The 61,694-nt window shown below is 44.1% G+C and overlaps 1 protein-coding gene across 1 annotated transcript; it reads left to right on the top strand.

The window, feature by feature from the left end:
• The first annotated feature begins 15,383 nt into the window (after positions 1-15,383).
• HADH (hydroxyacyl-CoA dehydrogenase) lies at positions 15,384-59,601 on the top strand. Its single transcript, XM_036409504.2, has 8 exons — positions 15,384-15,608; positions 36,731-36,859; positions 39,901-40,058; positions 44,422-44,548; positions 47,572-47,661; positions 51,752-51,824; positions 57,718-57,834; positions 58,764-59,601. Exons 1-8 carry the CDS (start codon positions 15,477-15,479, stop codon positions 58,880-58,882), a joined length of 945 nt encoding a protein of 314 aa, XP_036265397.1. The 5' UTR covers positions 15,384-15,476; the 3' UTR covers positions 58,883-59,601.
• The last annotated feature ends 2,093 nt before the right edge of the window (positions 59,602-61,694 follow it).

Raw genomic sequence — 61,694 nt, 5'->3', positions numbered from 1 at the left:
CTTTTATATTTTTCACTCATTGCTCCAACCCTCTCCCATCTGGTGACCATCAATTTATCTTTATTCATGAATTAGTTTCTGATTTATTTTGCTCTTTAGATTTCACATGTAAATAAAACTGCATGGTATTAGTCTTTCTTCGTCTGATCTATTTCAGTCAGCATAATATGCTTTAGGTCCATCCATGTAGTTGCAAATGGCAAGATTTCATTCTTTTTTATAGTTGAGTGATATTCCATTCTATATAAGTACCACATCTTCTTTAGCTACTCATCTATCAATGGACACTTAAGTTGCCTCTAGATCTTGGCTACTGTAAATAATGCTGCAATAAACATAGGATTGTATGTATCTTTTTGAATTTGTGTTTTGGATTTCTTTAGATAAATATCCGGAAGTAGAATTGCTGGGTCACATGGTAGTTATATTTTTAGTTTTTAGAGGAACTTCAATACTGTTTTTCATAGTGACTGCACCAATGTACAACGCCAACAATGCACGAAAAGTTCCCTTTCCTCCACATACTCGCCAACACTGTTTATTGTTTATTGATGATAGACATTCTGACAGGTGTAAGGTGATACCTCATTGTAGTTTTAATTGCATTTCTTTGATGATTAGTGATGTCATGAGGCTTTCTGTTTTCTTCTAAGAGATGTATAGTTTTAGTTTTTATGTAAAGTTTATTTTATCCATTTTGAGTTCATTTTTGCACATGGCAGGAGGTAAGGATCGAACTTCATTCTTTTACATGTGGATACAGTTTTCCGAGCACCATTTGTTGAAAAGATTGTCTTTTCCCCATTGAATGGTCTTAGTAGTTTATTGAAAATGAGCTACCATATATGCAACTTGTTAAATACTACCTTTTAAAATAATGAATCATAAAACTGTTGTGTACTAACAGCAGAATGAACAAATGAAATAAAATAGAAAGCACAGACCTATATATTCTAGTGTATAAATGTGGCAGCACCCTATGAAGGAACAGAAAACAATATTTAAAAAACAGTGCTAGAGTAACTGGTTATTTATAAAATTAAAGTAACATTTTTTCCCACTTCCCATACATCAAAATTAACACCCAAAAGTCTAAAAAGTAATAATAATGCATTTGTATATATGTATGAGACTTTTGATATAAGAATGGGGAGCTTCTTTTCTCCCTTCCAAGTACAAACCAGGCTCAACCCTGCTTAGCTTCTGAAATCAGACGAGATTGGGTGCATTCAGGGTGGTATGGCCGTAGACGGGAGCTACTTTCCTAACATAAAAAAGTAGTTGACTCAATCATAAAAATAAAGCAGAATAGATATAATGATATAAAAATAAAAAAACTATTGCCAAAATATAATTGGCAAACCATAAAAATTATTGTATCATCTTTGGCAAAACGTTAATATCCTTAATGTACAAAGTGTTAATAATAATAAGCAGCAGAGACAAAAAAAAGTTGAAAATACAAATGACCAATATATGAAATAATATTTAAATTATTCAAAAATGCAACTAAACAGTACGATACTATTTTTTACCCACTGGAATTTAAAGGTAATTTTACAGAAGAAAATAATTGATAAATGAGATGCATTCATATACTATATTGGCAATATAGACTGGAACTACATTTCTGGATAACACAAGTATAAGCACAAGGGTTCTTAAAGTATCTGTTTCTAAATGAGTGGTATACCAGACTTGATCCTGGAACAAAATACTATATTAAGGGGAAAAACAACAATAGTGAATCCCAATCAAGTATGGAGTTTAGTTAATAGTACTGTACCATTTTAATTTCTTATTTTTTGGCAAAGGTATCATGGTTATGTAAGATGTCAAACTCAAGGGAAGCTGGGTGAGGGGGATATGTGAACTCTCTATACTAGGGGTGTCGAACTCAATCAGAGAAGGGGCCAAAATCTAAAATCCAGCCTAAATCACGGGCCGAATGGTTTACTGAACAGTCATAAACTGTCATTGTGATGGAAACACAGTGGAGTGCAATGATGACAGCGCGGTGCGGGCCACATTGCAAGGCCTGGTGGGACGGATTTGGCCCGCGGGCCTTGTGTTTGACACATGTGCTCTATACCATCTCTGCATATTTTCTATAAGTCAAAAATCATTGTAGGACAGTGAACAGCATGGTGATGTGAAGGACCTCCAGGTCTCTCCTCCTGAAGTTATAAATTGGACGACTCTAAATCTACAAAGGATAACCTGCTGACACTCATTGAGACACCTGAATGTGGGCATATCTGAGTAAGTGGCAGAGACAGGACTGGGGGTGAAGGGAAGATAGAGACAGAAGCCATGTGCAGTCTGGTGCCTACTCTGGCCTCAGCAGACAAGAGAGCAGTGATCAGAGTTGGGTTGTAACCTCCACGAGGCAAACTAGAGGGGCAGAGGCAGTAATTGGGCCTGGGTGGCTGGCACACATTGAGGCTGGGCCAAGAAGCAGAGTAGCAGTATAAAGGGTTCCAGCATTCCTTATCTCACTAGCACCAGACAGAGGATTTAGCAGAGCTGGGAACCAGCCCACTCCACCCACCTGTGACCTAATCTGGCCTTAAAATCCTTACTTGGCTGAAAAAAACTTTTCAGCTTATGTGGTCAATGAACAGCATGGCGATGTGATGGTCTGTATCCTTTGTGTCCAAATCCACTGAAGAGAAACAGAGTACCAGATATGTGAACTTGCCTACCTTTCCCCACCCACAGCAGCATAACCTGGTAGAGGCAGCTGGGTCCACTCACCCAGCAGCTCTGGCTGGCGGCTTTTGGCTACAGGAAGGGAGCATCAGGAACATACAGAAAACCCATACTCCGCCATTTCAAATCTATGGAGTGACAGATACAATGAGACAGAGGCAACCCAATGTAAAGGGAATGCTCACCTCCTTAGAAAATACGGGGTATTTTTCATGGCTGAAGTACACCACTCCAGAGATTCCAGATAAATTTGTACTTTATCACCACCTACTGGAAAACAAAAGAAAAGCCTCTACTTAACAACTTGCTAAACACTGAAGTGGTGAGTAATTTTTAAGTTTCCATTTCCACAAATGCTCAGGCAAAGAAGTAATCTACAAAGCACAATGAATAACCAAGTTAACATGGGCATTTAGAAAAAAAAAAATCTCCAGGAAATAAAGGCATTGCATACTGTGACTTAAGTGACAGAGAATTCAAGATTTTGTTTTGTTTTGTTTTGTTTTTAAACACACTCGATGAGGTACAAGAAAACTCAGAAAAATGATTCAACATGCTCTAAAATAAAATTAATGGACAAAAAAATATTTCACCAAAGAGACTAAAGCTATAAAAAAAGAACTAAACAAATTCTGAGCTAAAGAACTCAAAAAAATGAGATCAAGAATGAACTAGCGACCTTATGAAATTGAGCAGACTAGATAGAGGAAAGAATTAGTGGTATAGAAGACAGAAATTTAGAAGTGACCCAGGTGGAATAAGAGAGAATCAAGAGTAAAAAAAAAAAAAATTGCCGAAACCGGTTTGGCTCAGTGGATAGAGCGTCGGCCTGGGGACTCAAGGGTCCCAGGTTCGATTCCGGTCAAGGGCATGTACCTTGGTTGCGGGCATATCCCCAGTAGGGGGTGTGCAAGAGGCAGCTGATCGATGACTCTCTCTCATCGAGGTTTCTAACTCTCTATCTCTCTCCCTTCCTCTCTGTAAAAAATCAATAAAATATATTTTTTAAAAAAGAGAGTAAAAAAATAAATAAAAAGAAAGAACTCTACAAGAACTATCTGACTCCATTAGGTAGAGCAATATAAGAATAATATATATACCAGAAGGAAAAATGTGGGAGAAGGGAACTAAGAGCCTATTAAGTTTTATTAATCAATCTTACCCCAAATAAATTCAACAAAATGCTAAGAATAAAAGAGTCTATTCAAATAAATAATCAACAGAAACCTCCCAAATATATGGAAAGAATTGGATCCTCAAATCCAAAAAAGCTAATAGAACACCTAATTATTTAAATCCATAAAGGCCTTCTCCAAGGCATAATATATTAAAACTATCAAAACTAACGACAAAGAAAGAATTCTAAGGCCAAGGAATAGAAGATGAGAACATATAAAGGAAACCCTATTATAATATATCATCAAATTTTCCAGCAGAGACCCTATAAACTAGGAGACCATGGAATCAAATATTTGAATTATCGAAAGAGAGAAATCATCAACCAGTAATAATATATTCAGTAAAGTAATGCTTTAGATATGAGGGAGAAATTCCAGATATACAGAAATTGAGAGAATTTACCACCACAAGACCTGCTTATACTACTAAGAAATGTTGAGAATTCCAATCAAGATGGTGGTATAGATAAACATGGCACTCACATCGTCTCACAACCATATCAAAATTACAACTAAATCACAGAACAACCATCATTCAGAACTGCCTAAAATTTAGCTGAATGGAAGTCCTACAACCAGGGATTTAAAAAAGCCACAACGAGACTGGTAGAAGAGGCAGAGATGTGGAACACCCATGTGTGACAGATAAGAAGTGGGAGGGAGCTGAAACCAGTTTGGCTCAGTGAATAGAGCGTCAGCCTGCAGACTAAAAGGTCCCAGGTTCAATTCCGGTCAAGGGCATGTACCTTGGTTGTGGGCACATCTCCAGTAGGGAATGTGCAAGAGGTAGCTGATCGATGTTTCTCTCTCATCGATGTTTCTAACTCTCTATCTCTCTCCCTTCCTCTATGTAAAAAAATCAATAAAATATATTTTTTAAAAATTGGGAGGAATAACTTGGCTTTAGAGGAGTGAGGGTTATCAGCCCAACACCAGGCCCCCAGGCCCAGAGCTCCAGTGCTGGAAAGAGACGTTATCATAATTGCTGGTAAAAACCAGTGGGGGTTGAGCCCCCCTCCATGTAAGATGGAGGCTGCTGGAGTCCCAGGCAATTCTTTTGAAGGGCCTGCACACAGACTTACTTTGATTCACTCCATCTGAGCTCCAGCACTGGGGGAGCAGCTGCAAAGGCACCAGGGACATTTGTGGAGGAATTGAATTGTTTGGAATCAGGATGAGAGCTGGGGGGGGGGGGGGGGGGGGGGGGGGGGAGGCAGCTTTCTCTCAGACAAAAGTGCTGGCAGAAGCTATTGTTCTTTTGATGAGCCCTCCTACAACAGAGCTGGCAGGAGGGTGCCATATCTATCACTGTTTACTCTGCCCTGGTGATTCCCTGAGATCTCCACCCCACCAAATTCGAGGGCCTACCCAAGCAGTTTCTAGAGGCTTTTCCATAAGAATAGACTGTCTTGGCACATGCTTCATACTTTTACTAAAATCTCTCAAACAAGCAGCATCTGGTCTCTATGTACCCCATACCTCTTGCTAAGTGGCCCTAGACCTAACAGTAGAGGCAGCCAGCTTTGATTCATAGCTTGGCTTCTCCCAGGCAACTCCAAGCCAGGCACAAAAGCAGCCAGCTACAGATTGCTCTTTACCTCATGCTGAATGGTCCTTAGGCAAGGCCCCAAAACCCAATGGACAACTTCAGGGGCAGATTTGGTGGACACCAGTGCCCTGCTGACGCAAGTCCTACTCCATCAGGTTGTCCCCTAAAGGCTCCTCCACTTTACTCGCAGCTAGTCTTTGGAGACAATCAGCCTAGGGATTAATACTTCCTAATGATACCAATAACAATCAAGGCTCAACTACAACAGGACAGTGCACAAACACAGCTCACAAAGAGGCGCACCTGGAGAGGTGCAATTGGAGAGGCTGTACCTACTATAGAAGGCCACTCTATCAAGTCTGGGAGATGTGGCAGCTCTACCTAATACATAGAGACAAGCACAGAGAAGAAGTCAAAATGAGGAGACAAAGAAATAGGTCTCAAATAAAAGCCAGATGAATCTTCAGAAAAAAGAACTAAGTGAAATAGAGCAAGCAAATTACCAGATACAGAGTTGAAAACAATCGTTATAAACATGCTCAAGAAACTTAGTGAGAACTTCAACAGCATTAAAAAAACAAACAAACAAAAAAAACAACCAGACAGAAATAAGGGATCCACTAACTGAAATGGAATAGATGGGAAATCAACAGTGGAATAGATGAAGTTGAGAACCAAATCAGCAATTCAAAATATAGGCAGAAAACAATCAGAACAGCAAAAAGGAAAAAAACAAAAAACAAAAAACAAAAAACATCCAAAACAATGAGGATAGTTGTAAGAAGCCTCTGGACAACTTCATGCAAACTAACATTTGCTCATGGGGGTGTCAGAAGGAGAAGTGAGAGAGCAAGAAATTGAAAACCTATTTGCAAAAACAACAATGGAAAAGTATTTTAACCTGGTGAAGGGAAAAAACATACAAGTCCAGGAAGCAGATGAACCCCAAAAGGCCCACATCAAGACACATCATAAGTAAAATGCCAAAGGTTAGTGCAGGAAGAGACTGAACATAAACTGTGCAGCTATGGATGAGGACAATGGGGGTTGTGGAAAGGGCAGAGGGTGGGGTAGGAACTTGGTGGAGGAGAAAAAAAATGAGGAACTTTTGTAATAATATGAACAATAAAGGTTTATTAAAAAAATAAATAAATAAAATTTAAAAATAAAATGCCAAAGGTTAAAGACAAATAATCTTAAAAATAGCAAAAGAAAAGCTGATAAACATCTACAAGGGAGCTCCCATAAGGCTGTTAGCTGATTTCTCAACAGAAATATTCAGAAGGAATTGGCAAGAAATATTCAAAGTGGTGAAATGCAAGGACATACAACCATGAATACTCCACCCAGCAAAGCCATCATTTAAAATTGAAAGACATATAAAGAGCCTTCCAGACAAGAAAAAGCTAAAGGAGTTCATTTAATATTACAAGAAATGTTAAAAGGTCTTCTTTAAGAAGAATAGCCCAGCTGGTGAGACTCAGTAGTTGAGCATCAACCTATGAACCAGGGTCGTGGGCTCAATCCCCAGAAGGGGTGTGCAGTAGGCATCAATCAATGATTATCTCTCATCATTGATGTTTCGGTTTCTTTCTCCCTCTCCATTCCTTTATGAAATCAATAACATATATTTTTTTTAAAAGGAGAGAGGAGCCGGTACCGTTTTGGCTCAGTGGATAGAGCGTCGGCCTGCGAACTGAAAGGTCCCAGGTTTGATTCTGGTCAAGGGCATGTACCTGGGTTGTGGGCACATCCCTGGTAGGGGGTGTGCAGGAGGCAGCTGGTCAATGTCTCTCTCTCATCGATGTTTTTAGCTCTCTATCCCTCTCTCTTCCTCTCTGTAAAAAATCAATAAAATATATTAAAAAAAAGAAAGAAAACTCAATTCAAATTGAAAGACACACACAGACTAAAGGTAAAGGGGTGGAAAAAGATATTTCATGAAAATGAAAATAAAACAAGTGAAAAAGCTAGGGTAGCATTACCTATAATAGATAAAATAGATTTAAAACAAAGGCTATAATAAGGGACAAAGAAGGACCCAGTAACTCCACTTCTGAGGAAACCCAGAACATTAAATTGAAAAGACATATACACCCACATGTTTGTTGCAGCATTAATTAAACTAGAGGCCCAGCACATGTAATTTGTGCACAGGTCGGGTCCCTAGCCTGGCTGGCAATCTGGGCCAATCTGTGGGATAACCGGTGGGGCACCTGGGACACCCACTTGCACCCACCTTGGTCTGGCACCACCCGTCACCTGCTCCACCATCCCGCCTTGGTCCCGCTCTCATTGGGGCCCCAATGGGACCGGCAGTGCTTCCACTACTGCCCGCTGCCAGTGCCGCATCGCTAACACCCACCATGTTCTGTGCCACCCCCTGATGATTAGTGCACATCTAACTCCTGGTCAGTTGAACTCCTGCCCATGGGAACAATTTGCATATTAGCCCTTTATTATATAGGACTAGAGGCCCAGTGCACAAAATTCATGCATGGGGGGCGGACCTCAGCCCAACCTGTACCCTCTCCAAGGTGGGAGCCCACAGGGATTGGGCTTAGACTGGCAGTTGGACATCACTCTCACAATCCTAGATCTCTGGCTCCTAACCATTCACCTGCCTGCCTGCCCTAACCACTCTCCCCTGCCAGCTTAATCCCCTTATCTGCCCTCCCCTGCTGGCCTGGTCACCCCTATTAACTATTTTTTATATTTATTTATTTATTTATTTATTTATTCAATATATTTTATTGATTTTTTACATAGAGGAAGGGAAAGGGATAGAGAGAGTTAGAAACATTGATGAGAGAGAATCATCAATCAGCTGCCTCTTGCACACTCCCTTCTGGGGACGCTCTATTCACTGAGCCACACCAGTTTCGGCGATTTTTAAAAATCTTATCCCTTTCACACACAATTGTATTTGACTTCCTTATTGGCTTCTCCCTCTCGCACAATTTTTATCTCTCCTTTATGTAACCGATTCCTACTGACTCATCATTTATAAACTTTCTTCCTCCTATTTCCTACTTCTGTTCCATTATTTTTCTTCTCATCTTTCTCCTTCCCTCCCTCCCTCCCCACATTCCTTCTTTCCTTTATCTTTACTCCTGCCCTCCCTCCCCCTTCCTTCCTTCCCACCTTAATTTTTTTCACTTCCTCCCTTGAACCTGCTTTGCTCCCTCCCCCATTTCTTCCTTCTTACCATTCTCCTTTTAAGCTCTACCTTCTCCCCTTTAAAACTTTCCTTCCCTTCTTTTCTCTCTCATCCTGCCTTTCCCATACACTCTTTTCTACTTACTTCACAGTTTTAATATCTATCTATCTAACTGCCTAGTTATTCACTATCATTTATCTATATTTTTTCTGACTTCTACTTTTAAATCTGTCCCCAGTACATAACCATACTTGATTTTCATTATAGTTCCCAGAGTTCATTCATACATCCTCTTTCCTTCAACTCTGTTCTCTACTGACTCCTTTATAAAGTTCTTCCCTACCGCCTTCCCTTCTTTCCCATCCTTCCCCCTCTTCCCTCACTCTTTTACTCTTTTTACAGGCTAATTAAAAATTCTGTTTTTCCTCCTGTCTTAGTACCAATGGGCTTTCTTCTCTGGGACCTATAGCTGCCTCTATTTGGGCATTTGGGCCCCTCTAGCACTGGCTTTGAGGGGCCCAGTGACAATGCAGCTGTGTCTTGCCTATGGCCCGCGCCTCCCCCCTCCAAGTTGGGGGAGGGTCCAGCCGGCCAGATTGGTGTCCATCACGGGGACTGCTGGATTATGTGCACGCAATGTGCATTCATGTGCGTGTACGAGGCTTTTCTCCCCTTGAGTGCTGAAGAGGAGGTGGGGTGTGCAGAGGCCTCCCCCACACTCTCCCTGCGGCCACCGCCCACCTTGCCCCCCCGCCCCCCCCCCCCCCCCCCCCCCCCGCCTCAAGTGCCTGCTCCCCTCCGAAATTTGCAGGCGACGGGCATGCTTGCACAGGCATGGTGGGGGCCCAGCTTGTCCTGGGGGCAGAGGGATTTCTGTCCAGGATGCAAGCTTCCTTCCGAGTTGGACGGGCAGATGAATGAATGGACGGCTGGAGAAAGCCACGGAAGCTTCCCTGTGGTGTGAGGGTTGCCTGTGCACTCTCTGTTGTCACGCCTGGGCTCTTCCTTCGTGGTGTTGGGTCCCCACCCTCTCGATTCGCGTGTGTGACCCCTCCCTCGGGTCACCGCTGGTGTGTGCACCCCCCAGTTGGCATCTGTTGACTGTGCCCTGAGAACTGGCTGTCTGCCATGCGGCTGTCACCCCTCGGTTTCCCCCACTTCAGGGAAGGGTTGGTGGCATCCCCAGGCAGAGTGCTCCCGGATAGTGTCGCAAGAGTGTTTGTCAGGCGCATGCACCTGGGAGAAAAAGGACTCTGGTGCTGGGGGCCTCACGCAAGTCCCCATGCTGCGCACGCACCTGCTGGTCTGTCAATATGCAAATTGGGCCGTTTGTTACTGGGATACCATAATGGCCAATTAGCATATTGCCTCTTTATATATATATAGATGGCTAAGATATGGAAGCAACCTGAGTATTTGTCAAGAAATGAATCGATAAAGAAGTTGTGCATATATACAATGGAATATCGCTCAACCATAAGAAAGAATGAAATCTGCAACAATATGGATGGACCTAGATGGTATTATGTTAAGTGAAATAAGAGAATGACAAATGCCAATAATGATTTCACTTATATGTGGAATCTAAAAAACAAAATAAACAAACAAGCAGAATAGAAACAGACTCAGATAACATTTTGACAGTTGCCAGATGGGAGAGGGATTGGGAGGTTGGGTGGAAAAGATGAAGGCATTTCAAAATAAAATTAGTAGTTACAGAATATTCATGAGAACGTAAAATAGGGAATATAGTCAATAATCTATACTCATAATAGCCTCGGGCCATCATGACCGGGACGGATGACCGAACAGTGGGCCTTGTGCCATTGAGGCACGCAGGCAGGAAGGGTCTGTGGGCTCTGGTGTGTGGCAGGTGGGAGAGATCTGTGGGCCTTGTGCCGCTGAGGCATGCAGGCAGGAAGGGTCTGTGGGCTCTGGGCCTCCAAGGCGTGGTGGTGGCAACAAGGGTCTGTGAGCCCTGGGCATCTGAGGCGCAGTGGTGGCAGCGGCCAGAAGGGTCTTTAACCCTGGGCTGCAGAGGCATGCAGGAGGGAAGGGACTGTGGGCTTTGGGCCTCCGGGGTCTGGCAGGTGGGAGAGATCTGTGGGCCCTGGGCCACCGAGGCATGCAGTGGGAAGGGTTGGTGAGCCCTGGGCATCTGAGGTGTGGTGGCAGGAGAGATCTGTGGGCCCTGGGCCACCGAGGCATGGCCACGACAAGAATGGTCTGTGAGCCCTGGGCCTCCAAGGTGCAGTGGTGGCAAGAAGGATCTTTAACCCCGGGCCATCCAGGCATGGGAGCGAGAAGGGCGCGGTGGTGAGAAGGGTCTGTGGGTGCCAGGCTACCAGGGTGTGTGGAACTCCGGGTCTCGTGCTTTTGGGGGTGTGGCCGGCCTTCAAACTGGACTGTGACAAGAGGGAGGAGGGAGCCCCATTCCTCACAGAATCCACTATTGGGAGGAGGGAGCCTGCCTGCCTGATCATCCCTAACCACTCTACCTGCCTGCCTGCCTTCCAGAGGGTTCCCGGATTGTGAGAGGGTGCAGGCCAGGCTGAGGGAACCCCCTACCCATGCACGAATTTTGTGTACTGGGCCTCTAGTATTATAATAACTATATGTGGTGCTAGATTTATTGGCATAATTACTTAGTATGTTATATAAAGGTATAATCATGGGGTTGTACACCTGAAACTAATATTGTATATCAACTGTAATTAAAAAAACAACAACCCACTCATGGCTCTTGTATTCTATAGATGTAAACACTGGGAATCATTCTGTGAAAGTTGCAGCTCTGGGGTTTCTTAATAAGAATGCCTAAATAAATTAATCTGCTTCACCTTTATAATGTTAGTAAAACAATTAAGTTCCAAATTCAGACATACATAACGTTTACTGGAAACCACCCACCATTTTTTTTTTTTTTTTTTTTTGTCTTAACAGCAAGCAACTTTCTAATGAGTATGAAAGTATGAAATGAGTGGGAGCCTTGAGATCAGAGTGGGTTAAAATCTGAGCCTGGCCAGATATTAGGTAGATTACATCTAATAAATGATTTAACTCTTTAGAACCTTGATTCTTCCACCTTCAGAGGAGAATAGGAGTGGTAGCCTTTGGATTGTTGTGAAGAGAGACAAAAGAGCATAATGGTTAAGAACACAAGCCCTGAAAACAGACTGTTTTGAGTTTGAATTTTGCCTGTGCCATTGGTTAGCTGTGTGACCTTGGCCAAGTTTCTGAACCTCTCTGGACCTGTTTCCTTACATGTAAAAGAGGGGTACAATTAGTACTTATCAAATAGGGTTATTGTGAGGATTTAATGAATTTTCTCAGTAGAGAAAAAAAAGTAGAGAACAGTTGCTAACACAATCAAAGCTTAAAGTTTGCCAGGATAAATTTTTTTCTAAAAGCTAAAGAAGATAACCTTATTTATAAAATTGTTTAGTGTCATTAGAGGTTTTGCCTTATCCTATATAATAAAAGCCTAATATGCTAAGTGTCTGGTCTTCTGTTCAACCAATCTAAGGGTAATATGCTAATGATATGCTAAGGCCGCTCAACCACTGTTATGGGGTCCAGCCAATAGTGGCTCAGAGAGACGGGCCAGACATACCCTGGAGCCCTCCTGCGGTCCCTCCCCGGCTGGCCAACCTCCCATGTCCCTCTCCAGCCCTGATCATGCACTGGTGGGGTCCCTCGGCCTGGCCTGCACCCTCTTGCAATCCAGGACCCCTCGGGGGATGTCAGATAGCCAGTTTCGGCCAGATCCCTCAAGCCAGGCCAAGGGACTCCACTGGGGCACAAATTCGTGCACTGGGCCTTTAGTGTGTTATAAGAGAATATCTTTCAATGGGTTACAGCAATACATGACCGTCCTTCTCAAGCTAAATATATATTTTATGCTTATCATATGACTAACTTCCTTGAAACCTCTTCTGACAAATGTGGCAATGTCAACCCTCATTAATTTTGCAGTAGATTAGCTTTTGGTTGAACTTTCTGGGCTTGAAATTTGGTTTTCTGAGTAGTCACATGAAATTTGATTTTCTGCCATAAGAAATCTAAAAAGCACTCAACAAAACACTGTTTCCCCAGTAAGCCAGAAATCATTACTTTCCCACAAATAGAAGGAAAATTCCAACATACTCAGTGAATCCTCCCCCATTAGTGTTCCTGATAAAAACACATTGTCCCTAGGTATCTATCACACGACAGTATGAAGACAGGGTCAGCTCCACTCTGCCTGCCTACCTCACAAAGCAGGAAGACTGGAAGACTTTGATATTTTTTATATACTGCTAATTTGTTGGAAGGAAAGGGCCAATTGTACTCCCTGCTTCTGCCACTCCGAGAGCCCACCACCATGTATATTTTAAAATAATGCTTCTTGCCCTAACCGATTTGGCTCAGTGGATGAAGTGTCAGCTTGTGGACTAAGAGGTCCCAGGTTCAATTCTGGTCAAGGGCATGTACCTTGGTTGCAGGCACATCCCCAGTAGGGGGTGTACAGGAGGCAGCTGGTCGATGTTTCTCTCTCATCGATGTTTCTAACTCTCTATCCCTCTCCCTTCTTCTCTGTAAAATATCAATAAAAATATATTAAAAAATGAAATGCTTTTTGATATCAGTTTTTAAAATATTACAATTAGCCATTTATAGGACAAAACAAAGTAGTCATTACTCCATTCTCTGAGCCAGCCCTTTGCTGTCTCTGAGTTGGCTCAGTGACCAAGGTCACGCTTCCCAGCACTCTATTCTGCAGAAAGGAAGCATGACCCTAAGAACTGGGTGATTGTGCAAGGCAAGGACCATAGAAGTTGTTACTGGGCACCCGAAAGCCCAAGGCCACACTTGGGAAAAGACTACAGTCCTGGCAAAAGGAGAATGAATCTATTGTAAATGTCATCTGACCAGGATTGTGTGGGAGTTGGGGCAGGGTGACCCTTGCTTCAGAAGACTGTAAATGGGAGTTAGACTCTCAGTATAAAACAGCTGCAAAGTTATCTGTCCAAATGTTTCCTTTGATAGACAAAGACACTGGAGCCCAGGAGGTGTCTGCAGATGGTCATACTGCCCACCAGGGACTAAGCTAGGCTCCTCTCACTCAGTGGTCCTTTCTCAACATCACATTTTCATAATACAGATAGCCTCAGACTTGAGAATCACTCAAAAATACAGCACTGGTCATTCTCTCTTTCCTGAGGAAAACAAATCATGGATCTGCAAATGCATAATTCTTGGCATTGTTTGATACTACACACATTTAGAGAATATATATTGTGATGCCCTGGCCAGTTTGGCTTGCTGGTTATAGCGTCAGCCTTGGACCATAGGGTCTCAGGTTTGATTCAGGGTCAAGGGTGAGTACCTCGGTTGCAGGCTTGATCCAAGGCTCTTAGGTCAGGGCGCATATGGGAGACAACCAATCAATGTATCTCTCTCACATTGATATTTCTCTTCCTCCGGCATTACCCACCCCCCTCTCTCCCCCCAACCCCCACTTCATTCTCTCTAAAAATCAATGAAAAAAATATCCTCGGGTGAGGATTAACAAAAAAGAAATTAAGAAATATAGTGACAACACTGTCATTAGAACATGTTTGGCCTTGTATTAGACACAACTTGTAACTGAGAGTGAAAGGTTAAAATCCATCTAGGGATCATCCATGCACTCTCCTAATTTATCATCTTTGCTCTCTTCACACCAAATTCCTCTTCTCCTGTGGCAATATTTTTCTTGTTTCTACCTTTGAACGTGCTTGAAACCTTTCTTTTCTAATACACTAATTCTTCAAATTACCAGGTTTCTCTGTAATTTTCCTTTTCCATTTCTGATCCCATGGCATTTTTGCATTTGCTACATTCTAACATTTAATGGACTTTACTTTTTGGATGTGACTGTATTTCTCCCAAGACCAGCAGTCCTCAGCAAAAGTGCTTCTCCCATATTTTTATAGGATTAGATGAGATCAAAGCAAAGGAATGGTGGACACAGAATTCCTTAGGTACATACATCCCATAGGAGGAGCCTACTTTTGATTCGATGGTGAGTTTGTGAGTTCTTATTACATATTTAAAAATAAGTGAATAAAATTCTCTATTACTAAGTTATTGTAATTCAAAATTACACGAGGGAGATTAGCCTAGTTGGTATCAATTACTCTACAAAGGTTGCCCTTTGACCTTAATCCATCAGATGTCTAACATTGAAATGTGTAACAGCCTGGGCGTGATCTTTACATTGGGACTCATCATGGGCTGTTAAACATTTATTTCGATTGTTGAGCAGCTGGTTTATTTCTGACTTAGCGGGAAACACTCGTTACCCACAGGAATAAAATAACCCTTAGAACTGGTTACTAGGTATCATGAATCAAGGTTGCTCATTTTGGGTCCTTTCATCATCACCGCCAAAGATCACGTATAAACTCGGCACTGAGGTTTGCAGGAGCATCAGAGGCGAGGATGTAAGAAGTCCACACTTTGCCTCCATCTTACCAGGCGTCTGCGGCTTTCCGAGGAATGGCCTGCACGCTAACCGCCCAGCCCCGCTGCGACCCGGGGTCCGGCTCCAGGCTCCACCGCTGAGAGCCCCCAGCTCCGCGGCAGAAGGCGGCGGCGGCCCGCACAAGCCCACGTAGACGCCGCGCTCCGACGTTAGAGGGCCGTCCCCACCGCCTCCGCCAATGAGCTGAGCGGGCCGCGAGTCCCCGCCCCTTCCCCGGTGACGTCACGGGAACGCCCGGGGAACGCCGGGAGGCGGGGCCACCTCGTTTCCGCCCCCAGAGGTCTGCTGGCAGTTAGTGCACTGCAGTCGCGCTTTCTTAGCCCAGTCCGGACGCCGCCGCCGCAGCCGCCTCCGTTTGCCCGCAGCACCATGGCTTTCGTCACTAGGCAGTTTGTACGCAGTGTGTCCTCTTCGTCCACAGCCTCAGCCACGGCGAAGAAAATCGTCATCAAGCACGTGGCGGTCATCGGCGGTGGGCTGATGGGCGCCGGCATTGCCCAGGTGAGCCGCCCCCTGGCAGCGCACCCGCTCGCTTTGCTGCCACCGGAACTGGGAGCGCTGGCGGCTCGGCGGTGTGATCCGCGGAGAGACCGGGCTGCACGGGGGACCCGGGAATTCTCACCGTGCTCCTCCACCGTGTAGTTGAAACGTCTTGCCTCTGGGCCTGTGCGTGGTCATTCCCCAAAGATACAGTGTCTTGGGGCCGAGCCTCAGTTTTCTGATCTCTAAATTCCAGCCAGGCCCAGGGCCCCAGGGGGGCTGGGTTGAGCGTGCTAGTGATTGCACTTGGAACTGGGTTCTGCTGAGAGAAGATAGTACTGTACGTGTCCAAGGCTGAGACATAACTTGCTTGCTTGCTTCTTGGCTTACACCTGAATTGCTTCCAGAGACCTGGAACTTTTTTAGAATTATACGGTCTTTGTAAGAGCAGTTTTCTGCTCTCCTAAAAGGATCTCTTTCCAACCTCCCGTGTGTTTCCTTTGCTTTCTGGGTTACAAAGAATAGTAATACTCATCGCTTTTGTAGCACTTTGTAAAAAGTTACCTAGTAAGAGCTTGGGAGGCCCTGTTAGTCCGCCAGAGGCCTTGCAAGGCAACTTTGACCTTTGACCTAGTTCCCTCGGTGCTGAGAACTGCATGTTTGAGGGGCTTGGAGAAGGTGGGAAAAGACAAAGTGGCTGAGGGCCTCCAGTCTCAATGTCCATCTTCAAGACTGCCATGTGTCAGCCTAACTGTGGCTCAAGGTCAGTTGTGCAATTGATTAGCTGGATACTGTGATATTTGCTGCTTCTCCACCCCTCCACCCCGCAAATTCCTGCTCGTATTGGAGAACCTCGATTCCCGTGTCTTAGTTGATTATATTCTTATCATTTCAGCCTTTGCACCTTGTATTGCTGAAGTGGAGGCCATTATCCAATTTTTCTTAGTGGAGTATTCAAATGCAGTGGCTACAGTCATGAAAGAGTTTATTTTTCAGTGTCTTTCCAGTCAAGTCCACATTTCCATGCTTGCTCTTTTAAAAATCATTGACTATTGTTATATATCTTAATTTTCCTCTCTTTGCACACATTTTGCAACATATTAATTTGATTGCATTGTCTCCTAAAATATGTATTTAATTAACTTTTTATCCTTCTAACTTCTTATAGTTTCCCATTTCTCTCTTCCGAGATAATGTGTTTGGACATACATTTCCCTTTTTATTGTGTGGATACCTTTGCTGCTAGGTTATGGTGTCCCCTTAATCTACGTTCTACATGAGATGTGAGGAGTAAGTCCCTTTAACCTAAATGTTCCAAATATTATACTATATTATAGAATATTCAAGCTTGAGCACACTTGTATTCCCCTGCTCCACCAAAAACCTCCCACAGCTATGAGAGAGATTTGTTGTGGGAAGGTATAAAATAATGTATTTGTTTAAAAACAAGATATTAGGGCCTTTTAGTATATGTGCTGCCGAAGCGAGCACAAGATATTAGGGCCTTAAGCCTACCATTTATATATATAAAAGCCTGTGACCATTACGACCTGTTGACCTCTCTACAGGTTGACTGGTCTCTATGATGACACATTGACCACCCGGGGGCAGACACTCAATCCAGGAACTGCCCCCAGGTGGTCAGTGCGCTTCCACAGCTAACCTCCTGCAGCCAGCCAACCTCCCGCAGTCCCTCCCCACCGCTGGTTGGCCCTGATTGGCCCCAATGGGGCCTGGGCAACCCAACCCTCCAATTCACCCCGCCGGCCAGACCATGGGACTCCACCTGTGCACAAATTCATGCACCCATCCTATAGTACCAATATAGGAAAAAACGAGTCCAGAAACTTTGTTAATGGTGACTTGAAGACATCAGTGGAAGCGGATTAGAAACTAAGTCGAAAGCATTGTTTCAGGTTGTTCAGCTCTTAGAATTCTATATCCATTATTGCCCAGAAAGGGGTGTTATTCCTCACAACCATGCCCACAGGTAGCACCTAAAATTATGGATATAGTATTGGAGCTTTCATTTCAGAAGCGGGGGAGGAGGTTGACATTGATGGGAACACAGACTTGAATAGTTGGACCAGGGGAGTGAATGCCTTTTGAAATTTAAGGGTGGGGTGGGGCGAGAGCTGTTTATCCACAGGTTGGAAATACAATGGACTGCCATTCCAAAAGTTGAAATAGTGGACAGTCATAGGGTAAGTAGTTCCATTTTTACAGAACAAGTTTTACAAGAGCCTCAGTCACTTTAGATGGAAGCTCTAATCCTGTGGGGGGAACCACACTTTCCTGCAGAACATCTCTGTGCTACTCTCAGCAGTAGGTTGGTTGGTTTCAGCAGTTTAGCTGATCCATTTTGGACTCCACCTTCAGGTCTGTAGTTCTAAGCAGTATTGCTTCATTCTTCATGCTCCTTGACCTACCGCTTTTGGTAGAGGGTGAATCTGTTCTGCTGATTAAGTGCCACAAAGAGTAGTTGTGTTTGACTGGAGATTGGCTCCAGTTCAGTATGGCGAATTGGATGGCCTATATGCTGGCTCTGCCTCACGTTGGCTGTCTTAACATGGGAAAGTTACTTCACCTTTGTGCCTACTAATCTCTAAACTAGGACTAATACCAGCATTAGCCTCATAGGAGAATCTAGAGGATTGAGTGAATTGGCACAACAGTGTCTGGCACCTAGTGAGAGCTCACAAAGGCTTAGCTGCCTTTATGATTATTATCTTCATTGCTTGTCCTTTTGTTCTTAACCCCTCATACCATCTCAGATTGTTGCTGCTAAGGTAGGTCTGTAATGTGTAAATGGAGAATATTGGTTGTGAATCTTTTGCATCTCACTTAATCTTTTTTTATTTTATTTTTTATTAAATTATCTGTGTACATATACCCTTGCCCCTCCCACCCCCCCATACATGCCCTCCCACCCCAGAGTTTTGAATCTCACTTAATCTTGACTGGCAAATGCCAGTTGTCCAGGGGCCTCTGAAAAGAGTGAAGGTACTTTTTGTCCTCCCTGTTGTATTGTTCATCCTCATACAGCTTTTTTTTCTTTTTAATTCTCACCTGAGGACATGCTTAGGGAGAAGGCGAGGGAGAGGGCGAGGGTGAGGGCAAGGGTTGAAAGGGGAGAGAGAGAGAGAGAGAGAGAGAGAGAGAGAGAGAGAGAGAGAGAGACACCAGTGTGTGAGAGAAAAACATTGATCAGTTGCCTTACATATGTGCCCCGACCTCCAACTGGCAACCTTTGGGTGCATGGGATGACACTGAATGATTCTCTTTCATCATTGATCTTTCTATCTCTCCTCTCCCTTCCTCTCTAAAATTAATAAAACAAACAAACAAACAAAACCCCCACAAGCACAAACGAGCATTTAAGGTAGGCTATTAAGTCACATCTAGCTTTACTCTCCTGAACTCTTTCTGAAGTAGCTTTAATTTTAAGGTGTAGTTCAGTTTACAATCTTTTTTGTTTCCTTTTTATTGAATTTATTGGGGTAACACTGGTTAACAAAATCATACAGGTTTTAGGTGCACAATTCTGTAACAGATCATCTGTACACTGTATTGTGTGTTCACCACCCCAAGTCAAGTCTCCATCACCATTTATCCCTTCTATAATCTCCACCTCCCCCGTCCCCCTTCCTTCCAGCAATCACCACACTGTTGTCTGTGTCCATAATATTTTTTTATTTATCATTTTTGCTGTATTCCAGTTTATGCTGAGTAGCATGGAAAAAATTAAACAGATTTTGTGGGAGCCTGACACATTTCTTGAACAGTTAAGCAATTTAAGACAAGTGAGGTCTGTGTTTAATTACAATTGATCAGTGAACAGGTCATTTGTACATATGTATTCCCCAAGGATATCTACTTTGCCTGTCATTTGTTTTGTTTGTTTTAAATTTTAAAAATTTGCTTAGGCCGCAGGTTAATATTTAAGTCAGGTTAACTTGTTATTTTTGTTTGCCCATTATACACTTCTGACTGGTTCTGATTGCCAATTTGTCTTCAGCTGGATAGTTGGGCTGGCAAAGCTTACAGCATCGAATGACCCTTGAGTGGGGATCAGGTTGTTTCTTGTTTTATAAACGAGGAAAAAAGGGAAGAAAGGAACTAGCTGTGCTTTTCTTCAGTTTATAGAATGAGTACTTTATAAGGTTTTCTTGTGCATTGCCTTTTTTCATACAAGCAGCCCAGAGAGCTTTCATTAATTACTGGTGAGGAGTCAGTGAGTTCCCTGGGCATGGAATTTCTGAGGCTGGATTTCTCAAGGCTCCAGTACAGACTTCCTTTTAATGCTCTACACTTCTTGGAGGAAGTGAGAAAGTTTGCATCTTGAAGGGGGTTGGATCCAGGTTCTTCTCACCCAAAACTTTTCTTTGCTTTTATTTTTGGACCCTCTTAAAAAGCAAAAAGTGCACATTTCTTCTGAGGAGAACTCCTTAGGCTGTTAAACAAAAGAAGGGAGGGGGCAACATTCTCACCTACAGAGGAACATTTTCCTGACATTTGTGATGCTTGATGAGGACTCAGGTGGACCCAAAAGCTTCTCCCAGCCTCTGAATTTGTTCACCGTTCTTTTCTCTCCCCCAGCTCTGAATTTTCTGATGCCAAATAGAAGAGGGTTCAGAGTTGTTCTGTATTCTCTCTGTTTTGCAGTGAGTTCACCTCTGTTGAAATTTGCTTGAAAACAGTGCAGTGGCCTGGGGGAGGTTTGGGGATCACAGGAGACTGACACAGTCTCTTCTTGTGAGTGTTCTTATGGAAGGAATTTTTTATTCCCAGGTGTTAACTTCCTCCTCAAGGGTATGGGATATGTTTGTCATGACATTCTTCCTCACCTCCTGTATTGTTGCTCACGTCTTCATTGGGCGGTTCTCCGCTCCTTGTGATAGTAAACCAGCTTCTGTCAGCATATTAGTTCTTGGACTTTCGGAGGGGCTGACCAGCATAAAAAGAATGCCATGGAATACCTTTGGTCATTGTAGAGCAGAAATGACACCTCAGTCAGGTTTGGGGAATTCTCTGCTGTGTGGTAGACACAGCCTCACTGTTATTTGTCCCTTACTTGAGTTTCTAATTATCTTTCCTCCCCCTTCTCTCCTCTCCCCATATCTGCCTTAGGCATCCCCCTCACTGCCCAGCTCTCCTGGAAGATAACGCTGCTGCGCTCTGTTCTGTGTCTCCCCGGGGTTATGCTAACCATGCGGTGGGATAGTTTCTGGTGAGTGGTGGTTCAGTGCTTGAAACGGAGCAGGCTGTGAGGTGCCTGCTGGAGTGTGGACCCAGCCCTTCCTCTTCTGGCTGTGGGCACCTTGGGCAAGTCATTTAACCCCTCTCTGTCCCTTACCTGGGAATCCATATATGCTATCACAATGTTATGACAGGCAAATGAGCTAAGTGCTTAGAGTCATACTCGTGTGTTCAATGGTAATTGTTCATTTAATGCTTTCAATATAACTCCCTCAGATCTAATCTGGTGTTGACTTCTCTTATTTTAGATTCTTTTATCTTGGAAGATATTTAATAGGGAGATATGGGGAGATCAAACAATTCTAAAGATTTTTAAGACTATATGAATTGTTGAGGAAAAAATCTTAGTGCTCCATATAGACTTTTTTGGGTATTACAGTGAATTCATAAAAGCATTTACAACAGAGCCTGGCACTTTAAAAATTCTACAAATGTAACACTTTATTCCATTCAAACCATTATAATAATTACTCCTACAGAGATGATATTGGGGTCAAGGGTCAGAGGCAGAGCTGGGCCTGGGACTCTGTTCTCTCAACTCCTGTTCAGCTGGCCAGAGATCCCCGAGTCTGAGATAACCATAGCTGTGCCTGCACCTCTGGTCTCTGCTGTCTTATGGGGAGATGTGGCCTCCACGGACATGGGGGTCCTTTGTGGCTATCTGGAATCAACAGATACCAGCTAGACTCAAAGTTAGATCATCTCCATTTGGATGCTCTGCTACCATCTTGCTGCCTGTAGATTCCAAGTCAGTTACCAAAATTCAATTAATCATGTTCCCTCTTAACTTTTCCAGAGAGTTTCCTCCTCTTATTACTACCATTGTTGTTCTTCCAGCCACATGCACTCTGAAGGTAGGGTCATGGTCAGATAGGGTTGAGCATTGACCTATAACCCACACTGAAAAAGACTGTGAGTCTCTCCTCCATGAGGGGTTCTCCCCTGTGCTTTCCTCTGTGATTCCTAAACCAGGCATTGTTACCTGGATTCTTGTGGGAGCCTCTTAATTAGTCCGTTCACTAAAACGACACTCACACTAACAGACATTGCATACTAATATTGCTAGAGAGCAGTTTATATTCAGAGCTCTCTTCTCTACCCAGAAAGTGTCCATCATGGCAGCATCTTTCAGATAGTATTCTTTCTTTTTTTTTTTTTTAAATATATTTTATTGATTTTTTTTACAGAGAGGAAGAGAGAGGGATAGAGAGTTAGAAACATCGATGAGAGAGAAACATCGACTAGCTGCCTCCTGCATACCCCCCACTGGGGATGTGCCTGCAACCGAGGTACATGCCGTTGGCCGGAATCGAACCTGGGACCTTTCAGTCTGCAGGCTGATGCTCTATCCACTGAGCCAAACCGGTTTTGGCAGATATTCTTAAATATAACTAAGACTTAGTTGATGCCATCAACATGTCCTGTTATCCCTTTTTCCCAGAATTTTTAGGAGAGTCCTACATTACCAAACCCAGATGCTTATTGAATTTTTTGAAAAAGTATGTATTTAGCCCAGGCCGGTTTGGCTTAATGGTTAGAGCATCAGCTTGTGCATTGAAGGGTCATAGGTTTGATTCCTGGTCAAGGACATGTTCCTCAGTTGCAGATTCCCCAGTCTCAGTCAGTCAGGGTGCATTATGTTGGCTTTTTAAAAATACTTTGTGAAATAGGAAAATCTAAGTTTTTATAAATAGGCCAACCAATGAATTCAACTGTTTTAAGAATAAGCTAGCTGACTCTAGTGGTAAGTGGTGGTTGAAAGTCTCAAAGGAATGCCTTTTTCTGATTGTTCAAGTTGGTGAAGACAACTCCTGATGATGGCAGAGTTCATGATATTACACAGACAGGGATAATTATAAGCCCAGAATTGCCAGCTCTGAGAGATATAACTGACTTGTGGCTTCTCTCTGAGATCAAATCATGAGGACCCAAAGCCACGCCTTGTTGGCAAGGCACGGGAGCCTCGGGCACCGTCAGCGTGGGCAGCACTGATTACATGCACTTATTCTGGGGAGCAGGAGGCAGTTGGGACTCCACTGTGGCAGATAGTTTGTGCAGATTTTCAATTTTTCCGAAAGAATGTGATGTTGATGAAACGCAGCCCTCCTATAGTGCTAGGGCCTATGGGACACCTCACTGAACAGTGGACATAGTTCTTAAAATTCACCATTCAGCCTGGCCGGCGTGGCTGAGTGGTTGAGCGTTGAGGTTATGGTTTGATTCCTAATTGGAACATGCCTGGATTGCAGGCTCCATTCCCAGTGTGGGACATGCAGGAGGCAACCAACCTGATTCTCTGACATCATTTCTGTCTTTCTCTCCCTCTCCCTTACTCTCTGAAATCAATAAAAATATATATTTTAAAAAATTCACCATTCAGGCTATGCTTTAGAGAAAATGCTTCCAATCTGATGATATATTTGCTTCTCCTGGGCATGTTTACTTGACGCTCTGGCTAGAGTACTCTGGCTTTGACAAGTGTGCTGTTCACTGGGCCTATTTTTACAGCTCTGAAGCACCCTTGTCTAAAAATATTTCTCTCTGGCTAAGCCTGTCTTCCACCAAGGCTAGAGAAGTCATGGAGCTGAGGACATAACCTTCAAATAAAATTGTTTCCATTGCAGGATTGCTTGTCCTCAAAGTCTTATAGGGTGTAGATCACTGTCATAGAGAACAAGAGTTCTCAAAGGATTGATTAAATTATGGTCACTCAAAGTGCCAGCAAGAGTCTTCCTTTCTTATTGTAAAAATAACTGATGTTTATGGGACCAGGAAAAGAGTCCTGTTACTTTTTTGTTGTTCTCTCTTCCACTGCCATCTCATTCTTAGAAAGTTGGAATAAATTGGGTGGCACTGTTGCACAATTCAGGAATGCGTGTGGAATCCTTGCATCCAAGGCACATGAAATTCATTCCTAAGTAAGAGCCCTCAAGAAAATAATTATGTTCACATTGTGAGGGGTGGCCCTCAGTTACCCTGATGAAAACAGCTCTGGACTGTCAAAAGATCTAGTCTCACTTTGGCTTTTCCATCACATCTAGTTGTTGTCACCATTTCCTGAGGGTCCATCACCGCCAGGTGTGGACCAAGTACTTAGCAGACCAAGATGAATGACATTTAGTCAGGAGCCTGCAGTAAAAGAGTAGAGGAGATGGCACTTATGCAAGTGATCATACACATTACGATGGGTGCAATGGTAAGGGTGTGGGGGTATTATAGGAGCATGAGGCACACATAGCCTGGGCCTGACAGGATCTTGGAGTAAGGAAGCTTAGTATATAGGGTGATACTCAGGCATATTTAATGAGGTGAAGTCGGGGAGAAGGTGTGGACAGTGCAAAGGCCTGGAGGTAAGAGGTGTAGCAGATGCACGGAGCTACAGGCCTCGTGGTGGTGGAGTGCCAGGCAACAGTGAACACTGTATCTGGAGAGGAGGCAGACCCCCATCCTGGAGGGCCTTGCATGCCAGGTGTAGAAACTTGAGTTTTATTCTGTACTCACAGGGAGCCTTTGAAGAGTTTGATAGAGTGAGCAATCTAGGCAGAACTACCTTTTACAGAATTACATTTAGGTGGCACTTTAGTGCCTGCATGCGATCTTAGGTTAATAATTTTTCTGCTTTAGTTTATGTTTTTTTTCCTTAGTAAAATGAAGGTATTGTGTTAAATCAGATCAATGGTCTTTGTTTTTTGATTGTGGTAAAAAATACATAATATAAAATTTATCATTGTAACCACTTAAAAATATACCATTTAGTGGCATTTAAGTACATGCACATTCTTGGAAAGCCATCATGATCATCCATCTCCAGAATGCTCTTCATTTTGCAAAACCAAAACTCCATACCCATTAAATAACTCCCTGTCTCTCCTCTCCCCAGTCCCTGGCGGAACTGCTTCACCCTCTGTCTCTGAATTTGTCTATTCTGGGTACTTCATATAAGTGGAATCATACAGTATTTTCTGACTGACCTATTTCACCTAATAAGATATATTCACGGTTCATCTGTGTTGTAGCATGTGTCAATAATTTCCTTCCTTTTTAAAAATTTAGATATAATTGCCAATATAACATATTAGTTACAGATGTTCAACATAATGATTTCATTTTTGTATATATTGAGATGTGATCACCATAATAAGGCTAGTTAATATCTGTCACCATACGTATACGTAGTTATAATTTTTTCTTGTGATGAAATCTTTTAAAATCCACTCTCTTAGCAACTTTCAAATATACAATATAGTATTGCTAACTATAGAGCTGGGAGTTTGTACTTTTTAACCCTTTTCATTGCCCATTCCCTTGTCTCTGGCATCCACCAATCTATTCTCTGTATCCATGAGTTCAGTTTGTTTTTAGATTCCACATATAAGTGAGACCATATGATATTTGTCTTTCTTTATCTACTTATTTCACTTAGTGTAAATGAAGACGTCAAGGTCCATCAGTGTTATAATGGCAAGATTTACTCCTCTTTTATGTCTGAATAACATTTCTCTCTCTCTCTTTCTTTCTCTCTTTCTCTCTTTCTCTCTCTCTCTCTCTCTGTGTGTGTGTGTGTGTGTGTGTGTGTACACATGCATATACACCACATTTCATTTATCCACTCATCCATCAATGGACACTGAGGTTGCTTCCATAGCTTCCGGATCTTGGCTATTGTAAATAGTGCTGCAATGAACATACAGTATCTTTGTGAGTTAGTGCTCTCATTTTTTTTTTAAAGTGGAATTGCTGGATCATATAGTAGTTCTGTTTTTAATTTTTTGAGAAACTGTCAAACTGTTTTTCACGGTAGCTGCACCAGTCTGCATTCCTTTCACCAGTGATTAAGGGTCCTCTTTTCTCCACCTCTTCTTACTTTTTGACTCTTTAATAATAGCCATTTCAATAGGTGTGAGGAGCTATCTCATTGTGGTTTAGATTTGCATTTCCCTAATGATTAGTGATATTGAGCACCTTTTCTTGTACCTTTTAGCCACCTGTATGTCTTACTTGGAAAAATAACCATTTAGTCCCTCTGCCCATTTTTATATTAGATTTATTTATTTACTTATTCTTGCTGTTGAATTGAATGAGTGATTTTTATGTCTTGAATATTAACCTCTTATCAGATATATGACTTGCAATATTTACTCCCATTCAGTATGTTACCTTTTCATTTTGTTGATGGTTTCCTTGGCTGTGCAGAAGTATTTTAGTTTGATATAGTCCCACTTGTTTATTTTAGTTTTTGTTACCTTTGCTTTTGGTGTCAAATCCAAAAAAATCATCATAAGACCTACCGTATTTTCTGGCGTATAAGACGACACTGTGTTCTAGTAAAAAGCCTACTCAGATTGGCCAGAGTCAGAGAGGCGGTCTATTAAAAAAGAACTGGTGTTGCCTCGGAAGTGGGGGGAAGTCTTATACAGCGAATATAGGCCTAAACCTATGTTTTAACTGTAAAATTAGGGGGTCGTCTTATACGCCGGAAAATACGGTATGTCAAGGAGCTTGTCTCCTGTCTTTTTTCTAGGAGTTTAGTGACTTCAGGTGTTAACATTTGTGTACGGTGTAATACAGCAGTCTAGTTGCATTCTTTTGTATGTGACTGTCTAGTTTCTTAGACACCATTTGTTGAAGAGACTGTTCTTTCCCCATTGTATATTCTTGGGTGCTTTATCATAAATTAAGTGACCATATATGTATGGGTCTATTTTTGGGCTCTATATCTGTTCCATTGACTTTGTCTCCGTTTTGATTACTATAGTTTTGTAATATAGTTTGAAATCAGGGCACATGATATCTGCAGCTTTGTTCTTTCTCAAGATTGCTTTGGCTCTTTGAGGTCTTTCATGGTTCCATCCAAATTTTAGGATTGTTTGTTCTATTTCTGTAAAAAATTCCATTGGAATTTTTATAGGGATTGCTTGAACCTGTAGATTACTTTGGGTGGTATGACTATTTTAACAGTATTAATATCTTTCAGTCCATGAGACACTTATTTGTGTCTTCTTCTGTTTCTCTCATCAATGTCTTACAGTTTTCTTATAAAATGTTTTATAATGTACAGGTCTTTTACCTCCTTGGTTAAGTTTATTCCTAGGCATTTTATTCGTTCTTTAAAAAATATATTTATTGATCTTTTTTACAGAGAAATGGGCAAAAGCATTTACTGTATAATAGTATTACTTATAATTTATATTACTGGAAATTCTTTTGAGCTGCAGGTAGGGTTGTGCCAGAACCACACTGCATTGGTGTTTGTGGCAACAGCAACTTCAGAGTCTGAAGTGGATGATGCAGCAGCTGTTTTAGAAAGGTTTCCAGGTAACATCTTGAAATCATCATCAAAAGTTGATGTTGGTAAACTTTTCCATCTTTCTTTTTTAATACCTGGAATTTCTCCTACATATTGTTTGGTTAGTGACCTCTTTGCTGAGATTTGTGAGATTTTTTTTTAAATCCTCACAGGAGGGTATTTTTTTCCATTGACTTTCTAGAGACAGTGAAGGGAGGGAGGAGGGGGAGAGAGAAACACTGACGTGAAAGAGACACATCAGTTGGTTGCCTTCTGCTTGCACTGACTGGGCCAGGGATTGAACCTGCAACCGAGGCACTTGCCCTTGACCAGGAATCTGTGACCTTTTGGTTCCTGGCTCAGTGCTCTAACCACTGAGAAAACCAGCCAGGGCAGTTATGTGAGGTTTTTCATAAAATAGCTTTTGTGTTAAAGTCCTGGGGACGGTGGGCCACCATTATTACATAACTGAGTGGCCTTTAGTGGCTCACACCAGCTTCACACTCTGTTATTTATTTTCTTTCAGTATTTGAAGTCCTGTATGAAAGATCTGCTATATATGTAAATCAGTGGAAGCACAAGCGGAAGTGACCGCCTCTCCCAGAGTTTAAGAGAGGTTTCACAAAGCAGAGATTGCTTGCGTTGGCTTATGAAGGATGGGTTGGAGTCCCCCAGGCAGCTCCTGGTGGTGGGAGTCACTTAGGCAGGGGCCTGGAGCCACGAACTAGCAGGGAAAGGGGAGCTGCTATGGCTGGAGAAGAGTACAGGCTCAGGTTACTGCTCCGCAGCGTTAGGTAGTTAGTAGTTATTTATTAGACAGCCATCATGTGCAAGGCATGTGATACATATTAGGCGCTACAAAGACCAAATCAATTTCTGCCATTGCAGGATTTTAAATCTAAGAGCAGAGATTGTTACACAAAGATCTAAATGACACAGTTTACTTTGGTATAAAGTAGCATAATAAAAGCAATAAAAATCAGGTTTCAAAAAGAGGAAAGAGTATTATACATTTATTGGGGAGAAAGGCTTCAATGGAGCATGTAGCATTTGAAATGGGCCTTGAATAATGAATGGAGTTTCTTTGGACAGTAAGGATAAAATTAAAGGAAACGTTTTTGTTCAGTCAGATGATGCCCTTCAGAAAAGTGGCGCCATTAATGAAGGTCAAGAGGAACTGGTTTCAGGATCAAGATGATGACTGTAGCTTAGGACAGAAATGCTGGTTTTAGCACAGTTGGAATTATGAGGATGATTCCAGATGAAAAGAATATTGAAAGCAGAAACTTAAAAGATACCTTTGTTTAGAGTCTGAGAAGATTAAGAAAAGTCACTTAATATATCTCAAATGAATAGACAGAGATAAGAAACTGCGGAGCTTTTCAGAAAAGAAGCCCTAGTTGCAGTTTGCAGGCTGCACAAGGCAGAGCCAAAAACAGGCATTGGCTTTAGCAGTCAGAAGATCATTGATAAGAACCTGTGATCCAATCCAGAGGTGTTGGTGGGGAACCATGTTGCTAGTTTGTGAATTGCATGGCTCAGGAGAGAGTGGAGCACCTGATGTAGTGAGGAGAGCATCAGCTAACAAGCATTGTGCATCTTCCATGTGCCCAGCACTGGTCTGAGCACTTTAATCCTCACAACAAACCTATAAGATGGGATCAGGAAACTATTACCCTGTTTCCCCAAAATAAGATAGTGTCTTATATTAATTTTTTCTCCCAAAGTTGCGCTAGGTCTTATTTTTAGGGAATGTCTTATCTTTCCATGCGCTAGGTCTTATTTTTAGGGAATGTCTTATCTTTCCATGCGCTAGGTCTTATTTTCGGAGGATGTCTTATTTTCGGGGAAATACGGTAGTATATAGAGAGGCTGCATCATTTGCTCATGGTCACGTAGTGAGCCCCTGGTTAAGCCTAGGAAGTCTGGTTCTGGAACTTGTACTCCATACCGTGTGCCACTCAGGAATTGAAGGACTTTGGTCAGAAAGCAAGGCCAGCTTCAGGTGGCTAAGGATGTTTGTGCTTCCCCCGCTCCTTTTTTCTTACTTTCTTTTTTAAGTGAAGAGAGAGTCAGGCCTGTTTGTAAAAGTGAAAGGTCATAGAAGGGAAAACCTGAAAGTGGAAATCAGAAAGAGAACACGTCTTGGGATCAGAAAGGTGTAAGCTCAAAAACAAAATAAATTATTTTAGGAGGCTGTACCTGGAGCCAGTGTTAGGCCTCAGATTCTTGCAGGAGGAAGGAGGCTGCCTAGAATAAAAATACCAGCTGTTGTGATACATCCAACACCTTTCTGGGTATTTAACATGTACTAACTCATTTAATCCTCCAACAGCTCTATCACTTCATTTTTACAGATAAGACAGCCCACAGAGCTTAAGGAGTGTTTCCTGTTTCACAAGCAGCAGATAGGCTCCGAGTCCAGCCCTTTCCCAGCTTGGAAGCGCCTCGGACTGTTCCCTCAGACCCAGCCCCGCTTTTTGGGGTCAGGAACAGCCCGCATGGGAGGGCTCAGGATGTAAGCAGCCCTGGCTTCAGGTCCAGACTCTCAGTTTGCTGTGACAGTGCCCTTCCCTCCCCCCCCCCCACCCCCAAAGGCTTTGTGGACACTCAACCATTGAGCCAGGCCTGCAGGGCAAGAATGTGCATTTCTAATAAGTTCCCAGGTGGGGGTGCAGCTGGTCCAGGACCCACACTGGGTACCCCTATCCTAGAGCCATGGGTGTTGAGGGGCACTTTGGAGTCTTTAATGCTCACATGGAAACTGTCATTTGTCTGTATAGGTGTTCTTATTTGTCAGGTCATTTTTGCTGTGGATAGGACCGTGATTTGATTGAACCGAAGGCTGTGTAAGTGTTACCAGCCGTGGGACTTTCGAAATGTTATTTAACCTCTTCAGGGCCCAGTTTCCTCATCTATAAAATGGACCATAATGCCAGTTTCATAAGGACTGCAAAGGTGTATTAGTTAGGACTTTAGTTTGGGGAGGAGCTAACAAGTGGTTATTTAGGAGGAATTTTTATTGTTATTTCATCGAGTTTCTCATAGTTACTAAGTAAAGCGGGGGGGAAAATACCAAAGTATCAGTTCCATGACATTTCTGTAAGGTAGCATTTGATTATTGTCTATTGAAATCTGGTTGTCTCAACAAATCAGGCAGCATTCCTTGTACTCCTATCTAGGTTACAAGAAGACAAGTTCTGGAGCCTGGTTCTTGGAACCTGGCTGCACAGCCTCACAGCTGAGTGACCTTGGGCGAGTGACCCCCCACCTCTCTAATTTTCTTTCTTCTTTTGCAAAATGAGGATGATGTCTTCTTCAGCAGGGTTGTTGGATTGATCAGAAATTGTCCTGGAACATACAGCTATGTGCTCAGCGCACAGTAGGTCCTCAGTCCAGGACATCTTATTTCTGTTTCATTTAGCTTTTTTTCTTTTTTCTTGTTCTTGTTGTGTTAATCTTCACCTGTGGATATTTTTTCCATTGATTTTCAGAGAGCAGAAGGTGTGGGGGAAGAGATAAAGAAAGAGAGAGAAATATCTGTGAGAGAGACATCTGTCAGTTGCCTCATACTCAGCAGGCTGGGGATTGAACCTGTGACCCTTTAGTGCACGGACCGATGATCTAACTACTGAGCAATGCCTGCCAGGGCTGGCTTTTTCTTTTGCTTTTTAAAAGCTAGTTGAGGGTAGGTAGAGACTATTGCCTCTATAAGCCCTCTCAGATCTTGGGGAGAAACAAAACTGAATTAAAATTTCAGAAATGAGATGGCCTCTAAGTGGCCTGTGGCTGCCTAGCCATGCTTAAGGCTGCCTCAGTTGTTTGAGCCAGTCTGAAATAAGAGTCACCCAGCTGCCAGGGCTGACATGGGTCTTGTGCGGGGAAGGGACAGATTGCTTGCATCCTGAGTACATCCTGTGATAGGCCATTTAGACACACAGTAGGAGAGGGATACCAATCCCAACATTGGACCCCATAGTCCTATGGATATTTTATTAAGCATCTAATGTGTACCAGACAGTGAGTTAGATATGATTCATTCATCACTGATTCATTCAGCAACTGTGCACTGAGTGCTCACTGTGGGCTGGCACTGGGGTTTGCAAGGACGAAGTTGCCTTGCAAACCGTGTGCCAACCGTGTGTCCCTAGGATATGACTGCAAGAAATGATTACAAGGGATTTGAGCATTAGCCATAAAGAAATGAAAATGCTGCTCTAACTTGAAATCACTTTGAGTTATGCTGTTATGGAAGTTTATTGCTATGCAATAAATTGTGGCCTGCGTAACAGTGCTTCATCGTAAAATGATGGAGAGTTAAATTTCCTCTTTTTTTATTTTTTATTGAATTTACTGGAATGACATTGAGTAATAAAAGTATGTAGGTTTCAGATGTATAATTCCATAATACATCACCTGCATATTGTATTGTTTGATCATCACCCCAATTCACATCTCTTTACATTATCAACATTTATCCCCTGATACCTTCTTATACCCCTCTTCACCACCCCCACCCCCCACCCCACCCCGCCAAAGATCTTTTTTTCTCCTGATTTTCTTCATTCAGACCATCCGTATTCACTTTGGGTTGAAACTGGGATATCCTTTTTCTCAATGTCTTGGAATAACTACATCGTAAGATTTCCTTTGTATTTTCCTAAACCAAGGAAAGAAAAGCTAAAGTAGAAAGGTTTACAAAGAATTTAAAAACCTTCCAGGGATAATATTTAGAGCATACAAGTGTTGCTTTCTCACTAGACCAGAAATACCAGTTTAGACATTTTGGAGAGTCCAAAATTGTAGAAAGTGCTCCAGTGATTTGAGAAAGGGAGAAGCATTGAGCCGAGTTCCATGAGAGCAGCTTCTTCCACTGTGCGTGCGGCTCCGGGAAGTTTTGCAGAAACGGGGGAAGAAAACCTAACTCCTCTTCTCTGTTAGGTTTGGCCCTGCTTTCACCTCTTCTGGGTGAGAGGGGAAAATTAACAAATGTTTCACATACTCTGTCACTTTCACATGGTCATCTGACATGTGCACTTGGCTCTCTTGAAGGTCACCTTGAATTAATAGTTGTTTTTTGGCCACCGTCTACCTATGTGTGTTGTCTGAAGTGTGCTCATTCAGACCCCGGGTGAAGCCGGGTGGTGACTGAATGGTCCAGTCTTCTCGTGGGGAGGCGGGGCAGTTTATCAGAGGACTTAGGACAGGAGTGGAAAGTTAGCATTTAGGCTGAAATGTTTTTCGGCCATGGTTTTTTCTGGTTGAATTTTATTGTCTCTATAACGTCTCTTTGTTTACTTGAATATTTGAGGGTACTTCCTTTCCAGATTTGGTTCTGCTTACACCTTCAAGGTGTACTGTAAGGCTAGCATTATGGCTCATCTGCAACAACAAAAAAATGCCCTGTGGCTATCACAGTCAAACAGGATGATGATGACTTTGAAAAACAGTGTGATGTCACCTCTCTTGCTTGTTCTGCGCCCCTCTTTAAGGTTAGTGCTTTATGGAGCTGACCAGTTCCCGGTGTACTCCTCTTAGCCAGCCTCTGACATCTGCTGCCTGATGGGATTCTCACCATGGCAATTTTTATCTTATTTGACAATCCATGTATGAAACCATATATAGTTTGTTTTTCATATTTTCTAAGTGAAATCACAATGTCTCTAAATAAAAGGACTTTGCCCTCTTTCCCCCCCTCTGTTTCCTTCAGCGTTGACTTCATCTTGTGCCAAATGTGCTTGAATTCCCTCTATTCCCCAATACCTTGAGGAGCAAAAACGCCTGAGTGATGCCTGCTGGAAGGGAAGTGGGGGAAGTGGGCTTGGGCCAGGCAGCTGAGGAGCGAAGGAACTAATGTCTGGTCTAGCTAAGTTAGAGGTTAAAAGGAACGAAGTGAAAGTCACTTGTGTCATTCCAGAGGGACTGTCAGAACACAGGAGCCAAAACAAAAGTAGGAGGTTCGCCAGCCAGCACCCTGCTTACCACAGCCTTGCAGAGGATGTGCATTTGGCAGTCACCCCGCCCCCCTTCAGCTGCTCCCCGGGAGTGCCTGTCTCAAAGCAGGTTGATTTCATCAGCAGCTCCATCTGGAATTTGAAATTTATTTTCTTAGTTTCTGTGTCAGGGTTCACCACCAACAAACCCCTTTGCCCTCCCACCTCCAGATTTGGTTATTTACTAAAAAGGCTCATAGCCCGCCCTCCATAGCTACTGGTTATGTATCCTCGGCTTTAAAATACTCAGAAAAAAAAATTCCAGAAAGTTGATCCCTAAACAATACATTATAACAACTATTTTTACGTAGCATTTACAATGCATTAAGCCTTATAAGTAATCTAGAGACCATTTAACGCAGCAGTCACCAACCAGTGACCACAGATGACCCATGAAGTCTGAAAGGTTGGTGACCGCTGATTTAAAGTACACTGAAGGCCGAAACCGGTTTGGCTCAGTGGATAGAGCATCGGTCTGTGGACTGAAAGGTCCCAGGTTCGATTCCGGTCAAGGGCATGTACATTGGTTGCGGGCACAACCCTGATGGGGGGTGTGCAGGAGACAGCTGGTCAATGTATCTCTCTCATTGATATTTCCAACTCTCTATCCCTCTCCCTTCCTCTTTGTGAAAATCAATAAAATATTTTAAATAATAATAAATAAAGTACACTGAAGGGAGTGCATAGGTTCTATGCAAATGCCATGTCATTTTAATAAGGCACTTGAGCATCTGTGGATTTTGGTAGCCACAGCGGGTCCTGGAACGAATCCGCTCATGGATACTGGAGACCCAGGTATGACTATAGTCTCATGGTTATAATTTTTTAGGGCAAGAGGATATAAAGCAAAATCAGCCAGGGGAAAGGCTAATGTGGTAAAGTCTGGAGTGACCATTCCCAAGCTTCCAAAGTCCTCTTCCAGTGGAGTCACATAGGACATAATTCCTCCAGCAACAAGCTGTGACAGCACGTATGAAGTGCTGTCTACCAGGCACACTCATTAGAGACCCAGAGCCCTGGGTCCTATTGGGGCTGGTCACGTAGGCATCCTTTACCTAGCAAGTTCTAGAATCCCTAGCTCAGAAGGAGAGCAGGTGTTCATCATGAACCACGGTGCACAGAGTCCAGGTGCAGCAGGCCATTCTTACCAGGGAATGGTGGGCGTCCTCCCCAAGTCTGAGTTCCCTGATGCCAGCCCAGGGTGGAAACAGTCTCAGGCCTGCTACATGGTCTTTATACAGTTTCTAAAGTTGCTCTTACTTTTTTCTTTGAATTTATTGAATTGGACTTCCACATTTGTGTCCAGTGATTGAGGTGCTGGCTAGATGGGTCTTGGTCTATCATTGCTTAGGGGGAACTCTTGTCTGGGTCAGTGGGTGTTTTCCTTTCTGGACATGGTTTTACTTTGACAGTGCTGCCTGCTGGCTTGCAGCCTGGGCTTCTGCCCAGAGGGCAAGTTGCCTGACTGCCTGTGCCCTTTTATCAAGATGACTCATTCCTCCTTCACCCCTTTGCCCTGCTGGGCTTATCAGACTGTCTGGTCCTGGCAGACTTCCTTTCCTTGGTCCCTGGGTGGGCTTGGATACCACTCCAGGCTCCATCGGCACAGACTTGCAGCTTTCAGGGGAGAAGTGTGGGAGGGGGAAAATTGTAATTAACCTCCATTTGAAACCTGTCTTACCATTTTTAAAAGTATTTATTCTTTGGAAATCTTTCTTTGGGATTTGCACCTCTTTGCCTTTGAGTTTGCTCTTCTGTTTCTTTCTTTCCTTCTTTCTTTTCTTTCTTCTTCTTCTTCTTCTTTTTTTTTTTTTTTTCCCTTTATTTTTCTTTGAGTTTTAGCTGCCTGGTTTCACAAATCTCCTGACAGTGGTTTAGAATCATATACAGTTGACCCTAGTAAATGTGGAGGTTAGAAGTGCAGTCAAAAATACACATATAACTTTTGACTCCCCAAATCTTAACTAAACTTAATAGCCCACTTGCAGCCTTACCAATAACATAAACAGTCGCTTAACACATATTTTGTATGTTATATGTGGTCTTGCAATAAATAGAGAAAAGAAAATGTTATGAAGCAAACTATAAGGAAGAGAAAATACATTTGCAGTATTTATGGGGCAAAATCCACGCATAAGTGGACCAGTGAAGTTTTAAACCCATGTTGTTCAAGAGTCAACTATTCTCTTTTCTGTCATCTCCGGGCAGATTCATTCTCACTGATCTGCCCCTCTCCTATGCAGCCTTGGTGCCTTAGAAGCTCCCAAGCAATGGCTCTGCAAGGCTTCTCACCCCCAGAGAGGCATCTCAGTGTCTGGCCTCTTGTGTCATGTATGTTTGCATCAGGTCGCATGTGCCCAGTTACCTATGGCTTGAACTCATTCACTTACAATATCTGCCTCTAATGTTACCAGATCTGTTTTTAGTCACATCAACCATTCCACAGCCTTGGCCAAAGCTATGGGCAAACTGTGATGACATAGGGACTGTGGCTAAACTAAACTGTTGCTTTCAAAGTTGTGGCAGTTTCACTGAAGTACCCTCGGGATTCGGCTGCAGTGGGCATGGGGAAGGGAGGGGAATTGCCCTCCTAAATAGAAGTCTTGTCACTAAATAACCCTTGGGGACAAGAGTCTGTTTGTACCATTACTAGAGTTTAAATCTTACCTCTTGGTGATGTAAGGACTGCAGAAGAGCAGAACAGAGGCGTAGAGCCATGCAGACGTGCCAGCTCTGAGGACGAATGTGGGGGGACCATGGAGCGTTAGAATATGGCTAGTGCAGCTGAGGAACTGAAATTAAAATACATTTTTTTCAATTACAGTTTACATTCATTATTTTGTATTAGTTTCAGATGTATAGCATAGTAGTTGGACAATCATATACTTTACAGAAGAATTATATTTTTAATTTACTTAATTTCAATTAATTTTAGTAGCTACACGTCGCTTGTGGCTTTGGTGTTGTACAGGAGGTAATTGTAATGGGGCCTTTGATTTAAACCTCGGGTTTTGAGATTTGTCATCATTCACATAAAGCAGTGGATCTCAACCTTTCTAATGCCGCGACCCTGTAATATAGTTCTTCATGTTGTGGTGACCTCCAACCATAAAATAATTTTTGTTGCTACTTCATAACTTTAATTTTGCTACTGTTAATGAATTGTAATGTAAATATCTGTGTTTTCCGATGGTATTAGGCTTTACAGCAGCGGTTCTCAATCCGTGGGTTGCATACCCTTACCAGGGTCGCCTTAGACCATCAGAAAACACAGATATTTATATTACGATTCATTAACAGTAGCAAAATTACTGAAGTAGCAAAGAAAATAATTTCATGTTTGGGGGTCACCACAACATGAGGAACTGTATTAAGGGTCCTGGCATTAAAAAGGTTGAGAACCACTGACATAAAGTGTTTACAACAGTGCCTGGTGAGAGCTGTGTTTTTAGCAAAAACTCTGTTTCTAAGATATTGTTGGCCTTTTTATGCTGATATAGTATTTTGACTAGAATGGTGGTAGAGTTCATGAGGAATATGAAACTCTTGATTTAGCTTTTATATTTTCTTTTCTAAATAAAACTATTATTATTCTTTTGCTTTAGGTTGCTGCAGCTACTGGCCACACAGTAGTGTTGGTGGACCAGGCAGATGACATCCTGGCAAAATCCAAAAAGGGAATTGAGGAAAGCCTTAAGAAAATAGCCAAGAAGAAGTTTGCAGACAATCCCCAGGTAATTTCTTGTTCTCAGCATCCTCAAGATCAGTTCTCTGACCATTTCACATTCTTGAAGGAAGGGTAAAGTGCTGGCCCTTGCTTACTTTTTCAGTTTGTTTATGTAAAACATTTCTCCATAATTTTAGACCAATATAATAGCATAATCACTAAACATAACTTTAGACCAATATAACATACATAATCACTAAAAAACAGGAGAAGTAAATAACCACATTGTTGGGTGGGATCTGAGGTTGAGGACAAAGGTCTGCAGGTGGTGAACTCATTCTGTCCACTGAGAGTTTAGGATTGAATGACACCTATTGTGTTGTAAGGATGCACGAGAGAAAATGCACGAGAGAAAAACAGGAAGATAATTCTCGTACTTGTAAGTTAACAAGAGAATGAGACTATAAATACTGCGTTTCAATAGAAACTTTCAGTTGCTTAGGTATGCCTATTATTGATATACTTGTGAGAAAGGAAAATACAGTCATTGTCACTTTCAGCAGGGCCAGAGGTGCTAGAACTTGAGAAAGGCCTGGACGGCCAGGACTCTGTTTCACTGACTCCTTCACAAATAATTAGAAGTACTATTGTACAAGAGTCACCCTGGTGCATCTTTGCTTATCTTTGTCACTTTGTTAAATTTGCTTAGGATCGATTTCCTTGAGGCTTGAATGAAAATTCTCCGTATACAGGCAGAGAAGAGTGCAGGTGGGGATTTTGTTCTGTTTCATCTGAGGTATCCACGAGGATGTGAATGGGTCCCTTTAAAAATCTTTTTATTATGCTGGCCAGGTGGGTCAGTTGGTTGGAGCGTTACCCCATACATACTCCAAAAGAGGTGGTTAAGTTTGATTTCTAGTCAGGGCACATACCTAGGTTTCAGGCTCAATCCTTGGTTGGGAGGCAACTGATAAATGTTTATGTCTCACGTCCATTTTTTTCTCTCTCTTTCTCTGTCTCAAATCAATAAAAAAACATCTTTGGGTGAGCATTAAAAGAAAAAAAAATTATTTTGATAAAATACATATAAAAAATTTGCCATTTTAACTCAGTGACTTTAATTAATTCACACTATTATACAACCATTACCACAGTTCGTAAAACTTTTTCATCTCTCCAAAAAAACTGTACCCATTAAACAATAATTCTCCATTCCCTTCTTCCCTTGTCTCTCTTAACCTCCATTCTTTCTGACTGTCTGAATTTGCCTATTATAGAAACTTCAATAAGTGAAATCATACTGTATTTGTTTTTTGTTTAGTATAATTCTTCAAGGCCCTTCCATGAATTTTATTCCTTTTTATGACTGAATAATATTCCATTGTATGTGTATACCATATTTTGTTTATCCATTCACTTGTGAGTGGACACTTGATTGTTTTTTTTTTACCTTTTGGCCATTATGAATAATGCTACACTAGACATCAGCACACTATCTGTTCAAGTTCCTTTTTTAGTTCTTTCAGTTATGTACGTAGAAATGGAATTGCTGTGTTATATGGCAATCTTGTTGTTCTTTTTTTGAGGAATCACCAATCTGGTTTCCATAGTGGCTGCACTGTTTTTACATTCCCACCAACCATGTACAAAAGTGTCAGATACTCTATATTCTGGCTAACACTTGTTATTTCCCTCCCTCCCTTCCTCATAAAAACCATCATAGGAGGTGTGAAAGTAGTATCTCATGTTTTGGGTTTGCATTTTCTTAATATCTAATCACCCTTTAAAAATCAGAGGGGCAGGGTGGATCTAGTTTTCAGAGTGAGTTTGAACCCAGGTAACATGCATTTTTTACTTGTTTACTCTGCAGACTGTCCCCAATGGGCAGAGACTCAGCCCCGTCCTGCGTGTAAATAAATGCCCCTGTGCCCAGGGAGCTGAGCTCCCAAAGAGTCACTCCTTAGGAATCCATTCTCCTGACATTTCTCACCTCTGCCGGAGACATCCTCTGAGAGGGACCGGTCATCTTTAGCCTGTCTGGTTGACGTACTGTATTAATCTAGCTCTGTGCTGACCTGTACAGTAGCACTAGCTCAATTGACATGTGGCTGAGTTATGCTGAAAGTGTAAAACAGATACCAGATTTCAAAGACTCAATAGAAGAAAAGAATATCAAGCATCCAAAATTTTATAAATTGATTAATTTTGAAATGACATCTTCGATTTATTAGGTTCAATAAAAATTTTAACTTTTCACTTTATAACATGCAGCCAATAGAATTTTAAAATTGACCTGTCCTCTCACTTCTTGCTTCTTTAGAACAGCTCTGATAGTTGGCTGTTCAGTGATGAGTTGGGAGCCTTGGCTAATTCTGACCATTTTGATGTCCCTGGACAAATTCCGTCTTGAAAACCAAATGGCAGAACTGTCTCCTCCTGCCCTGAGGTCTGTTTGTGGAGACCTGGAGTCACGATAAGGAAGATGGGACTTGAAGCTCTTGAGAGCAGAGGCCGTGCCTGGCATGTTTGTGAAGCACCAGTTGCTGGCCTGTGCTGGGCGATTATTATCTGGTGAATGCTGAGTTTGGCTTTCTTGCCCTCTCTGTTGCCCTTACTCAGCTCTTCCCTACCTCCTGTGAGAGGGCAATAGTCAGCACCACCTCCCAGCCTGATGGATGGTCCTGAGCTAAGCTTTCACCCTTCCCTGGGAGGACAAATTATAGGCTTCCTGGATGAGAACCTGGCAGCCTGTCACTCTGGGAACAGATATCAGCAGGCCAGTACAGGCGCTGTAAATGGACAGTTTAGTAACCGGAGCAGAGCTGGCCAGGAGCTTGGAAGATTATAACCTCTAGCTGACAGTGATAGTTGACCAGCAGTAGGGCTTGTTCACAGGCCGAATTCTTGCCTTGGTATCTAACATACATGGAGATGCCGCTGTCCCTAAGCAGGAATATAGGGAGTTTCATTCCTCAGAATCCCGGGGTACATTCAAGTTGTGTCAGGTGTGTGGGTCTAGGCTCACCCTCCTCTTTCCTTCCTTAGCAGTGAATCACACCCCATTTTCCAGTGAGCTCAGTGAATGTCTCCTTCCTTTCCTGGCAATAGGCAGGCAGTGAGTTTGTGGAGAAGACCCTGAGCAACGTATCGACCAACACGGACGCGGCGTCTGTAGTCCATAGCATGGACCTGGTGGTGGAGGCCATCGTGGAGAACCTGAAGGTGAAGAACGAGCTCTTCAAGAGGCTGGACAAGTTTGCTTCCGAGTACGTGGACCCTGACGTCTTTATTGGGTCTGAGGGCTTCCTCCCAGGAATGTGACTTCTGGCTGTAAGCCCACTTGCCCTTCTATAGCCCACAGCTCGTTCCCGTGCTCTCCATTCACTATTCCCAGTTTGCTTCCTAAGGATCCAGTTGCCCTGATCTGATCCTGGTCCCCAAACAAGGGTGGAATTTCCCAGGAGGGACCATCTGGGCCAGGCCGCTGCCTCTCGCAGCATCTGGGCCATAGGCCCTCGCAGGCCAGAGGATGGAGGAGGCTTGGGCATGTCCTTCGATGTCTGCTGAGGACCTTCAGAGCAGTTTCTTTCTTTCTTTCTTTCTTTAAAATATATTTTACTGATTTTTTACAGAGAGGAAGAGAGAGTTAGAAACATCGATGAGAGAGAAACATCGATCAGCTGCCTCTTGCACACCTCCCGCTGGGGATATGCCCACAACCAAGGTACATGCCTTGACCGGATTTGAACCCAGGACCTTTCAGTCCGCAGGCCGACACTCTATCCACTGAGCCAAACCAGTTTTGGCAATTCTCAGAGCAGTTTCTTATGTTTCCTTATTTGGGTGGAACTAACAGGATGGTGTAAGAGAAAGCGGTGCCTCTTTCTACATAATGTTTTCCCAGGACTCTCCTGTCCTGAGCTTTATCTGTATTAAATCATAACAGTCTTGTGAGTATTAAAGGAGCATTAAGTTCTGACCAGGCTCTGGCAAAGGGTGGAGAGGACAGCCAGCCCCATGAAGGTCAGGCATGCAGGTTCCTGGCACTCAGGGCTGCACACAGTCAGCACGCTTGTGCACATGCAGCTCATGTTCTCAGAGCCTGGGGCCTTCTATTGTGCTTGACTCTGGCTTTGGTGACAGTGACACCTGACTGACTCATTCATGCTTTCCTTTTGTTTTGTTTGGCTGCACTCACCTATCTTGGTCAGAATAAGATTATCTGACACAAATAATTCTTAGCCACAAGTGAGCAGTGGCTACAGAGAGACCCTGGCATACCAGCCATAGAGCTCTATGGCCTGGGGTCAGGAGAGGCCCTGCCCCAGCAAAGAGAAGAGACTCATTTTTCTGTCACCTGTCTATCACTGCCAGTCTGCATGCTCATGCTCTGTACGCTGGCATGTAGGGGCTGTAGAAACCGACGACTCTCTTGGTAAGGGTGTTGGCTCCAAAGTGGGCAGGAAGCCCTCTACGATAAGCAGGCACTTGCCCCAGGAAAGGGAGTGTAACCGAGTATTAATTAGTTTGGCCTATCCTATATGATAAAAGGCTAATATACAAATTCTCCAAATGGCTGAGCGAATGGTTGATATGACACACACTGAGCACCAGGGGACAGGAGCTCAACACCCTGGTGATCAGTGTGCTCCCGCAGGGCGAGTGCCACTCAGCCAGAAGCTGGTCTTGCGGCTGGCAAGTGCAGCAGCGGTGGCAGAAGGATGTCAGACTGCCATCTTAGGCCCACTCCTCAGCCGTCAGTTGGACATCCCCTGAGAAGGTGCAGGCCAGGCCGAGGGACCCCCCTGAGTGAATGAATTTTGTGCACCAGGCTTCTAGTATTTCAATGTTGGTCATTCCCTAGTGACAGTAACAGGTCTGACTGCCCTCTATGTCAGCATCCAGTAATGGGAGGACGGTAGGGAAAGTGAGGGGTTTTGGGGCCAGCTCCATTACTTTCCTCTGGTTGTGGACTGCCTGCAAACCTTTCTGGCTCTCAGTTGTATCATCTGTAATTTGAGTTGGGTTAAGGATAAATAATTTCCAAGTCCATCCCAGTTCCAACTCTAAGACTAACTTCCCTAGTAATCTGTAAGATAGGGGAAGTGGTGCCTGCCGCAGATGTGACTTGTGACTTTGCTTCTGGCCATCAGGTGTCCTTCTCTATACACTTGTTTTCATTTTAAGTAGCTTGATTGAGATATACTGCACTGCAGTGCTTTACAGTTAGATCCTATAACAGGAGATGAAAATATGTTTCAGTGATAGCATTCCAGATGGAAGCCCTGGAGGAGGACACGGCTTCCCGTGTGTAAGAACTGCAGACGAAAGCTTGGCTAAGGCCCTAGTCAGCTGAGTCCTGGCTCTCCCTGTCGACACTCATGGACTCTGACCCACCGCAGTCCCCACCGCCCCCTCTTGTCTTCTCCACACTCTGGCCTGCAGACATTGCCACTGATCATTAGGCTGGCACTGTCGAATTTTTCTTACTACATTTAGGAGGAAAATAGTTTTTTTTTTTGTACCTGGCTGTCAGAAATGGAAAAACAAAAGATGGTCCAAGAAAGGGAAAATGTGAAGGCATACTTTTGTGGAAGATAAGACAACCCTCTATATGTATTTATTGTGCAGCACATTGTGTTTGTGTTGGAAGAAGACGTGAGGTGCTGGTAGGAGCAGTGCAAGGAGACATTCCCCCTTCTGGTAAAACATGTGCTGGGAGTACCCTAAGTTAGAGACAATTGGGACTGGGCTCTGTTGTGACTTCATCCTTTCACAAAATATGCTCTGCAATCAGCGCACCGTCATTTCCCCTTTTTGCAAGTGGGTTGCCCTTCAGATGCCCTACAAATGCCCTTCAAATGCCCCTGCTGCTGTGGCTCAGGGTGTGTGGTTTGTGGCAACCACACTTGTGGTTATTACAGAGGATCTTTTCTCATTACCTTCTAGAATGGACAGAGGTTCATCTTATTTCCTCCATTGACCAAAAAGCAAGCAGCTTTGAAAACTACATTTTTTTTTTAGTTGATTTTCCACAGAGAGGAAAGGAGAGAGCTAGAGAGCTAGAAATGTCAATGAGAGAGAAATATCGACCAGCTGCCTCTCGCACACCCCCTACTGGAGATGTGCCCGCAACCAATGTACATGCCCTTGACCGGAATCAAACCCGAGACCTTTCAGTTCGCAGACCGATGCTCTATTCACTGAGCCAAACCGGTTCGGCTGAAAACTACAATTTTAAAACTTAAAAAAAAAAGTCAAGCGCCCCTCTACCTGGCTTTTAAATTGGCTGACTTGGAAGTTGTTGAGAAAGCTGGGTGCTGTGGCTCTTTAAAAGGGAGCACTCTCCTGAGAAGACCCAGAGGATTTTCCCTGAGGCACCTCACCAGCCACCAGCCACACTGGCTTCTCCTTTCACCTCATCTTCTGTCCTTTCCAGACCCACTTGTTTCTCCTCTGGGCCTTCTGCCCCTCCTCCCACTTGCCCCTGATTTTTTGGTAAGCAGGAACCCCAGATCTGGTCAGTAAAGGACTGCTGTCCTTCCTGTTGTATTGTGACCAGGCCTTGGTGGTTTAGTTAGCATTAGGCTGTTTTGTATCTACTCACCCACAAGGTGGTGCCATAGGAAAGCTTGGAAGGCTTGCCTAGTTAAAGATTTGCCTGTTGTTCATTTGGCACCACACTTTATTGTGGTCTTAAATTTTTTTTTAATTTAAGTTGGTATTTTAAAAAAAAAATTTAACAATATTGTATATACACAAAAGAAGATGGTACTGCCTTTTTAGGAGCAAAGTACCTTGAACTACACTTATCATTTATCTATACACGGGTATCTTCTTTCCCATGTGGAACCTTAAACTGCTTTTGGACCAAGGTCTTTTCTTCTCTTTTCATTTGAATTCCCGTTCAGTGGAGAAGCAGAGCTTTTCAGTGAGGGAAAAGGTCTTCGTTCATGTTTCTTAGCTGATGGTTCTAGTTGAAAACCCAGGTGTTTCTTTATAATTTTTTGTTTGAGTGTCTAGATGCATCCTTTCTCACATTGGTCTTGGATTACTTAGAGTTTTATTTTGTGGTTGAGGTTGGTTCAATAGCTGCTTCCTTTTCCCCCTCATGCCATGAAAATTAACACAAGTAGGAGAAGAAATTTTGCTTCCTAAAATTAAGGAACGATTGGCAAAGATTAAGTATGCCTTTGGAACAGATAATTTTTAAATTAATATAAAATTTTAAAATTAGCCGAAACCGGTTTGGCTCAATGGATAGAGCAACAGCTTGGGGATTAAAAGGTCCTGGGTTCGATTCCGGTCAAGGGCATGTACCTTGGTTGCGGGCATATCCCCAGTAGCGGGTGTGCAAGAGGCAACTGATCGATGACTCTCTCTCATGGATGTTTCTAACTCTATCTCTCTCCCTTCCTCTCTGTACAAAATCAATAAAATATATTTTTTAAAAAAATTAAGTGAACCAGGTCACTTGATTTCAGCTTCTTATATGAAGAAGTCTTTTCTCTGACTTCCTGTAGGGGTCAGGACGATAGATCTGGGCAGGCGTGCATCGCATCTGAGAGTAGTCCTGACTGTTCCCAAAGATGGGATTCATTCTGATAATCTACAACTTTCTCTCCACAGACACACAATCTTTGCCAGCAACACTTCCTCTTTGCAGATCACGAACATAGCCAACGCCACCACCAGGCAGGACCGCTTCGCCGGGCTCCACTTCTTCAACCCAGTGCCCATGATGAAGCTCGTGGAGGTCAGTGGCCCCTGCTGTGCGTGTCTGCTTGCTTTGCAGCTCCGTCCTGCTTCTCCGATTCGCACCCGCCCTGCCATGGGGCATTGCACTGGAAGGTTTCTAGTGGGGGGTAGCTTGTCCTCGTGCTGTGTTTTTTTGGCCATAGTCTATCCTTTCAGAGCCAGAGGGAGGCCCCTGTGCTTCGTTTCTCCGCAGCCCTGTGTTCTGACCCGTGATGTCCAGGAGGGCAGTTAACTTCGTGGAATGTTAGTTACTTGTTTGTTCCTAGCTGGTGGGCAGTGCAGAGAGAGGCATCTGACTGGGAGGCAGCACTAAAGATCACTGGCTTGATGTAACTCAGCGGAGAGCCACACGTGTTCAGTTGGTCTTGTTGAGGCCAGTTTGCTCCAGGCTGTCAATGGAATTCTTATTAGACAGCCTGGTTTTACACAAGAGCCACTATCACCACCGCGTCCCCTGCTCCTGGGGCGAATTTGGCCCCATGTAATAGGGCCTCAGTATTGTCCCCAAGTTGAGGCATATCTTTTGGGTGTTGAGATCAGAGCTCTTTAAAGAGCTCCTGATAACCTTGAACTTCCTGACCACAAACCTGCAGCTGGAAGGGGGTGGCCTGGGAGGGTGCCCCAGCCTTCCTGGTTGCTGCTTCTATGTGGTTGGAGACGTGGGGATGAGGAAGATGGAGCCACACTAAACAGTTGGTACCTGAAATGTGGCAGCTTGCCTTTTACAGTGGACTAATTACAGGGTGTGAGGAGCAGCTGCTATTGAAGTAGCATTTGCTGTGAGGTTGGAGATTTATTGCCGTGCGAAGTGTGGGGGACGTGGAGCCAGAGTGTTTCGGGATATGTTTTCCCCACTGCTGCCTTCTCCAGGCCTCGTTCCTTCCTTTATCCCTGCCCTCCCCACCCCACCCGCAGCAGCGTGAGCGTTAGGTTAAGGAGGACTGTGTTTTCCTGTAGTTTTCTGTCGAGTGACAGCTCTGACCAGCTTGCGATAGGAATCTGTCTGTTCTACTAACATTGCTCAGCTTCTTCCAATTTACCCCATTCCCTAAGGCGGTTTTTGAAGAAGTTAAGTGGAGAGGGGATAGAGAAAACCACATTTACCCTCTTTTATGCAGAAAAGAGCAAAAGAAGTGGAATGGAATTTTTAACATTTCTGTACTTAGCAACTAATTACTTTCTTATGTAAAACACATATCATGTGCATCTGTGTTTTGGAGATAAAGACATATTTTAAGATTTACTTCAAAATCTAATAATGTTGTCTTCAATTGCATTTCTCAGATAGTGTCCATCTGTGTCTTTGAAAAAGTTGCACATTGGTTGTTAACAGCTAATACTTATTAGCAAATGTTACCATTCTCTAGAAAATCTGTTCTAAAAAAGAGCCCTTCACTATTCACCATTTATTCTTTAGCTCTCACATGTGTCTGAATGGCTCTTGCCTTTTACTTGGAGCTGGATATATTCTTTTCAGAGCTGCTGGAGCTGTAAGCAGGTTATCTGTAGCATGTAGCTATTTGTTGAGTGAGTGAATATGCATCCCTTCCATTAAAGCCTTTACCGTTGACTTCTTTAACACGCTATTTTTAAATCTCCGTACTGAGCGGCCTGTGCCCTACTCTATCTTTGTAGCTCTGGTGGGACGTGCAGCAGCACCTTAGATCAGCTCTCGGTTGCTCTTCGAGGGGTGATGCTACAGAGTGGTGTCTGGCTGGGTTCTTCCCAGCCTCGTCCCCATCTCCCTGGCCCTTCCTTCTTCCTGCTTCCACTTACTGACTTCCCTCAGTGTCCTGGCACCCCACCACACCCCAAGCTGTGCTCACATTAAAACAAGAATGAGAACCTCTTCACTTAGATGCGCCTTTCATTTTGCACAGGTACTAGCTCATTAAGGCTCACGACACCCTCAAGTAGGGCTGACGTATCAGGTGTCCTCATCCCAGTTCACAGGAGGGGCACACAGGGGTGGTCTGGCCTGCCTAAGCTCATAGACAGGGTCTGATGGAGAAGACCAACCTCTTTGCTTTGACTTTCAGTGAAGTTTCTTAAGTGGCATTTACATTGTGTGTGTGTGTGTGTGTGTGTGTGTCCCCTTTTGTGTGTGTTTTTATTTTTCAGTATGAATTCAGAATCTAACTCTTGCAGGGGTCCTCAAACTTTTTAAAGTGGGGGCCAGATCACGGTCCCTCAGAGAGCTGGAGGGCCGGACTGTATGAACTACTAATTCCTACTGTAACACCTCGGCTGCGCTCACTGCCCAAAAAACCTGGCGGGCCGGATCAGACTCCTCTGCGGGCCGCATGTGGCCCGTGGGCCGTAGTTTGAAGACGCCTGCACATTCAATGTTTCCTTAGGGCTGCCTGCCAGGCGTGGTGCTTGTGCCATTGCCTGTGGATCCCAGTGGCCCACAGACCCTTGCACTAGTCCTCATGCGAGGACTGGGGGGCCTTCCCAGGGTGCCTGGCAGGCCAGCCCCAGCCCTGGGCCCCTGTTTGCAGGAAATGAAAGCCTTCCTCTGTGATTGGCCTCTTCAGAAGCAAAGAGAGCCTTTAGGCTCCTCTAGTTACCTCCCTGACGTAGTGAACAGGAGCAGGTAAAACATCAGCCAAAGCCGTCACTGAGGGAGCAGTTCCTGTCTGCTGGGGCTGCGATCCTGCCTTACCTCACAGTCTCGCCTCCATTCCTTAAGACAGAGTGATTTTAGTGTCCTTTCAGTCTCAGGAGGTGGTACAATTGGGATTGAGCCCAGGTCTGTCTTACAACAAAGTCTGTAAAACTCTCCTACATGAACCCTCACCTTTACATTTTAGGCCTTAATTTTGTGTATTCTGCAGTACTTCACGGTCTTAAAGTGTGTATTTTGGTAAACATTTTGTTTCTGGCTGAGATCCTTCTCTTCTGAAACAAAAGCTATTTTTGCTGTCTGTATGGGTGCTTTTGGTCAATGTTTCTTGAACTTTTCTGTTAAAATTATGTGCTGACTCTTGGTCATAATTCTTCTCCACTTTGCATTTCCAGGTCATTAAAACTCCAATGACCAGCCAGAAGACGTTTGAATCTCTGCTGGACTTCAGCAAAGCCCTGGGAAAGCATCCTGTTACTTGCAAGGTAGAGTCTGAGTGGCATGGGAAGGGGTGATTTTCCCGGGAACCCGACTTGCTCCAGGTGGAATTCTTGCATAGGAGAGGGATGCGGGAGATGGAGCACTTACACTGCGGCCTGTCCACGGGTTGGGTAGAGAGAGCCACACCTCCTTTTTAACTCGCCAGGGCCATCATGGGGAGTCTGAGATCCAGATGGGCCCAGCAGACTGTTGATGAGTGGCTGTGTTTCCATAAGTGGATTTTGTTACCCATCAGCTTTAGCTTCTGGGCCTCAGGAGCCAGAACCACCCTGTGTGTCCAGCACAGCCTGATGGACACGTGCATCCCAAACAGAACACTGGGGCGTCGCTGTTGGCAGGAGCAGCACGCATGGTCAGGAGGTGATGAGAGAAGAGCGGCCCGCCCTGCCCCAGGTCATGCTAGGAAAGCTGCTCCTCCGTGGAATGCTGCGTTGTGGTTTGTGTGTTTTGTGTTCAGTGAGAAGTGTGGTCAAATGGAAAGCATGCCTCGACCTTTCCCCTTAGGATTCCCACTTATGAGCTGTAAAGTCACCCCTGGCTCCCCACGGCTCATGTTGATTACCTCAGTCTCCCCATATGTTCAGTTACTCCTTAGTTCTCCCAAAATTTAAGGGCAACACTTCTGCATGACTTGGCAGCTTTTCAAAGGGGCTGTTGTGTCACAAAACACTGTTACGAATTTTTATAACTAATAACTATCTCACCTTTTTTTTAAAAAACCTTAATTTTCTATATCATTGTTGTTCTTTTCATGTCCTACTTTTGCTTTCTAAAAGATTGAGTTTGAACTCATGGTATTGTATTAGTCCACGAAGACTCAAGTTGTTCACGAATCAGCTGAGTCAGTCGCCTTTCGATGTGGACCTCGGGCACCAGAGAGAGCAGAGCGGTGTGTGCCAATCCCCAGCCCAGGATGGAGGCTACTAAGAAGTCTCACTTCTCTAACACTCATTCTTTATTTGTTTAGTTTTGTGGTTTTAAATTGTCTGGGCTTTTTAAAAATCACATTACTAACCAGATGTTATGATTGGACCTTCTTATCAGTCTATGCTGTGTTAGTGGCAGGTAGTAGTAATAGGCTGGAAAGAACAGTAGCAAATCAGAGGCTGGGCGTAAAAGTGGGGGTGCATCATCAGTACTTCCTGAGAGCAAGGGTCTGTTCTTCCACGGGGGAGCCACGCCAGACGCAGAGATGGGAACTTTTGGTCTCATAAAAGTACCTGAGATATCATACAGAACACTTTGTCCAGACTAGACCATAGAGCTTCCTGGGAGTCCTTCTGGGTCAGTTATTCAGGCTCTTGGAGAGGCATCTGACAATATCAGGCCCCACATAGAACAGGGATCTGCATGCTCTTCTGGAAGGGCCTGAGTGTTTTAGGGCATGTGGTTTCTGCTGCAGCTTCTCAGTCCTGCTGTTGTAGCGGGAAGGCAGCAGCGACAGCATATGCTGAGATGCATGTGGCCGTGTGGCAGTAAACTTTAAAAACAGGCTGGGGGCTGGATTTGGACTACAGGATTGTATTGGTGATTGCCAACATCTGACATAGAAGAGCGGTGTTCATGTGCCTGCGGTGTGTCTTTTCTAGTGAGACTTCAGGGCAGGAGAGAGTGAGGTGAAAAGGTTAAGGCCATGAACTCTGGAGCCGGCCAGACTGGGTTCACCTCTTGCCTCTGGCACTTACTAGCTGTGTAACCTTGGGCAAGTCACTTAACCTTTCTGTGCCTCAGTGTCCTTTACCTTACAGAGAGGTAATAATAGTACTTATCTCACAGGGTTAAATGAGGAATACATTATATATAACCTATATATATATTTGTAATCCTTAACTGAGGATATGTTTTTATTGATTTTCAGAGAGGGGGGTGAGGAAGGGAAAGAGGGAGAGATAAACATTGATGTGTGAGAGAAACATCAATTGGCTGCCTCCTATACACTGGCTTGGCTGCCCAGTATGTACCATGCAGTCAAGAGGCCCCAATCAAACCCATAATCTAGGTATATGCCCTGACCAGGAATGGAACCCAACTTTTTTTGGTGTATGGGACAGTACTTCAACCAACTGAGCCACCCGGCCAGGGCATGAATTAATGTTTGTAAAGTACTTAGAACACTACCAGGCACATAGTAACTACAATACAGTATATTTAATAAATTGATAAGAAAGCATGAACAATGTAAGCTGTATGATTTCATAAAATTAAATTGCTTTATTCAAGGACAATTACACCCCACTAACATGAGAGTATCTTTCTCAGCATCCTCAACAACTCTGAATATTTTAATGGGGAAAAACCTGTTCCCAGTAATCTTACTGGCAAATGCCAATTTTGTTCCAATGAAAAGTGTTTGATTATAGCTTGTTTAAATATTTTGTGAGTTTTAGCATTCTTTTCTGGCTCTTTATGTAGACAATGTAAACTCTATTTTAGAACGCTGTATGTTTTAAGTAGAGCAGATAATCTTACTGGCAAATGCCAATTTTGTTCCAATGAAAAGTGTTTGATTATAGCTTGTTTAACTATTTTGTGAGTTTTAGCATTCTTTTCCGGCTCTTTATGTAGATAATGTAAACTCTATTTTAGAACGCTGTATGTTGTAAGTAGAGCAGATATTTTCCTCTGGTTACTTTCTGACTTCTAACCTTGTATATCGTGTGCCTCATTTGAGTTTCTTTTTTAAATATATTTTATTGATTTTTTACAGAGAGGAAGAGAGAGGAGTAGAGAGTTAGAAACATAGATGAGAGAGAATCATCGATCAGCTGCCTCTTGCACACCCCCTACCGGGGATGTGCCCGCAACCAAGGTACATGCCCTTGACCAGAATCAAACCTGGGACCTTTCAGTCCGCAGGCTGACGCTCTATCCACTGAGCCAAACCGGTTTCGGCTCATTTGAGTTTCTTTAATAAACCTTTTAAATTTGAAAAGCATTTTCTCCCTGGTTATAAAGTCATCATCATTTCATTAATACAGTCTTAGTTAAATGGATACAGACCTTGGGTGCATGTCTGTATTCCTGGGAGCTAGGGGTATGGGACGTTTGGAAGGAGGTATAAGCCCTGCAGCTTGGCTGCCCCGTGTGTACCATGCAGTCAGGCAAGTGTAAGAGTAGTGCAGCTGGGTCATCTTTAATTCAGTGTACGGATTGCCTAGTGTGTGAGAAATGGAATCCAAGGCAGGGTGAGAATTCTGCCTGCAGGGAGATCACAGCCTTTTTTTTTTTTTTTTTTTTTTTTTTTTTTAGAGGGGGGCTATTTACTTAACGGAATCAGCTTCACATGAATACCACAAAAATTACCGCACTGCTAGCCCCCAAAAGAGATCAGTAGGTGAACCCACATCCCACACGAGGTCTCCAGGGCAGATGAGGAAGGTTTCGATGCAAGGGAAAGAGTGGAAGGAGTTGTCCAGAGTGGTGGGTCCTAAGTGATGTGTGTGAAAGGCCAGCGGTCGGCCTCGGGTCGATTGTTCTGGAACCTGTCCCCAGCTCGAATCCTGCTGTTGTAGCGGGAAGGCAGGAGAAAGTCCTGAGTGGCCCAGGAATGGCTCTGAGGAGCCCAGGAGAAGTGCTCCTGTGGGGTTTGAGTTGGAGTGTTGCTTTTTCTAGATCCCTGAAAGTCACATAGAGGAGCAGAGGGGCTGCCATTGAGCGCAGGCAGGGTGCACAGCAAAACTGTTTTCTGCACAACTTGTCACATAGGAATGATGAATCCATTTCACAGATCATAAAACTGGACTTCAGGATGAGGCAGGTCAGAAAGTGTTAGAATTTGAGCCCAATCTGCCTGCCCCCAAACTGTGCCCTTCTGATGCCCCCTTCCTTAACCTTCCTTTATTTCAGGATCACGCAGTGCAGGTGTCTGGGGTTTTGTTAAGTACCATAGTTGTTGGATAAATTGTCATGTAAAGTGGAAGTAAGGCTATGCTGCTACTATAGTACAAGTTTTGGAAATGTATAGCTTCATAAATGTGGTAACATAAGGGTGAGAAGGGGCAGCCTGGTGACTTCACAAAAGATAAAGTTCAATGAAAATTCACGTGTCTTTTCTTTTTCTGTCTCATAAAACAGGACACGCCCGGGTTTATTGTGAACCGCCTGCTGGTGCCCTACCTCATGGAGGCAGTCCGGCTGTACGAACGAGGTACGAACGAGGTAGCTGTCCTGGGCCAGGCGGGAGCCGCAGGCTGGATGTCGTCAGGCAGGGGCTGCAGGAGGGCGGGCCTTACAGAGCAGGGAAGGAGCATCCATTTCTAGCCGGGGTGTTGGCCTCACCCTGGGCCCTGGACCTCTGTCAGTGATTCCCTGTGACGCCTCTGAGGTATGGCTCAGGGACCTTCCCCCGGAGTCCTGGCCAGAGCAATTGCACGCCAGAACGGCTTTATATCCTGGATCTCTGCTTTCGGTTAAACGGTTTATTGATTAAAATAGTAGTAATGTGAAAATCACTGGGCTAGGAAACTGTCAGTTTTCCTTAAAGCTCTAAATTGTGACCGTGATCGGAAGTAAGTAACAAGGCTGGCATGCGCTGAGGAGCACCTCTGACAGCCCTGTCCAGCCTTGCTGATGTTGCCAGGGTGCAGGTTGGGTTTTTAACCTTAAGAATAGTCTAAAATGTCTCCTCAGTACTTGTTGATAGACATATAAGACCTGGGACCCGGTCCAGATTATAAAATGTCATGTATCCTCCTGCCTGCCTTCCCCACCACATTTCTGGAAAGGTAACTATCATGTCAGCTTCAAAGGCAAAGAGCCTTAATAGGATGGATAAAAAGCAAGTGTAATTGTTTTCAATTACTTCACAAATGCTTGCTCCTGAGCATGTCATTTCGAAACAAAACGTTTCTACCAGCTCTTCCAGAGAGATGAAAGCACATTTGCTTCCTCAAAATCTGCTTTAAATATTAAAACTTTTCTCTGTGTTTCAGGAGAGCATTTGTCTTTTTCTCCAAGATCAAACCAACACTTCTGTGTTTATCTATCAACAAACACGCCTAATTACACCTCAGAGGAAGCTCGAAATGTTTTGCCCAACCTTGCAAGACAGGGTTGGTTTTTGTTAGAATAGAGCATGTGGGTGATTCACCTCCTGATGGTGTTTTTCTCACTGCAACGTACTGTCACTCTGACATATTTGCTGAGGGACCGTGTATGTGATTGTAAGTCAAAAGTCATTTTCCTGCCTTCTGTCCCCAGTCCCTGGCAGTGGTCTCTTTCTGAACAGATGCATTCCCTTTGAGCCTCACCGTCACCAGGGCTGGTGAGGTGAAGCTGGAAGGGGGGGGCTGCCCTCTGAGGGAGGTGCTCTTAGTTTGCCTGTGACGCTTCCCTCAGCACCTGTCATTGCTGTCCCTTTGCCTCCACCAACTGCTTCCCAGGGCCTGGGGGCCGGAGCCCATTCTTCTAGAACAGCTGAGGCTCATGTCGGGGGCGCAGCTTTCTCCCAGCAAGCCCACTGTGGCCTGGACTCCTCATGTCACACCTCAGGCCCCTTACACGTCCCTGATGCTGCCTCAAGGTCCTGCCCTCCTTCAGCCAGCACAGAGGTGTGCGAGACGCACTCTGCCACCCGTTTCCATTGTCTGTGCTCACCTGCCTGCATCCATTCTATTTGGAAACCTGAACCCAATTTGGATCCTCTGTTGCCTGTCACATCTGTTCATTTGTCACTGTCGATTCCTCCCCGTCATCCCAGCTCCCCTGTGCTAGTCAGCCTGCCTCAGCGGGGCTCCTTCAGGCAGCAGACGCGTCGCCGCCTCGCGTCTTTTCCTGACTGGTCTCTGCCATGTTTGCAGACGGTCTCATGCTGGCCTAGGGGGTGCGGACACAGTGCGTGCTGTGTCTGCCCCATGCCGGGGGCAGCCCAGGGCCCAGCAGCAGAGTGAACAGTGAAGACGTACACTGACTCTTTCGCCCGGCCTTTTCTGAACTCTTGAAGAAAACTCAGTACAACACTGCCTTGGGCAGCTCAGGCTGCTGTAACGAGAATACCACAGACTGGGTAGCCTGTAACAAGTTTATATCTCACAGTTCTGGAGGCCAACGTGATGGCAGGGTTGCGTTCTGGTGAGGGCCTGCTACAGGCTGCTGACTTCTCGCTGTGTCCTCACACTGTGTCCTCACGTAGAGATTGCAGAGAGAAAACAGGCTCTTCGAGGGGCTCTAATCCCACTCATGGGGGCTCTACCCTCATGACCTCATCTGATCCTGATCACTTCCCAAATGCCCGCCTTTTTATACCATTTCATTGGAGGGAGGGTTTCAACATAGGAATTGGGGGACACAAACATTCAGTCCATACAGGCACTACAGATACACCTGTGGTGTGAGTGCTCCACGCACATGGGCTGGCACACTGCTGCTTTGAGGTGCAGGCTCAGCAGGAGGGGGCTGGGCATTACAGCAGGGGGTCATGCCAGTCATCATCCACTCAGGTCTCCTGGCACCTGAACACATTGCAGAAGGCCACAGGCTGCACCAGAGCTTGTACCAACTCCCATTGGTATCCGGGCACTCCACCGCTCTCTCTGCCTCTGAGCCTCAGTGTCTCTGTGTCCTTCAGCTTCTGTCCTCTTTCTGTCGCTCTAATTCATTCCCATAGCTGTTAAGGCCTGATTGGTGGAGTCAGTCACCCTCACCCCTATGGGTCAGAGTCACTCTCCACACCTTTGAGCAGGCTGGTGCCCAGGAGCAGACAGGTGGCACTCTGACAGGCCATGGTAGGCTCTGGCAGGGTCATGGGGCCACAGGTGACCCTGGGAGTGCCATGAGCCTGGCCTCCAGTCACTGTGACGTCCTGCTCACACTGTCGCTCCTTGCTCAGGACATATTCAGAGTCCTGTCGTCATCAAGGACAGTGTCCTTTCCAGGGGCCTTTTCCCTCACCCTCTGCCCCTGTCTTGTCATCACATATCTTGCCCTACCTTTCTCACAACACCACCATGTGTCCTCAGGACTGCAGGCTGGACCTGATCTGTGTTGCCAGTGTCTTTACGCTCTGGCTGTCCGTGGGACTGCTGCCACTCAGTTCCTGAGGCAGGATAGGTGTCTTTCTCCTTCCCTGCTCTTTCTCGTAGCGGTATCCAGGTCTTACCTTCATAGCCTCAGTGTGCGGTACAGGACAGGCATTGAGGTCCCTGTTGCTGAATAAAGGAACGGTGGCTCGCAGAGGTTCTGCTCCTTGTGGCTGTGACCCGGGGTGTTGTTAATTCCAAGCGTGGCTGGTAGGTGGTGCTGATGAGCCAGCAAGAGCCCTGTTGGGGCGATCCCAGGTTAGCAGGCTACAGGAGATCTGGGAGTTCAATGGGGAGGCTTTTCCTTGTCTAGAGTTAAGGACTCTTATCTGGGGAGGAGGGTTCCAAGAACCTCCTAAGGTTAATGCAGAATTTTGCATGTATGCTGAAACCGGTTTGGCTCAGCGGTAGAGCGTCGGTCTGTGGACTGAGGGGTCTCAGGTTCGATTCTGGTCAGGGGCATGTACCTTGGTTGCGGGCACGTCCCCGGTAGGGGGTGTGCAAGAGGCAGCTGGTTGATGATTCTCTCTCATCGACATTTCTGGCTCTCTATCCCTCTCCCTTCCTCTCTGCAAAAAATCAATAAAATATATTTTAAAAAAAAAGAATTTTGCACGTATGTACATTTTCTTTGTAGAGGCATCAGCTTCTCCGCTATAAAGTAAGTTAGGAATTATTAGTCTGAAACGCCCCACCACATTTAACTCCCACATGGCACACCAACCTACTTGTGTGTTTTATTTAGCTCTCTTCTTTGCGTCTTTGGCTCTGTATTAACTCAGAATAGAACTTTCAGAGTTGTGCTGTAAAACTTTGGGTTTTGTTTTGTTTTGTTTTGTAATATGCTGTCTTCATATTACTTTTTGAAATAAGTGAATCTCTGAATCTGAAATTACAGTCTTGCCTCTAGGGTTCATTGCCTGTCCTTGAATATAGATTTGATTAAATGCATGAGGTGAGTTGAAACCATTATGCCAGGAGATTTCTGTCCCCAGGAAGCCTATATTCTTATGAGATGAGAGAGCCCCCAGTAAATAACCAACATGCTAGGTTGTGACCGGTAACCTCTGAGAAAGACAAAGAGGATGGCAGGAGTGCCAGCCTCGAGCCCTTAGTTTGCATGCATGGAGAGGGGTGGCAGTGAGCAGAGGCTCACAGATGTTAGAAGTCTGAGGACATTGGGCACCCGGCACGGGAATGGCAGGTGCTGAGCCAGAGGAGTGTGCGAGGCTGTCATTCCAGCATTCAGGCTCTGACAGCACAGAAGCCTTGGGGTTTAATGGAATTCTTTGAGCAGAATCCGCCTTTCAGCTGCCATGTTCTTTCTCATTCCTGGCTTTGCACATGCTGTTCCTGCTGCCTGGAATGCCCTTCGCTGCCTCCTCTTCCTTTGGGGTTCTCATCAGGATATTTAGGATCTGGGCCCGGAGGTGGTTTTGGTGAAGTCATGGGAGTGTGAGTAAACCTCTCTCCATCTTTGCCCACACAGCTGCATGAGTCTTCAGCTCTTGTTAATGGTGAAATTTTTGGTGTACACATCCGACTTCTCCCATTATATCTTGAGTACTCACACTTAAGTGTTCTTCTTGATTTTCTTTGTCTCATTCTAAGTCTGGGTGCCTGGTACCTGGCAGATATGAATGCAAGTTGAATGAGTGAATGAGGACGCCTGATAAGGCTAGTGTGTATGCTCATTTTGCTCTCTTTGCTTTCTTATGACTGGAAATTCAAACCATGATTCTCAGGACCCTCTGGTTAACTAATTAGCGGAGTACTAATAATGTCACCCTTCTGAGATAATTGGCTGATATTTTAATCGCCTTGAAATCCTTTGGCATTAGTTCAGTACTTAATTTGCTTTTAAAATTTCCTTTATAAATCTTTAAATAGTTTCTGTTTCTCATGCCCCCAAATCCAAAATACTTAGGTATGAAATCTTCTCTGAGTATTTATAACATTTTGGTAAAATTGTCCCTTTATGCTTTGGAACAAAATTTTAGATAGCCACTTACTACAGACTTCCCGTTCCCGATTTCGGAGAAAGGGACAGGCTGTTCTCTGGAAAGGCGTTCTGTGGCCCAAGGACAGTATGCTCAGGATGAAATTCCTAGGAAGAAGCACATTGACTCTTGTCTTAGTCTTCTCAGCACATTTTCAAGCTTTCATGGCAGTTCTAAAGCAGGTTTGGGCTTTTCTTCAAATGTTATTTTGACTGAAGTGTTTATGTGACTGTGATTCTAAAGGAATACTCATTACTTGCAAAACCAAGAAAGCTGAAAAAGATATATATATAAATAAAAAAATACAAAAGCATAAAACTTAGTTCTTTTTAAAAAAACATTTTATTAGTTTTTTTACAGAGAGGAAGAGAGGAGGATAGAGAGTTAGAAACATTGATGAGAGAGAAACATGTGCCTCCTGCACACCCCCACCGGGGATGTGTCCACAACCAAAGTACATGCCCTTGACTGGAATCGAACCTGGGACCCTTCAGTCTACAGGCTGACACTGTATCCACCGAGCCAAACCCACCAGGGCAAACTTAGTTTTTTTATATAAAAGAGCCCATTTTTTAATATAAAAAAGTCAATCAAAAATCTGCTTTAGAGCCCTAACCGGTTTGATGTTTCTCTCTCATCAATGTTTCTAACTCTCTATCCTTTCTGTAAAAAAATCAATAAAATATATTTTTAAAAAATCTATTTTAGATGTTAAAATATCTAAATGATATTTTAATACATTATTCCAGATTTGGAAATTTCCAACCTATTAGAAAGGAACTAATGTCGGAATCAGGGTTACAGGGGCTTTCTCTCTCCATGGGCAGAATTCACCTACAAAACAGCTTTGAAAGTCTTGTGACCTGTTTGGCATGTACCTCTTGACACAAAATCTTAAGCTAGAAATCCTGACTCCCGATATTTTTTGAATGCGCAAATATGCAAAACCATAGCAATTCCGGAACTGGCAACTGACAAGGAGAACTATGGGAAGATAGTAACTCAGGGCTCCCGCTCTCCTTAGGTGACGCGTCCAAGGAAGACATCGACGTCGCCATGAAGCTGGGAGCTGGGTACCCCATGGGCCCGTTTGAGCTTCTCGATTACGTTGGGCTGGACACAACGAAGTTCATCATGGACGGTACGACTTGGGATTCTCTGCTGTCTTTCTTCATTGAGTTGAGCTAGTCTCTCTCAATGTTGTGCCTGACAGGCCTGCTTAAAACTGAAATTCTAAGGGGTCTTAGGAGACTTCCCGAAGTCTTGCCCACACAGCTTAACAACTCAAGTTACCAGGTGGTAGAGGAAGGAAAAAGGCGGCCGCCTAGCATCTCTGCTGCACAGGGCACCTTTTTATTTTCAACTTTTCACTTTGAGATAATTATAGATTCACAGGAAGTTTCAAATATAAGACAGACAGCCCTCTTCACCCCTTTCCCAGCATCACCCTTCAGTTCCATCACAAACCACAGCACAGTGTGAAGCCCGGAAACCAGCACTGACGCACTGTGCCTTCTCGCACACACTCTGATTTGTATGCCTGCACTGCAATCAAGACACCCAGCCATTTTCTGTAATGTGTCCACTTCCCTGTGAAGGCTCTGAAACGAGGCAAAAATCACTATTAAAACTACTGAGGTTGAATGTAGCTCATACTTCCAGCTCCTACTATTCACAAAGAATACGTAGTTGTTTGAGTGATGAAGGTTCTACTTGAAGCATGAACTACGGAATTTTAAGAGGATATAAAATACCAGCAGCAGCAAATTTGGATTTTTCACATGTTCTGAAAGTTGTTTGTGAAGGGTTCAACCGCAGTTGAACCAGTGATTTCAGGAAGGGTTTGGATAAACAGGAGTGAGGCCTCAGGCAGCGTGGGGTGGGGGAGAGGCAGGCAGCTCCACCTCCGTTGGGGCCCGTGTGAGCCTTTCTCTGCTGTGTTGGCTTGGGGGGCACCATGCCCAAGGGGCTCTCCCACATCAAAGTGGGACCTTCAGTCTTGCCTGGGAATGCTGAGATGTGAAAATAAACCCAGCACTTCATCTGAGCCCTCTCCCCTCCTCTCAATAGGGTGGCATGAGATGGATACACAGAACCCCCTGTTTCAGCCCAGCCCGTCCGTGAACAAGATGGTAGCGGAGAAAAAGCTCGGCAAGAAGACTGGAGAAGGGTTCTACAAATACAAATGATGCGCAGTTGCTCCGGCTCCGGAAGAGCCCTGCAAGCTCACTAGCAGCCGCCCCAAGTGCCCGCGGGAGTGCCCTGGGATCGACCTGCTCCCACCCAGCACAGTCTCTGCGGCGTGCAATTGATTGTAATCTGTCTGAAATAATTACCTGTAGAAGGGTTCTCTACTGAGAACGAATTCCCTTTTTTAGTCTGTTCATGTCTGTATTTTCTAAAAAGCTTTACACCCTCAGTGCCTTGGAGCAAACATTTCTTTTTTGAACCTGGTCACTTTGATAAAGCATTGCCTGAATTCACGCACTGATAGAGGGAAAGCACTTCCCCTGAGAGCGTGCAGGGCTCATCACTGCCACACGGGAGGGTCCTGGGTCCTGGGCGTTGGTGCGACCGCGCTGGGTCTGTGAAGCGCTGTAGGGAGCAGCGCTGCATCTCACCTTTGTCAGAGGTCCGCCTGCAGCTGTGAGCCTCCCCACATCCTGGGTACGACATAGTGTCCTGTCCGTCCCACTCACCACCTGCTGGACCGGCAGGAACATCGCCACGCTCTTGGTTTGCAGGAAGATGTTTCGTTCACATCTGAAATCTGGATGAGTATAGTCTCTCTCTCTTTTTCATGAAAAATCGTTACTGCAAACTGCCTACAAATTGATCTAATAAAATACAATCTTGTAACCTGTAAAAAAATCGAATTGAAATAAACATGTATAACTTTAAATGGTAACATGCTTAAATGATTACAAAAGCAAAGGTTGGTAATTGAGCCAAGAGCTGTGTCCCACCTCTTTCGGTCCATTGCTGTTTTAAAGCGGCAGTGTGGAAGTGTTTTTGGGGAGCTGACTGTAGCCATCACTCCAGGTTTCTTGCCAATAAAACTATGGTTGTTAAGTATGCTAAGGGCACAGAAAAAAAAATTTTTAAGGAACATTTGCTGCTTTGCCAGCAAAGGGAAATAATGTAACATAAGCTTCTTTAATCATTGGCTTAAGAAAGTGTCTTCTAAGACAGAATTTTGAAGCTGGAAGGACATCAGAAACCCTGAGGTCCATTGACCTCATTAACAAAGACCCTGAGTCATGTGCCCAAGGTCACCAGCAGTTTTGTAGCAGAGCCAGGATTAGAACTAGTTTTGATGATAAAATAAATACAGACTAGCACATTTGGGAATTTCATATCCAGACTTTCAAACAGGACTGTCCCCAAAATGGGCATCCTTGTTTAGTGTCCTGGGGCATAAGTCTAATGGTTGAGAGATTGCCACCCCACCCCCCACTTCATGACAAAAGGGGGCTTAGTAATTTTTTTTTTTCTTGAATCTAACAATAGCATCATAGGAACATAAATAGGTACGTGCCTTTCTACCACACAGAGACCCCGGTTTAGGAAGCTTTTAGGTTATTCTTATAAAACATTTCCTAATGTGAAAAAGGAAGCACCTGTGGTGCCACCATATTTCCATCTCTAAGGTCACCCTCGTGCCTGAGCCCTGTGCTCTGGGCTGGCTCTTGGCCTTTGACCGGCGTCTGGCCTCCGGCAGAGCTTCATTTCCTCTCACTGACCGGAGTGCCTACAGGATGTGGGCCTTTGTCCTGAAAATGGCAGGGCTCTTTCTTGACCCCTCAAGTCAGGGAAGAGAGAAGACGGCAATGGGACCATCAGTCTGCCAGGATGTGAGGGTAGGGCCACAGCGATCCTTTTCTGGCTGAGGTTTTTATATGCACTTTCAGCAAGTCAAAAAGGTGGCCTCTGAGCATTTTTATCATTTTCAAAAAATTTTTCATGCATCATGTTTGGGACCAGGAAGGAATGTTGAACATTCTTGTACAAAGAGGCCTTGATGGTGGGGTCCTCAGTCCCACTGAGAGCTGCTGCCCTTTGCTGAGGTCCACGCTGCAAACTGGACTGAGGAGGAACCAGAGGGCCAGGCTGGCTTCCCCTGCACTCAGTGGCTTGTCCAGGCAGATCTGCGAGTCTGACTTCACCCGGCTTCTCACCTCCCCAAACTCTCCTCCCAACAGCCACCAGGCTCTTCCATTAGGTCTGGAAAGAGGGTACTCCTGCTGCCCCTCTTCCCGGGTCTCCTATTCTCCCATCTATGTGATTATGTTCCTGTAATAGAATGAAACTTCGATATTAGGAAGAACCACACAATTGATGACATGGCTTGTGAAAAAATTTCTGGCAGCCTCTGGGCATAGCCATCACTCAGTCAAAGGAAGTTAGGCTTAGCAAGATGGTGTTCTCTGAAGAATCGTTTTAATGCTTATGAAGATGTCTTTGTAAAATAAAAACTGTGGCCCTTTACTGTTCATAAGATTCACTATTAATAACAGTTTCTCAGGAGAAATGGTTGGCTAGCTTTTGACATCAATGGTAAGGTATGTTTCCAGTTCAGGGCCTATTACATGGTGCAGTGTGGGGCAAGGTATGGCCAGATCCTGGAACTGCAAACATATACAATTGGGGGTATAAATGATTCCCCACTGGGTGTTCTAGAGTAAGTTTTCTGACTCGTTAACATGCCAACTTTCAGAAGCTCATTTCAGACTCAACCACTAATTGGCGGAGAGGACAGAACTCATGTCAGTCATGGCTCACACAACGTACCCTGCTTTCTCTTGTGGTCTTCACATTACACCTTTCACACATTTGAAACAAGTTTTTGTCTTGTCCCACCTTGATTTTAATTCCTTTGACATTTCAACTTCGGTAACTAACCAGTTAAGTCTACCAAAAGTACAAGGTGTGGCTAATTTGGTGGGACCAGTTTTCTTGTAAACAGGCACTGATGACACATGAATAGTAACCTAAAATGTG

The sequence above is a fragment of the Pipistrellus kuhlii genome, unplaced genomic scaffold (assembly GCF_014108245.1).
Source record: "Pipistrellus kuhlii isolate mPipKuh1 unplaced genomic scaffold, mPipKuh1.p scaffold_m20_p_1, whole genome shotgun sequence".
Lineage (NCBI taxonomy): Eukaryota > Metazoa > Chordata > Mammalia > Chiroptera > Vespertilionidae > Pipistrellus > Pipistrellus kuhlii.
The sequence above is the reverse complement of the archived record's forward strand: the minus strand, read 5'-3'. Positions and strand labels throughout refer to the sequence as shown.

Bases quoted from the DNA above. Each gene is read 5' to 3' on its own strand.
- HADH (XM_036409504.2), top strand. From the start codon at position 15,477: ATGGCTTTCGTCACTAGGCAGTTTGTACGCAGTGTGTCCTCTTCGTCC. The intron at 15,609-36,730 runs GTGAGCCGCCCC...CTTTTGCTTTAG, and splicing joins TGGGCGCCGGCATTGCCCAG to GTTGCTGCAGCTACTGGCCA. The intron at 36,860-39,900 runs GTAATTTCTTGT...TCCTGGCAATAG, and splicing joins AGTTTGCAGACAATCCCCAG to GCAGGCAGTGAGTTTGTGGA.